Genomic DNA, 72,089 nt, shown 5'->3' with positions numbered 1-72,089 from the left:
ACATTTTGATTATTTAAAAAAATGTTGGCTGATGGGTTTAATTTTATGCATTTACTTCAGTTGTAGAAGCAAATTCTGTTGGTTTTGAAAGCCAGGAATACAATACAGGCATATACACTTTACCTACATCACAAGTCTTAAATATAAATATAAATTTAGCCCTTAGAAATTACCTGATAAAATATGTTTCACATTTAGAGAATATTTCAGTATGTGTTAATGCCATACTTCAGTATTGTTTAAGTTGCAGCTTCATAAATTTCCTCTTATTTTTCATCTTCAGAATCCTTGGACTCTGCTTGCTACAGAATGAACTGTGTCCTATCACATTGAATAGGCATGTAATTAAAGTATTGCTTGGTAGAAAAGTAAGTGATTCTAAGTAGCCTGATTTTGTTAATGTTTTTGAAAAATAGTGATAATAATAGATCACATTTATGTTGTGCTTTATAGTGCACAAAGCACTTTACATAAATTTTACTTTTGATCCTTACAACAATCCCTAAAGGTAGGTAGTTTGAATTTTTTTATTCTCATTTTATAGATAAAGACAGGTTAGAGAGGGTGTGATTTTTTTTTTTCTGGAGTCATGATTAATAAGTGGTAGTCTTGACCCCTTGAATCCACTGATTTCAAATCCAGTCATCTTTCCCCTCTACTAAAATTGCTTGTTTGTTAAAATAATCAGCATATCTTTCTTTGTATACAATTTAATGTTAAGATCAGGTGTAATTTTATACTATTATGCAGAATTAGTTTTCATGTACTTATGTGCTGGCAAAATTAATAGATACTTGTATTAAATTAAAATTACAAGTAGAAAAACAGGATATCATAAGATTCCCCTAAAATGATTAATAAAACTTTGTAAAAATGATTAAGTTGATAATCAACATTTGTTATATTGTTCCAGATTGTATGAAGGTGTGACAATACCAGGTTATAGGATTTATTAACCACAGCCAAATACTTCAATTCAACAAGCATTTGTTAAATATTGACTGTGGACCAGACCCTGTTGTAGGTGCCAAGACAAAAAGAAAATGTCCTCCTTCTAGTCTAAGGGTGGGGATAGGAAAAGACATAGATAGTTAAATACAAAGCAATTTCAAATCTTAGGAATAGTAGGCTTAGTTTTTGACCATTCGGGGAAGGAAAGTAGTCAAGAAAGACCTCATATTAAGTAGAATACTTGAATAAGCTTGAAAGAGAATTTGGAATTCTTAAAAGTATAGGTAATATGAGAAGATTCTCTAAATGGGGAAGAGAGGAGAAGCCAATCTATGTGAAGTTAGAGAGATAGGAGATACAAAATATCATGTTCAGTTTAGATAGAAGAGTTCACGATAAGATTAGTATGAAAAGTAGATTGGAGCCATCTTGAATTGGACTTTAAATGTTAGAGGAATTGTATTTTATCCTGGAGGATAAAAAGCCATGGAAGCTTCTTGAGTTGGGAAGACCATTTGATTTAGGCATATCAGTTTAGTATCTGGGTGTAGAATGGTTCAAGGAGAAGATTGTTTTTAAGAACCCCAAATCAGGATAGTATTGTTAATGACTGTATCCCCTGTGCCTGGAACATAACAAGAGCTTAATAAATCCTTATTGATTGATATTCTAGTGACTATTTTGCTGTATTAACCTTTTAAAAATAAATTTTACTGATATCTTTGGCTTTTATATAACATTTCCTAAAATCCCTCCCCCCCTTTTTAACAAAAAATAAGAGAAAATTGGTTCAGGACAAGCAACCATCCCATCCACCAAATCCAACAATAGATATAGTACTCCCCCAATAATGTAATAAAGACATTTTAGTAATGGACAAAGGGGTCTTAAAGATCATAGATGATACACTAAGACCCAAAAAGACTTAGGTGAGCTTTCCAAAGGTATACTTCTAGCAAGTAGTGTGGCTGACACTTAGATCCTCCAGTTTGTTGCATTTTCCCCCCCTCACATAGCTTTGGTTCTTTCCTGTCTATGTTAATATACCAATATTCAAATGAAAGAAATGCCAGAAGTTTTATTCAGTCTGCTGTATTATAAATGAAGATAGATTCAGTGCTTCAGAATGTTGATGACTGTTCTTACAAATGAAATTTCTATTTGCTTAAGCTCAGAAAAAAAAAATGTAGAAGTTCATTTGAAAAAATGTTTTATAGTCTCATGACGCTGGAGGTACATTGTCAGAACAACGGATCTATTAAACTTACCTCTCCCAAGCAAAATTGTTATCATCTAGGGTGATCTTTCTGTTTTCGGTTTGTTTGTTTGTTTGTTTTTGGGGGGGGGTTATTTGCTGTAAACAACAGTATGAGCAATTTCATTTAGTAGTATGGATTTTTTGTAATAACATTTAAAAATATTTTTATTAGGTTAATTGGCACGATTTTGCATTTTTTGATCCTGTTATGTATGAGAGTTTGCGGCAACTTATCCTCGCCTCACAGAGTACAGATGCCGATGCTGTTTTCGCAGCAATGGATTTGGCATTTGCAATAGACCTGTGCAAAGAAGAGGGTGGAGGACAGGTAAGTAAAATTCCCAGTTTTAGGATTCTGTCTGCAGTATATTAAAAGTATGCTGTTATTTATATAAATATTAATAGATTAATGAAAGGAACTAAAAATAAAAAATATGGTTTCAATGGAGGTTTTTAAATGTACCTTGATTATTGAATTATTTTTAGACTTTAAAATTCTGTTAATCTTAACATTTTTAAGAGCTTTTACCTTAACCTCAAATTTACTGCTTTTTGCTTCCCATTTAAAAAACAAAATGATACATCTTCATTTTGTATAGGTTGAACTAATTCCTAATGGTGTAAATATACCCGTCACCCCTCAGAATGTATATGAGTATGTACGGAAATATGCTGAACACAGAATGTTGGTAGTTGCTGAACAGCCTCTACATGTAAGTATTTTCTTAGAATTTATTGTTGTAGTCTAGTTAATATTCATGTGGCTTAGAACCCTAAGTCTTCTTGTTTTTAGTGTTTACTTGGTGTTTCTGTTTATTACAGCTGCAAGGCTAAATAGAAAGACTGCCTAATTTATATGCATTCTCCAAGAGCAAAAAACAAAGGAGAGAAAAGACCTATAAGCAGCTTCAAATCTGAGAAAGACCTAGTAGAGTTTAGTGGGAGGCACTTCTTGTTTAACTTTTTTTATTTGACTGCTGCTATCAGTAGATAACCTTGGTGTAATTAAATAGGGGAATTAGTGGCATCTTTTGGCTTTCTGACTTAACTATGCTGAACTCTTTGCATGTATATAACTGTTTTTATCTTCACTATTCTAAACTCAAAACATGTTAATATAGATGGTTCTTGCTTTATATAAATTTGCTTTATGCAAATTAAACTTTACATAAAGCATTCTGAAAGAAATCTGCATTACATAAAAATACCTGTGTTAATTTTACTATACAACACTGTGTTTTCTCTTTCCACTCCTGTGTCTCGGCTTGATGTGCCACGGCTTCCCACCTCCTGACCCCACAAATTTTTTTTTCAAAAACAACCCTCCAAGTGAAAGCAGAACAATCATACGGAGAGACCTTGAGAGACTGCCATCACCACTGCTGTGTCCGGGGCTTGACTTAAAACCTCCTTCCTCAGCCACCCATATGTCCAGCCTCTGTGTGTCTGTCTGCTGTTCATCTGCACTAAGTACCATGTGTCTGTTCCTGGCTCCTGTGTGTTCTTCTTCCTGCTCTTGCTTCTCTGTTCCTAGCTCCCATGTGTCCTTAAACTGTGGGCTAGCCTCTTCCTTCCATGGATGCATAGCCCCCTTCTGCCCCTCTCCCTACTCCATTTACTTGGGCAAATATTCACATTAGTCAAGTAATAAGTGTCTATAGTGCGAAGAGGACTTCCTTTTTTGACCAATTAAGCACATTTTTTGTTCATTTAAAAATCTTGGGTCATCACATGGCTATTTCAACATGACCTAATACTTGACCCTACCAGCCTTTCTCATGAGGTCCTCTTTTCATTGACATAAATTTGAATTTTGCTGCTGACACTAGTATCTGGGGCAAGTCATTCAGCTTTTCTGAGCCTATCTTCTCATCTGTAGCCCAAGAATAACACTTCATCCCCTAGGATTGTTATGCTAAAATTCGTATCTTGAGCTTTGTAAACTTGAAATGTTTGTGTTTTTAGTCCAGCTATTTATTCCTATTTCTTCATACTATTTCCTTCTGCCATTTGTCTTCCATTTTAAAAAGTTTGACCTTAAATTCTGTTTCCTCAATTTTGAAATCTTTTCTGATATTCTTTAGAGGCGAGTAGTGAATGACAAAGTAGACAGAGCACTGTACCTGTAATCAGGAAGACTTGAGTTCAAATGTGAGCCCAGGCACTTACAAGTTATGTGATGCTGGGCAAACTCACTTAACTTCTGACTCAGTTTCCTCAACTGAAAATGGGGATAATAATAGCATCTTCCTCCCATGGCTGTTCTGTGGATTATCTGAGATCATATTTATAGAAAATGCCTTATGTAACAAGTGCTACATAAATACTTTATTTCCTTTCCTCTGATTTGCACAAGTTTGTTTGCATTTATATTTAGTTTAAAATATAGTTATCATTATAATATTATTGTAGATACTACATTATTACCACTACATTCTAGATTCCCTGGGTTCACAGAACTATGTCTTGTTCAATCTTAAGTCACCTAGTGTCAAGATCTCTTTATCTTCTCTGATAATCTGATAAGGACAGTTTAGTTGATAAGGAAATAAGGATGGGACAAGGAAGTTGTCTTTTACCTCATGCTTCCAGCTCTGGATCCAGGAGCATGGAGTTTATTATATATATTTCAAGACTCGTTTCACACAAAAGAACCCCCCTGAAACTTTGCAGATGCGCAGAAGTTGCAAATTATGTCACATCAAAACACAAAACATTGGCTTCAGAATAGAACAAGGCCAAGGCTGAATTTTGACTGGTTCTTATCAGAAAGCCAAGTTGGGAGTATTTTTCTCAGGGTTGAATTGCCCCTTGCTAAAGTTTTGGCCTTGGCTGTAGCTGCATTCCTGGGCAAAGGGGAACAGTATTAACCCTTTAAATTCAGGTTTGCTAGGAACTTAAAGCTTTTCAATAAGGTCACAATACTTTTCAACAAGAAATCACAAGGATCACAAAAGGAGTCAAAAGAGGAGTCTCAGATTTTTATCTATTCTCTTATTGGCTTCCCACAACCTAGCATAGTATAATGGTTTGAAGTGTCATTCCTATTTATTTTATGGCTCGTCAACTGCTGTTTATTCATTTGAGCTACCATTTTTCTTCTGCCCTTGTCTAATTGACTTTTCAGTTGCATCACTTTGGACTTTTAAAATTTATTTCATTCACTAGACAAAATGTTCATAGTACTACTTGACTTTAAAATTGTCTTTTTTTTTTTTAAACTTACAGTACATCTCTGCTTCACTAATAATAGATAATAGTATGTAGAATGGAGGAGAATGAAATAATTTTTTTTTCATAGGCAATGAGGAAAGGCCTGTTGGATGTCCTTCCAAAGAATTCATTAGAAGATTTAACAGCAGAAGATTTCAGACTTTTGGTAAATGGTTGTGGTGAAGTAAATGTGCAAATGTTGATCAGCTTCACTTCTTTCAATGATGAATCAGGTATGGAATTTTACCTTTTTTAAGAAATGATATGTTGATGCTAATTTAATCCATCATTTGGCTTTTAGTAACTGCCTACCTTGATGAGAAGTTAATTAAAAGATGTGTTTTCAACCCACAGTACATCTATTTTACAGCTGTGTGATTTTTAACTTTAGTTTTCTCATCTATAAAATTAAGGGGTTTTGTTCTTGGTGACCTGAATCTTGAGCCATAAAATATTTTGACTCAAAATCTTCTGAACTTGCTTATAAGACTTTATTCCTGTTTTTAGGTAGTTCATACATATGATCAAGAAATCATAAATTATTATAAGCTAAAAGAAATGTTTATCTTATCAGATCTTCAAGAGCTATAAAGCCCTGCTGTTTCTTCCCTCTAAAAATGTATTTGGCCCCATTTTAGGCCAGACATGATTTCATTTCTTTAGGGAACTCATAATGAGAAAACTGTATAAAAGCTGATAGGAACCTGCATTACAACTTTAGAGTTTTAGAGAGTTATCTGGGAACTCTTCGGGGTTAAATTACTTTCTCAGAGTCTTAAAACCATTGACGGAAGCAGGGCACTTAACCAGAGGTATTTATGATTGAGTGTAAGTACTCTTTCCACTATATACCGCCCTGCTTTTGTTATGTATAACAGAATTAAATAACCATGTATTTGTTTGAAAGTTAGGGCTTTTTCCCAGTCTCTAGCCATATCTTCTCCACTGTATTTTTATATGTAAGATATGCCTTACCTTTTATTTTAAAAGTACAACTCATGGCAAAGTTTCTAATATTTATTTATATTAGCATGAATGCACATAGAACCTTGTTATAGTAAAAACTAATATAGTACATAGAAAACATTTTCTATAGCAAATGCTATCTGTTCCATCTCTTCTTATGTCAGTGGTGTCAGATTCAAATAGAAATAGATCCCGACACACTGCATATTGACATATAAAACTACAAATGATCATTATTATTGTAATGTATTAACATTATCTATTGTATTTTTTCTCTATTTTTCTGCCAAACATTTCCCCAGCTACGCTTTAATCTGGTTTAGACTCTACTTGGAGAGTTTTGTAGGGCACATTTGCCATGAGTTTGACCCCTCTGTCTCATAAAATAATGAAAGAATTCTATTTTTTTTTCATGTTTGTCCTATTAAGTAATAGTTACTTCAGCTTTCTTCCTCACCTGCAACATGCCAGCCACCTAAATACAACTTCTAATGCACCTCCCAAAAGATGCAGATCAGTAAACAGGAAGAACAAGGTGATAATTGCAGTGCACATCTCCATTTTCCTACTGGTTTAATGGCACTTATTTTTCCCTTTCTAATACACTGCTGGATATTTCTGGGTTCTACACATGAGAATATTTTGTTTAACAATATTGCAATTTTTTATGCAAAAAAAAAAACAAAAACAAAAACAAAACAGTTTGGCCTGTGAAAGTAAAGAATTTTACCTGTGTTTTTAACACTAATATAGATATCATGATAGTGATCTCCTCTTCTCTCCATCCTCCCCATTCTTGACAAAGGAGAATTGGGACAAGGACAATGAAAGCAGATTAACTATCTTAATAGTTGATAATTACTGTCAGTGCAGTAAAACACTCATGATATTTTATAGCATTACTACTAATACTTGGTACATCAGAACTTATAGACTGACCTGAAGCAGAAGCAAATACATAAGTTCCCCTGAGTAAGTTGTAGCAGTTAGGAACTGGGGTGAGATTTATTGTTTCATTTCAGTAGAATCAATGTTTTTCAAAATGCTTGTCAGATTCTGACTTGTCAGAAGCTTTTATTTTAAGGATAACATCTAAAAAATTGCATAGAATCATGTACTTTTCACTGTCAAATGTATTTCTACTAAAAGAGATTATATAGTATTCTAAATATATCCTCTCTAGAAGTTTGAATTTTAAGTTCTTTTTTCTTAGGAGAAAATGCTGAGAAGCTCTTGCAGTTCAAGCGGTGGTTTTGGTCAATAGTGGAGAAGATGAGTATGACAGAACGGCAAGATCTTGTAAGTCCAATATTTGTTTTATAAATATTTACAAGGAAATTTAAGGGGAGATTTAGTTTAGTAATTAAAACCTACTGGAATCTAGAAACTCAGTAACAAAAACTGGATAATTATCGTAAAATGTCAATCATCTTCTTTCCTTGAGAGGAATTTCCTAAAGAGTGGACAAAAAAAATTGTTTGACAAATTTTTCCATAATACTCCCCACAGACTGCTAATGGACTTCTGAAGCATTTATAAGCCTTGAGACAGTGACTTTTTTTTCTTAACTCATATGTTTTCCTTGGTATAAGAAAACAATACTCATCTGTCACCAGTAATATATGTATATATTTATATTTTTTTAGTAGTAGTTCTATTGATATCTCTTTTCTCTTTGTCTCTGTAAATTAGATGTCATTTTTTAACTTATTTGCATTTCACTGTTCTCATTTGTAAATTATGAACTTGGACATGATGTTAGAATAATATCCTCTATCTTCAATTCCAGGAAAATTAAATATAATACATGGCTCCCCTGAGTAAGACAGCTGTAATTTTCAGTTTTAAGTATATCTCATGATTGTGCCTCTTCTCTTCCTTTATTTCCTCCCTACTCGGGCTGCTTTGTTTTCATAAAAACTTACTTTATTCCTACTTATAAATTCACTTTTCTGACCAGGTACTTTCACATCATTTTTGTCAACTCATCTTATAGTTTTTTGCCTGGAAATACCTTCTCCCCCCCCCCAAACAAGGAATAGATGTCTACTCTGATCCTCTTTTATCATGGCTCAAACTAGTTTCCCTGTGGCAGCTTTGCTTCTTGACTTGATACCTAATTGGGTTTGGTAGGAGAAGAATTGAGTCTACATTAACTTCCTAGTTAGTTCAAAGTCTATCCTATAGAAATTCATTGAATCAAAAAAGTTTTTCTTAGAACATAATAGAAACACTGAACCAGCTTTCAAGGACGATTCATCTTCAGAAATTTACTTGTATATAACTGGGGTTTCTCTGGGGAAATATTATTTATTCATCAATATGATTCAGTTGCTTATAATTTTAGCAAAAATTACCTTAAAATTTCAATCTTTATTAAAAGGCTCATAATTTGGATGTTACCTAGATAAGTTATTTTCTCCAATTATATAACTACATGTAGTTAAAAACAATTATGTGATAACCACATATTACAGATATTCTTCTCTCAATACCAGCAAACAGTGTGGTTACACTATTAACTTAATGATACTTAATACACCATATTCAAACTCTTTTAAAAATTTGTATTAATGCCATATCTCTTCCTTGGTACCAAGTTTGGTCATTCATTGTTATTTCACAGCACTTTATTTTTAGCTTCCTTTCCCCTGTCCATCCTAGAAAGCCATCTCTTATAAATAGAATTTTAAAAGGCAAGGGTGGCGGGGAGCAAAACCAATAAATGTATTAGAAAAAGATAATATCTTTAATATTCTCTCCCAACTATTCTGTGCTTGTTTTTCTTTTCCATTCATACTATTGTTTTCTTTCAGTTGGCATCATTTCAGACAAATATACCCATACTTTTATCATTTAATGTGGCATTATAATTCTTTATCTTATTCCTCTGCCACACTTTGTTCTTTACCTAATTCAATAAGTATCTACTTACTTTCTGGTAGGTCTTTTCTACTACAAAAAATGATGCTATAAATATTTTGGTGTATGGGAAACTTTTTTTAATGGTTATCAACCTTCCTAGGCTATATGTCCACAAGTGGGCTGAGTTTCACTGGATAAATTGTGGTACTCTTAGTGGAGAACAAATGAAGAGAAAGTTGTATTATTTCACCAGTGCTAGCTGTCTAATGGGGGGGAAAAAGTATGGTCACTGATTATAAATTCAGCTTAATGAGACACCGATAGCAAAGTAATATTATAAAACTATCTGAGAATGCCCTACCAACTTTCCTTCTTCAGAGAAGAACCCTTTCTTAGTGTGTTTGTCATTTGTTAACTAGTTCAGAGCATTTCTACTATATTAATTTTTTAAGTAAAGGGAAATGCTTTGAGTCAGGCAATATTACCACCACCTTGAATACGCTTAAATATATTTAATAAGCTTAAAATGTACTTTTAATGTGAAAGAATTATAAGAAAACATAGTAAATATTCTAAAAATGAAGAATAATCTTTAAATATGGCAAGATGAGAAAGAATAATATCAGTTGTACTTCTATTTAGGTTTACTTTTGGACATCAAGCCCATCATTGCCTGCCAGTGAAGAGGGATTTCAGCCTATGCCATCAATAACAATAAGACCACCAGACGACCAACACCTTCCTACAGCAAACACTTGCATATCTCGACTTTACGTCCCACTTTATTCCTCTAAACAGATTCTAAAACAGAAATTGTTACTCGCCATTAAGACCAAGAATTTTGGTTTTGTGTAGAGTATAAAAAGTGTGTATTGCTGTGTAATATTACTAGCTAAGTTTTGTAGATTTTTCCATTTGTCTATAAAAGTTTATGAAAGTTAATGCTGTCATGCCCCTGGTGGTACTTTAATGATTAAATGCAAACATTCCTATACCAAGTTTGTAACCTATAGGTCTAAGAAGCACTAGCAATATTTGACTGTAACTGTTTGCTAGTCAATAACTTCTTGGCCTAACCCCAGCCAAAGATGACAGCAGAACAATATAATTCACACTGTGATTTATCTTTTTGCTGAGGGGGAAAAATGTAAAATGTTCTGAAAATTCACTGCTGCCTTTGTGGAAAGTGTTTCAGCAAAGGTTCTTGTATAGAGGGAGTAGGGAATTTCAAAATAAAAAATTAAGTATGTTCTGTGTTTTCCTTTTAACTTTTTTATGGTGTTTAATTTGTGGTTGGCTGCAGTTGTGTATCATGTATATTGAACTTGTAAAAAGTTCTTGACATTCAGATCTTAGAGTTGAAATCACTTACCTATGAAACCACTTTCATTGCGGTTTGTTTTGGTTGCATTGAGCTCTAGGACATTAGGTGATATATCACTAATATTTTGCATGTAATTTGTTCATTTGAGTGAGTTTTTTTATGTACATAAAGTGGGGCCAATGCACAATATTTTATATCACAATCAACATTTTTTTTTTTTGGTATCCCTATTTCAATGGGCAGTCAGTCAGGAGTTTACTCCATTTCAGTTCTAATTAGACATTTGTACTAAGGTGTTTCAGTTATGTAAACTCAGCCTGGGCACTTTCTGATAACTGTAAAATGTTTTATAAGATCATGATTATTGAAGATACATTTTGGAAAATTTTAATGTTCGTGAGCAGCTTAACTACTTTTGTATCTAGCCTTTTTTAAGTATCTTGTTACATTTACTTTTTTAAATAAAGAAATTACAGAAGAAATGTCAAAGTCATATTGAAGAAACAATAGTTTTTATTTATGTAACCTGTATATTTTTAAACTAACAACAATACACCAGACACAGTTATGAGCTTAACAAAAATCTGATTTTAAGAACTTTTAAAAGTTTATATGTATATGGATTATAAAGAAACAGAAGTAATTCAGTCTACATTTTACAGTTAGCAGAGAATCCTGAATGGCACAGGCCAAACAAAGCCCGTTCATTTAAAAAAATGCATTTTCAGAGGGCATTTATTTCTGGCCCTTATGCGAATTTGATGTCTAGTCAATCATTTTGTATATTCATTAACTAAAAACTACTTTAAGTAGAAACACTTTTTAAAAAATGTATGTCAGTTTAAGAAGAATGGGTGTTTTTTTTTGTTTGTTTTCATGTTCAAAAATTTAGAAGCCGAGAGATGAACATTTCTTAAGTTCTTGTAGTTTCAATATTTTCATATAATTTGCTATAGGAGCTGGGTTTTTTTTTTCCTTCACTGCTTCTGAGTAGGAATATAATGCTTATGATGCAAAAGAGTCATTATACTTGTTATAAGGAGAGAGTTTCTTTTTTTTTTTTTTGCCTCCTTTGCAGTGCCCCTATCCTATTGAGAGAAAATTAATGTGACATGCTTTAGGTTGATATTTACCATCCTTTTCTTGCAACTTCATGGCACTTGATTGCTAAGTGTTTAGTTACCAAATAGTTTCCTGGAGATGTTTATGTTATACTGTGTTTATTTTCATAAAAATTGGTACAGGGTCATTTGACAAAATGGGACACTTATTTCCTTGTAATTTGTACTAAGAGTAAGGTGGTAAGCAATTTGATAGAAACTTAGCTTTTATTAGAATTTGCTGATAAATCTTAAATGAATGAAGAACATTTAAAATAATCCATAATAGCTATCAAACCTTTCTTTGCAATAGTTTTGGTCAAAATATTTGTAATAACAAAAGTAGATTAACTTAAAGTGAAGTGTGAAATTCTTAATATTTAGATGTAAAATGAAGTTTCTTTGGGTCTCAGTTTATCAAGTTTTAAAATAAGGCACTACTACCTTCTTTAAAATGGTAGGTTATCGTGAGAGTCAGGCCTAGAGACAGGAGGTCCTAGGTTCAAACCCGGCCTCAGCCACTTCCCAGCTGTGTGACCCTGGGCAAGTCACTTGACCCCCATTGCCCACCCTTACCAATCTTCCACCTATGAGACAATACACCGAAGTACAAGGGTTTAAAAAAAAATGACTAAATAAAATGGTAGGTTATCAAAATAACATCTTATTGGGACAGGTTTGCATAACAGATGGTTTGTTTCAGAAATTGCATTGTAAAAGTGCTAGAGTAATATCAGTTTTTTACTTTCTCTTCTATATTTGTAGCAATTCTTCAGATTTCCTTTCCTTTAAAAGTCTAAGAAAATGGGGAGGTTTGTTTTCTTTCTTTTTTATTTATGAGAGGCTGGAATTTCTGATGTTACATTTTAAAGCTATGATCTTTTCTTCTTAAAGATTGCTCTTTTCCCCAAGCCTGTGGGATATAATTTATCAATTTATAAACTCCCTGCCATTGGTCTCTTCTACTAATATTCTATCCTAGGGAGTACTCATTGTTATTATATAAGCACATGAATTAAAATTATTTGAGCTGGTAATCATATTCAACCAAAAAGTTTATAAATAGAATGTAGATATGGCTTTCTTAGTTTTGCCATTCACTACAGGAAAGTACACTGAATGAAGTCATGACCTTTAGGTGTTGTTTAAACATGGCATTACCCCTACAAAGGTTTGAAACTCAAATGCAAGTAATTATACTGGCTTCAGAAACCTTGCCATATTCAGTGGAATTCTTCAAGATATAGTGGAAATGGAAATTATTGGATTCAACAGATGAAGTCCATACCAAGAGTGAGAATTAAAATCCTGTAAAATATAAATACCACAAAGAATTGCCTTAAGTAGTTTGAAAATTTCGGATTCATAATTCATAAATTTCTATCATAATTCTTAAAAAGGTTTTATAAAAATTCCTAAATTTTTTTGTTAGGGAAAATTTGGGACCAGGAAGATGTGGGTAATAATATGATTATCATTTATCAAAGCATATTCAAACTTAACTTTATTTCTTTTAAATAGAGAGTGTTATATAGAATAAACTACTTTCTCTTGAAATTTTTTATTTCTAATAAGTTTTAAGGAATTATCCAAAAGACATTTTTTTGATTTTGTATTCCTTAACTTTTTAAAAATTAATTTCTATAGGTAATGATTACTAATTACCAGAAAAAAATCTGATTACCAACATTTTTACATTTTAGTAAGCAATGTATTAAATCATTAATTTTTTCCCTGAAGAATTTTGAATAGGACCTGCCACTTAACAGGTAAGACAATTTTGTTTTCAGAACTTTGGACGAGTACTTCTTTATCAAACATTTGAGATGTTTGTCAGTGACCACAGTTAAATAAGGCTATTTCAGAATTCAGTTATGTTGTATGTTAAATTCTTAAGTTCATTGATTTTTGCCTTGTCTTGGATTCTGAAGATTGACAAGTGTTAGTGTTTATAGTTATAGCATAGCATCTTGTAAACATATTCATGCTGGCCTTTTAAAAAATTATAATGTTGGGAGCCACTAGGTGGCTCACTAGTTTGAGAGCCAGGCCTAGACCTAAAAATGAGAAGGCCCTGGGTTCAAATTTGGACTTAGATACTTCCCAGCTGTGTGACTCTGGGCAAGTCCCTTAACCCCCATTGCCTAGCCCCACCTTTTTTCTGCTGTGGGACCAATACACAGGATTGATTCTAGGAGAGAAAGATAAGGGTTGTTTTTTTTTAATTGTTTTACCTAGTGATAAAATTTTTTTTTTTTTTTTACTTACAGAAAGAGAGGTTAGTTATAACTGGAAGACTGAATTCAAAAGCACTTTGAAGCAAGTTGCTGAGCTCATGAATGTGAGGATTCAGTTCCTTTGTTAAGTATAAAGCCCATTTTCACTATTTATCCAGAAGTCATTCAATTTGTTACCTTGAACACAGCTTTCTGTTCTTTTCATAGATTTAAGAGGTGGAAGGCACTTGAGAGAATTAGTCTGACAAATATCAGTTTCCATGATTGTCCATAAGATTGAATTATCCTCTTATCTTCCAAATCTCGTCTTCCTTCACCTTCCTGGTTTCTCTTATTTTACAAAAAGTACTACAGTTTTCCTGGTCACCTCAGAAGTATCTTTAGCTCCACGTACAACCAGTTGTGGGGCATTATTCTTTGTAACAACTCACAGTAGTGTCCTGTTATCATTGGTGCCTAGTTTAGATCTTCATCACCTCACTCTAAGACTATCATGTTAGCCCTTTAGCCTGCTCCTCCCAGTCAATCCCAGGTTCAAGATTTGATGTAGAACTGAAGGGACCTTAGAGATGACACAGTCTAACCCTCTCATGTTCATCTTCACCTGATTAATTTGGTCATGTCATTTGCCTATTCAAAAACTTGCAGTGGCTCCCTATTTTTTACTAACACCGAAATTCCCATTTCCTATTGCTGGTTCCCTCTGGTCTTTCATGTTCCCTGAGAGTCTATCCTTGGTCTTCTCTGTGCTTGCTTATGAGTCTCATGTGTTTTCAGCTACCATCTTTCTGCAGATGGTGGCCATGACCTCTTTTCTGAACTTCAGACCTGCATCTCTAGCACTTTATGGGACAAAAATCTGTACTCTGATGTCTGTCTCTGCTTCAGACTCAGCATGTCTAAAAATAAGTTCATCTTTATCCCTAAATCTCTGATGTTACAACTTCTTTTGGTAATATCACCATATATGCTACTTGAAGTATTTTTTTAGTAGCTCTTAATAAATGTTGGTTGACTGATTTGATTTTTCTCCTATAACTTTCAATTTCTTCTCTTTTCTTCATTTCTCCCCCTTCTCAGTTGCCTCTACTACCACTCCAGTGAATCCTGGCTTGTGTCTGATTTAATATGATAATATTATGTAATAACCTGATAAGTCAGCCTCCATGGGGCTCACTATTATCCATCCTGTATACTATTGCAACTTACTTTGACAAATAGATCTGGTCACTTCAGTCCTTTGTTCAAAAATTATTGTACTTCATTGCCTATTAATAAATAAAAATCAAGTTTCTCTGCATGACATCCAAAGATTCCCATAATCTAATATAATCGTCCCCTTCACAAGGTCTGTGCTCTAGCCAAAATGGAATACTATGTCCCCCTAAAATGCCTCAGTTTTATCTTTCCATACTCTAATTCATTTCTTAAAATGCTTTTCTTCACTTTTCAAATTCTCATCTTTTATCCTTTTCCCTACTCTTATCTATAATAAAATACCATTTCTTTAGACCTCACAAAGTACTGTTTCTCTATACATTTGATCGTATAATCACATATCTGTGGATGGCTTCTGCCACCTCCTGCTCTAATTTTACATCCCTCCCCATTAGACTGCAAGCCACTTTGAAAGTCAGCTTATGTTCCCAATATCTTAATTTATGCCTTGGATAAACTTTGTAATAATGATCTTAACAGTGCTTGACACAGATGTTTAATAGATGTTTGATTTTTTAAAAATGTTTTATAGTCAGCCACCACAAAGCTCTAATCCAGTGCTTTGTTTTGTTGTGGAGGAAAGCATTCTGGAGTCTCAAAAGCTATAATCTTCAACAAGCATGCTGGAAAAGTTTCAAATTGTTCCAGACATCAAACAGACTGCTGTAAGGAGAGGTTTATTACCATTAGGCTGATCTCTTAGGGAATTATTTGGTTATTCATGGTAACTCATGCTTTTCTAATGGTAGCAACGTTGATGGGGATAAAATCACATTCTTATGCCATAAATATTAGATGTTATTTGGAAGATCTCAAGTGATAAATTTACATTGTATCCAATCAAAAACGAGAATCCTAAGCATGAGATCCTTGTCCAATGACTAGTGAGTCAACATGTTATTTGAGGAACTGAATAATATTGCTTTTGACATTCTCACTATAAATTAAACCAGAATACAAAAGAAAGTTACAGTTAAACAAATGGAATAGTTTCACAGATTCTTAGAGGAAAAAAAAAATCATTTCTTAGGCACCTGCTATATACTGTGTACTATGCTAAATGCTAGGAGGTGGTGTGGTTTTTTTCTATCCAAAGGTGACAGAAGTACTTCCTAGTACCTTCATCATCATTGCAGTGCTCCTGATAAATGTTTGCAACAAGGCAGTTTATGTGCAGATGAGGTTGCTAAGTTTGTAATTGGCTAAATGAATATGATATTCCATAAATCAGCTATACCTTAAGACTAATTTCAATGCAGCTATGGATATAGAAAAACTCAATGGGAAAAATATATTGGGAAATGGGGTTCAGAAGCAAGAAATGAGAGAATCCAAAGGCATTTTTCCTAAATACTTAAAGGAGGGAGTTAAGGCGATGAACATGATGAGCACTAAATAACATTACAAAAAAAACAAATTGATCATATCGGGAACTAATTCATCACTAGTGTGTGTCATTTCTGATTTAGCTGTCTACACATAGGAAATATATAAAAGATAGATGCCGTCACGATAATTTCTAAAAAATATAGATGACATAAATCATCAAAGAAGCCTAAAGAGCCCAGAAACCACCTCAACTAGCAAACATTTGCTCTCTCTGCCTGGCAAGCAGAAAATGGTAGTCAAGGACATCAGTTTATAATACTCATTTGTAAAGTCACATGGAAGGGGATGGTGTAAAATAATCACATAAAAACTTTACAGTGATGGAACATAAATTTTACAGGAAGCATGGTAAGAGATCAACCTAAGCAAGAATATTCCAAGGTCATTTAAGGACAAAACTGGAAGGAAACTAGTTGAAAAATGCTAACAATCTATGAAAAAATGCTTAAAACAAAGTTTTCACTCAAACTATTGATGCCCTTTCTTCAATATCACTTGCTTCTAAATGGTTACCTTCATTACCTTGCTATCCCTAACACAGTCTTTCCTCATTAACAAATTATTATAGTAAAGAGCAACAGTTGGTTAAGTCTGGAAAACTTGAGCTTAATTCTGTACCTACTGTCAAAATTTTTTCTGTTAGTGACGGTGGAACCACTTATTTCCATCTTATATATCCTAGTCATTATTATGCTACATAAGAAAGTAAAAATGTCATCAAACTCTCCCCTCCCCTCACAAAAAAACAATTGGAAAGAGCTGAACAAAACCAAAACTGTGTATATTTGTGCTGGAGGGAAAACAATTTTGAAGGATTGATTCTTTTATGAGGGTGATAAGGAAAATAGGAAAAATTCTGTACTTGAAAATTAACAACCTTACAGGCCTCCTTCCTATCTTTACACAGTCTTCATGGTACTAGGGAATAATTTGCATACCTTGATGGAATTCTTTATGAAAGTTTGTGAGACACAGACAGCCTTTTACCAAATGACATTTTAGAGCATATATTCTTGACTTGAATGATATAAGAAATATAATAGATCAAAAGTCATAGGGGGCCCCAGCAATTGCTTCATTTTACAGGAAAAGAAATAGGTCCTGGGGATCAAGTGACTTGTCAAATTCATCAAGATAATATGTTCTGTTTGAGATAGGACTTAGGAAGCATATTGTCTAATGCAAGAGCCTATATTCTTTCCACTTCACAGTGCCTTTATATTTGTTTAACATTGAAAAAGCATGTGATTGAACTGAAGGGTACTTGAATGTTTCTCCAAAAAGGTGATTTCCATAAAATGAGACTCACTGAATGATATAACAAGTTATCTTCATTCTGATTATTAATATTGGCATGGGGGTATGTGCTTGTGAAGCACACACATGATTTTTGCCACCCTCATGGAGGATAACTAGCATAGATTCCAGAAGAAAAAGGGCTTCCTTAGATGGTGAGGTGCCCAGATTCTACTATTTGCTTATGATGTGCTAATCACATCAAACTTACAGAAATCACAGAATCTCCAAAATGAAATCCATCATTCAAGAGGAATGCTAGTTGTTAGCCTTTGTCCAGAATTTGGATGGACATCTTTTAGAAGTCTATCAGTATATTTTAGATGAATGATAAAGTGGGTCCTCTATTGGGAAATGCTAGATTGTATTTGGAATATTTCACAGTGCTTGTAATAACCCCATCCTTCCTGAAAGAAAGGTCCGTCTTTTTTTTTTTTTTAATCCTTTCTGCCTTAGAATCAATATTGTGTATTGGTCCCAAGGCAGAAGAATGGTAAGGGCTAGACAATGGGGGTTAAGTAACTTGCCCGAGGGTCACCCAGCTAAGATGTGTGAAGTCAGATTTGAACCTAGGATCTCCTGTCTCTAGACCTGGTTCTCAATCCCCTGAGCCATCCAGCTGCCCCCAAAAGGACCATCTTCAATAAACATTTATTAAGTGTCTACTATGTGCCAGATACTTTATTAAGTGGAAGGGACCCTACCCTCAAGAATCCCAGTCAAAATGATTTTTTTTAACATCAGCATTTTTCCACTAGGGCTGAATGGTTGTGCATGAGACACCAAGCTATAAAGTCAAAGTTGTGGGTCACTAAAATGTACTGGGGGTGTTTAGGAGGCTACAATATATTACCAATAAATAATTGTGCAAAAATGGTATAGATGAGGTGAGTTGCAAATGAATAGCCCTCAAGCTCCACTGGCTTCCATTCATTGAGAGATTTAGTTGTAGATTTGCATATTGGGTGGATGCTCATTGGAGGCTTTATGGAGAAATATGGGTTGATGTTACCAAGGACAAAGAGTGTTGAATGGGTTGTAATCTGCACACAAATTCCTTGAAATACCAGAAATTATAGTCAGGATCCTCTACCATCTACTTTCAACCTTTCTTTCTAGCCTTCCATTTTTCTCCTGTATTTCCCTGTGTACTTTAAGCAGGGCGTTAACCACTTCAATTTCAGTCCATTTGTAAAATTAAAAAACTGAACTAGATAACCTCCAAGGATCCTTCTAATTCCAAGTCTATAGCATTTGATAAGATATTCACATTGGTTTTATATTGAACACTCTTGCTTTCATCAGCCCTTCCTCAACAGTAAAGATTTCTCCTGTTTCTTAGCTGTCCCCAGGGGGTAGCCAGTTCTTTGTGATCTCACCTCTTGAAATCTTTGTATTGAAATTGTGAACTCTGCAATTCATCTATAATTGCACTACTTTTGCCTTCATCTCCCCATTTAAAAAAAATTCCCCTAAGCCTGATTTTTATCTGGTGCAGTTTTATTTCCCTGTACCTTCCCTGTCTTCTCAGTCCATCAACTTTGGTTTAATTTTCCCCTTCCCTGTTTGACCTTGTCAAGAAGGCAATGTCCTCTATATTTTTGAATCTCTTCCCTTCCCACTTCATACTTGGGTTCACAATCTTTAATCTTGGATCACTCCTACCTTCTCTGTTATTTCTCCCAAAGTTCTTGAATACTTCTGAAGGAAATCAAGAATCTAAGCTAATCACTATAAATTCATTTTAGTTAGCTTCAAATGGTTCCTCAATGATGTTCAGTAATCTTTTTATTAATACTCTTCTCACTGTTAAACTTTGCACAGCAACTGTTCAAGCACCTTTTCAAGCTCTCAACTCAAGCTGCACCAATTGGCTCCAAAATTGTGCCCATCCATTATGTTTCCTTCTCTCTACTTCTGCATCCCCAAACCTCTACATCTTTAGCCTTATTCTTTGCTCTAGCCTCAAGATAAAGTGGCTTTAAAAAAAACACAACAACCTACTTTATCCCTTTTCTCTCTTTAATCTTTACTTTTCATTTTATTGCTTTTTCTCTCATGGTCTTCAATTCTTTTCAGGTCTCCTTTATCCTTTAAATAACTTCACCACCAGCCCAAAAAAAAAAAAAAAAATCCAAAACTTTTCTTGATCTTGTCATCCACTCAAAATGACCTCTCTTTTTTGACTACCAAAATTCCAGAAAGAACACACTTCAGTTCCTCATAATAGTTACTTGCCAGGCCTCCTGGGATGTGGAGTCAGGAAGTCTCATTTTCTGGAGTTCAAATCTCACCTCAAACAGACCTTGGGGCATGTCACTTAACTCTGTTTCATGTTCCTCATCTGTAAAATAGGCTGAAAAAGGAAATGGCAACCACTCCAGTAACTTTGCCAAGAAAACCCCAAATAGGGTCATGAAGAGTGGAGATATGACTGAACAATTGGTCTCTGCCTTTAGTTTCTCCTCTCTCCAATATATCCTTCACATAGCTGCCAGAATAATCTTCCTTAGGTTCAAATTTGTCAGCAGATCAAAATCTATGGATGCCTGTTGCTTCTATGAGTTTTTTAACTTGACATTTAGGGTCTTCCCAGTCTGTTTTCAACTTATTTTACAGCCTTATTTTTATCTTTCTTCACACTATATGATCCATTACAAGAGGACTATCATCAGCCTAGCATCCCTGTATTCCTAGATCATTCTTAAAACAATACTTAATACTCCTCTTTTCTCATTATTCTTATTTGCCTTTCAAAATCCTTTTCTTTCTTTAAGGCTTAGTTTACATATTTACTGTGAAGCCTTCTCTGATCCCTCCTAGCTAAAGAGGACACTTATTCAGTTGTTTTTAAGAGCTCTCTTTAGGGTAATGGAAAACCCAGTTTCTAGACTTATTTTGGGAGAGCCCTACAAATAGGGCAGGGGATAGAGAGAGAAGTTAAAATTGGGTACCCATATATTTCTTCCAAACGAGAGTTCTTCATACCTTAAGAAAAATTTTTAAATACAGATAGTATGATCCCATCATTAGGCTGTTCCTTTGTATCCCTACTACATGGCACAGTGCCTGGCATAGCAAGACCTTTAACTTGTTGACTGTGTGGGAGAAAAATCACTGCATTTGGAATCCAAGAACTATGCTTTGAATCCCTGCTAATTGCTACTTGACTTGGACAAGCCACAACTGATCTGTAAAGAGATAGATAGACTAGATGGCCTCTAAGCTTCTGGCTTTATGTCTGTGAAACTATGATGGGTCCCAAATTACTATGTTAATTTTAACCTCATTCTTACATGGTCATTCTTGGTTTCCTAGTTTCCCTTTTCCTTTTTAGAGCACTACCAAGCATATTTTATAACTTTGTACCGTTTCTGACTACTTTTCACCCTTCACCCTTCAGGTCCAGTCAGTTGCCAAATACTATTGACTGTCTCTATAGTGTCTCTTACATCTCTCCTTCACTCCACTTAAAGGACCTCTGCCCTTGGTTCAGGTCCTCACCTTTCACCTGAAGCATTGCAATAGCCATCCAGGTAGGTTTCCAGTCTTAAATCTCTCTCCTCCAAGAATCCCATCTCCATCAAGTGTCATATTTGACAAACTTTAGCCACCCCACCCCCACCCCCAACACCTGCCAAACCCCAGCAATACCTGGCAGAACACCAGAGCATGAGTTTGAGAACCAGTCCCCTCAGGGACATTCAATGAAGTTAATCCTAGTAGCTCACGTTCCCCAGAGATAACCAGTAGAGGGATTCCAAGTTGCCTTGACCCCTCTATCCCCTTCCTTCCCCAAACCTATAAGTCCCTCTATCTCCCCTATTCAGATGGGACAGCCTCACCAACTTTCTTGGCATTGGGCTCCTCTTGCTGCATCTCCCTACTCTGATCTCATTTGTCTCGTGTCAAATCTTTCATCATTTGGACTGACTATTGATTTTCCTTAAGCATAGGCTGGACCCTATCATTTCCCTGCTCGTGGGGAATAGAATAAAAGTACCAATTCTTGTGTTTTACCTTCTAAAGCCCTTTGCAGTCTGGCTCTAACAACCTTTTCTGGCTTACTACTTGACTCATTATATACTTTAAATTTCAGTTCAATTGATTTACTTGCTGTCCAAACAATTACCTATCTTCATTACCACAGTTTTGTACAGATTGTTCTTAATATTCTCATTTCACCCATACCATATTCCTAACTCCCCCCCCCCCAAAAAAAGGCAAAACAGAAATCCTCAGCTGTATGACCTTGTATAGGAAGACTGTCCTAAATTTCCCTCCATTTGTTAATGTCTTCCTTCTGAAAAAAATTACTTAATTTAGTATATATTTTGCATTTTCTTTGTATATATTGTGTCCTCCCCTCACCCCATAAAAGGTGAGTTTCCTAAGGGAAGTTATTTTTGGTTTTCAATTTGAATTTTCAGAGCATACTATAGTTCCTGAAACATAGTAAGCAACTAATGTTGGTTAAATAGATTGACCTCCAAATCAACTTAAATGTTCTCATGTTGCTGTGGTGGAAAAATTCATCATTGTGTTCATCACCCTGAGACCAATTTGGCTTCTCTGAATTTTGGCTTCCTCTTGGAAGAGAGGTCCTTCCCAATTTGTCCATGTTACCAGACCTTGTATTCTTCTGGCATCACCTTTTGAAACTTAGGACCATCTGTTGGTTGTTGACTCAGAGGATCACCTGTACACTTCAATGAAGAACCAGAATAGCATAGTAAAGGAGGGGTTGAAGGCAAAAATATCTGGCTATGAAAAAAAGTTCTTTCTGTAATGAGCACACAATCCAACAGGAGAGACAACATGCAAACAAATACAAAAAAGCTACCTACAGGATAAATAGGAAATAACCACAGAGGGAAGGTGCTAGAATTAAGGGAGATAAGAAAGGCTTCTATAGAATATAGGATTTTAGCTGAGATCTGAAGCAAGTTAGGGAAGCCTAGGAAGTGGTGTTGAGGAAGGACTTTTCCTTAATGGGGAACAGCCAGTGAAAATGCTAGGAGCCAGGAGTTGGAGTGTTCTATTTGAAGAATAGCAAGGGTACTGTAAGCTTTAGAGAAAGGGGAGAAATGACTTGGAGCAGTGCTGGTGAACCTTTTGGAGATGGAGTGCTGCCCCCCCCCCCATGCCAGGCTGGCCCCACACAGGGGAGGAAGAAAGTGTTCCCATTGGACTTCAGAATGTCCTCAGAGCATGCAGAGGGGAAGGGGAGTGGCCTAAGCTCCCCTCCAGTTCTGCCTGCTTGTGAGTTGCCCACCTTACCCCCATGCCCTCCCATTGGCTGCTGGGCAGAGGGCTGGGTGATGTGAATGGAGAGGAGGGGAGCAGCTCCTGAGTCCTGTTTTTCTAGTAATGAACTGGGGGGATGGGAGAGGCAGCTGTTTGTCCACAAAGAGTGCTCTGTGTGCCATCTTTGCACCCATGCCATTGGTTCATCATCACTGGTTTAGGGAAAGGCAATTATGACAGAACCTTTTCTTTTGAAACTGAGGAAATAATAGGATATTTACCACTTTGGCTAAAAGCCAAAGGAATCATATGAGGTTTTTTGGAAAATAAGCCATGTGATTGCCTTAAGTTTATGCTTGACCATATCCACCTCTAGGTGCCCCTTGGTTAATCTTCTGGCCTCTAGAATAAAAATATCAATTCTTGTGTTTAGCCTGTAAAGCTATTTCTCAAAGGTACAACTTAACAATACTATTGATTGAGAAAGTTGGGTGGCTTGGCTGGACTGAGCAACAGGCCTGGAGACTGGAGGTCCTGGTTTCAAATTTGGATTCAGACACTTCCTGGCTGTGTAATCCTGGGTAAGTCATTTAACAAATTGTCTAGCCCTTACTTCAGCCTTGGAACAGATACTTGGTATCAATTCTAAGACCTTAAGGATTAAAAAAAAACAACAAAAACAACTATTGTTGATTACAGAAATTTAACTCCCTTTTCAATATAAACTTTAAGCCTTCAATAGTAGAATTGTTTGGCCTGGGTAAGAATTTATAAAGTGGATTTTCTGGAGCAACTAGATGGATGGGTGAATAAAGAACCAGGCCTGAAGTAGGGGGGTCCTAGGTTCCAATGTGACCTCAGACACTTCCTAGATGTGACCTTGGGTAAGTCACTTAACCCCAATTGTCTAGCCCTTACCACTCTTCTACTTTGGAAATGATACCAATTCTAAGACAGAAGGTATTTAAAAAATAAAGTATGTGGGGGGGGGGGGGGGTGCAGCTGGGTAGCTCAGTGGATTGAGAGTCAGGCCTAGAGACGGGAGGTCCTAGGTTCAAATCTGGCCTCAGACACTTCCCAGCTGTGTGACCCTGGGCAAGTCACTTGACCCTCATTGCCCTCCCTTACCACTCTTCCACCTAGGAGCCAATACACAAAAGTTGAGGGTTTAATAAAAAAAATAAAAAATAAAGTGGATTTCCTGTCACTCAAATCTAATGTTGAATTGCCTTAAAACAAATAATGGCTACAAACACCAGCCTCACCAGTTCTTAATCAAACCTGGCCAACTCTTCCCTACTCTATTCAGGTCCAAGACCTATTCTGTACTCACATTGCATCACTGTTTCTGTCTATTGCACCAAGCTTTTATTGTACTTGAAATTATTTTCAGATAGGTGCCCCTGAAGGAGCATATCAGTAGTTAGATCAGCTGTCTCCAGTCCTCTAGCTTGATTTTGAGTCATTGGTCTATTGACTTTACACAGTAGTCAAGCAATAAGCATTTTTTGAAATTCAATTTTTTTAGTTCCAAATCCTCTCCCGCCTTCCTTCCAACCTATTCTCCCATAGGGAAGGTAAGAAAAACAAAACTCTTACAAATATGCAGCCAAGCAAAACAAATTACCTTAACCATGAGAAAGAAAGAAAAATAAAAGTGCTTCAGTCTTAACCTACAGTCTCCACTCGGGGATGGATAGCATGTTTCATCATAAATTCTTGGGAACTGTGATTGGTCATTATCAACAAGAATTTATTAAAGGTCTATCACGGGCGTGGATACAAGGAAAAGCAAAATATGCTCCTTAACATTTAGGTGGCCACACACTAAAGGAGATATTCATAAATAACTTGGTGGAAGGAAAAAGGTCTCCTTCCCCCTTAAAACTAAAACTTTAAAGCCACCCCCAAGGTCTGGAGAGACAATGAATTCTCTTTAATGCTCCTTGTTTCGTAACCAAAAGTTTCCGTGGGAAAATGGCCTTCAGGCCATCTTGAGGGCGGACTTCCGGACCTACAGTTAGGGACTTCCGGACCTCCAGACCTAAAACGCTCCACCGGCGCTAGTGCTCGCCACCTGCTCCCGCCGCAGAACCCAGAGCCTCTTCAGGGATAACGAAATGCAGCCAGACAGCTGCCAGCCTTGGACTTGAGCCAAGAGGCCCACCGGCAGTAGCAGAGTCCAAGGTTCTCCCCCGCCCGTTTCCGCTGAAAATTCTTAAAACCGTAGCGCCCCGCCCCACCCCACCCCATCCCAACCCATCCCTACCCTCTTGCCCCCAGCTGCTTTGAATCCCCGCCTCTCTAGGCTGGCCCAGGTTACATTTAGTTAATTTCTTTTAAAGGCATGTGTCCATGTTTTCATTTCTATTCGGTTCCATAGAATTCTCTCTGGGTTCGAATGAACGTAGTCCCGGCGTCCAGGTCTGGGGGTCGGGGCGGCTGAGGAGTGGTTGGGAGGAATAGAGAAATAAAAGAACTCGAACTGGTCGTAAACAGGCTTAGGATTGGGTTTACGGAGCCGAAGAGAAGAACTCGGAAGCTCGGGCACACCCAGGAAAGCCCTGGCGAACTCGGGGACTTTAGAGCACGGGGGGCGGGACCAAACGATGGGGGCGGGAGGCGTAGAGAACAAGTCAGGAGCACTGGGGGGCGGGGCCAAAGACTCGGGCTTTCTTTAGAGGAGCTGAGACTAAAGGTGCTCGGGAGTTTCTTTCGGAGCCAGGCCCGTTCCCCTTCCGGGTGATGGGAGAGTCCGGAAGAGAGACTGCGGCTGGGCCTCAGCTGGATGAGGTAAACACCGTTATCCCGGCCCGCCTCCTTCCCTCTCTGCCTCAGGGGTGGGATGGGAACAAGTCCAGGCTTCTCTCTCTGTCTTAGGCCGGAGCTTTTGTTTCTCCCTGTTCTTCCTGCACCTGCCCTTGCTTCCGAGGGGAGAGGAGGGAAGAGGAGAAGACGTGGGGGGAAAGGTCGTTTTCCTCTTGGCCTCCTTCCCCGGATGTCACCCTGGGAATCGGAATCGTGGAACCCCAAACAGCCAATGGGGAGAATGATCCTTCTTCCATCCCTCTGGAGAAGAGTTTTTTCGATTCCTTTAGCTCGTTAATCGCTGGCTGAGGGTAGAAGCAGGCTGGAGTAGAGGTGACTGGACGGTTTCTTGGATTCAGGGAGACCTCTGGGGTCCCTCTCTGTCCTTGACCCTTTCAGACTGAATGATGCTGGGGAGGGTATCCAGCCCATGCTCCACTGCCTCTTCCAGCATCTGGGGAACTTAGGATAAGTCACTTAACTTCTTCAGCTCCAACGTCTTTATAAAAAATTGGAGTGAATTCAACAGACGTCTGTTCAGTGCCTACTAGGTGTAAGATACTAAGATTGCACCTCTGCTTTGGTAAAGGAAATCTCACTGGCAGTGCCCCCTCTACCTCCTGTGGCTTGATTTGGAGGTGCAAAGAGAGAAGAATAAACAGACATTGCCAACCCAAGAACAATTAAAAAATTTAATGGGCTTGTGATTAAAGACGGGAATAATTGGGATAGGAGGCCTTTTCCCCTCGAATTGTTTTTATTGTTTTTTCCCCTGATTAGCAAGTCCTCTCCACCTCCCCCACCCCACCCCCAATAAAAGAAAATGAAAATCCTAGTAACAAATATGCACAGTCAAACATCAACACTCAAGCTGGCCATGGCCCAAAATGTAGATCTCATTTTGCTTTTCAAGTCGATCACTTTGGCATAAGATGGGTATCACTTCAGTTATCAGTTCTCTGAAATTGTGATTTGTCATTGTAACTATTAGAATTCAAAAATCTTTCAAAGCTTATTTTTTTAAATAATATTGTTGTATAAGTTCTGGTTCTATTCATTTCCCTCTGCACCAGTTCATAAAGGTCTTCCCCTGTGGACAATCTCTTTTGACCCCTTTAAATGATTGCTAGGTGAGAGGCAAATTGGATAAGAGAGTCACCTGGGAGTCAAGAACACCTGCATTCAAGGCCTGCCTTTGACAAGCCTAGGTTAGGTGATCCTGAGCAAGCCTTAAACACACAATTTAAACAGTTTACAGTTGAAGGATTTAGTACAGGAAAGTCCCTCAGAACATGTCAGAAGTGACAAACAGTTCAATGTCTGCAGAAACTTTTGGGTTCTGTCAGAGCAAGATTTAAATGCAATTAGGAGATATTTAACAAAATAAAAACAAATGCAAAATAAATATTAATTTGTAGTTTTCAGAGTCAATAATGGTTGATACCACTCATCTAAGTATCTTGCACCTAATAGACACTTGGTGTTTGTTAAATTCACTTTTCATTTTTATAAAAAAAGTAGGAGCTTATAAGGAGAGAGAGATTAAGTGATTTGTCCAGAGTTCCCTAGAAGCTTAAAGTGACAGGACCGGGATTTGAGATTGTCCTTTAAGTGCCAAATTCATTTTTTACATTACATATATATCATGCTCTGTTTTCCTTACTGCACAGGAGGATTAGGTGAAAGAAGAGATCTTCAATTTGATTTTTGATTAGGCTACTAGCAGTTTGACTCTACTTTTGAAGTAATTGGAAAATACATTATATTGGTATTTGTTGCTGTGATGTCATAGAAGAAATTACCCAGAAAGTTTTTTTATTTAATTGTAGCAGATAGCAGTTGCAGATTGGCAGTCTTACCATGCTGGTAGCTCATTTTATAAACATTTCTAAACCACATATTGTACAAAGGAATTAATTAGCCATTATGTAGCAACTACTTTTTAGGCATTGTGGGAAATACAGAAAAATTGGGGAATTATAGAACTTTAGCATTAGAAGGATCCTTTTGAGTTTTAGTCAAACCAGGCCAGAGGTACTGACATGGACAGTTGATTTTAAGCAGTCTGGACAAGGTCATACAATTAAGTGTCAGAACCAGATCTTTTGATTTTGGTTCCAAGGGAGTTACATGAGTACAATGATCCCTCATCTGTCGCTGGAGTTATGTTCCAGAGACCCCTTCAGTAGGTGAGAAATCCATGAAGTAGCCTTTCATTCCATCAGCCAATAGTGTACCGTGTACAATTTCATGTTGGCAAACTTGCACAAGCGGCAGTGGTGAACTGCATTTCCATTTATTCATCCACAAAATCCTGTGATATAGCAAAAACTCCATGATACAGAATTAGATATTTTTTCTTTTAAAAAACCTGTGATATAGTGAAGCTGTTATAAGTGAACCGTGATATAGTGAGGGATGCCTGTATATCATTTCAGAGGATTCGTTAACTCTAGTTTGGTACTTTCTTCACTGTACCATGATAATTAGCATTGTTTCCATTCCATTATTTCTCTACAGTCATTGCTTCACATCTTTCATCCAAAAGTGGGTTAGATTTGGTCAAAGAGGTTGACTTCAAGTTCCTTTAGCCTTTAATTTAGCTGTATATGCATATAGAAAAATGCTAAGTTGAAGTTTATAGTTTTGATTCTGATTTCAATTTTTTAAGTATACATACATACCTTTTAAAAATCTGTTTTTATTTTCTACTTTGTCCAAATGCATATGAATGAATACTCAGTTCCCAAAGTCCAAACTAACGTTTTCTCATGATTTCCTTCTTTTTATTAATGGCATCACCATTGTTCTGTTCACTCAGTCTATAAATCTGTCATCTTTGATTTTTCCTTCTCCCTTGTTCCCCAGGACCCTTCAGTTCTTTCACCATAGTATTGTTGTGGTTTGGGAGGACACTTAAAGAATTACCAGATTCTGATGACTTTTTAAAAATAGAAGAATCTATTGAGTGAATGGCATGGGAGTCAGGTGCAGGTGAAGTCTGCTTCCCTTTGGGAGAAGGAATCCAGGATTTTTATACCTTAAAGGTGAACCTATGGCATGGGCGCCAAAGATGGCATGAAGAACACTCTTTGTGGACATGCAGCTGGCTCCCCCCCCCCTCAAGAGTTCAGTACTAGAAAGGCTCAGGGACTTGGGTGGAACTGCTCTTCTCCCCCACCTCCACTGTGCCCGAGGATATTTTTTCACATCCCCTGCCTCTCTGCTCAGCAGCCAGTGGGAGCTTATGGAAGATTGAGGGGGATAAGGTGGGTGGCTCACAGGCAGCAGAGCTGGAGGGGAGCAGAATGCTAAGGCCATTCCCTCCCCTTCTCCACCCAGGTGAGGACATTCCTCACTTTACCTGCCTCTCTGCCTAACAGCCCAATTGGAGCGCTTCCTCTCTCCCCTGTGTGGGGTAAGGAGGGATGGGGCATTCCCAGCACTCCCTGGGGGTGGACACAACACTCAGTCTGGGGGCTGGGGCAGGGCTTGGCACTCTGTCTCCAAAAGGTTCATTATCACTGTCTTAAAGGAACAGAGACTATGTGATCTGGAAAGGAAGGTGGGGAGGAGGATAAGCAAGGAGGATTAGATGACATTCTTTTGTGAGATGCCTTAGTGTCTGGGGCAGAAACACAAGTATATGTTGTTTATGGCATATTAAGCCTTGATCATAAAGGTAGGAGAATTGCATATCTTAGAGAATCTAGTGATGTTTGAGCTGCATACAAAAGGTATTCATCTGGCTAAAACCCTTATAAAACTAGGGGAAATGCATCTAAAACTGAAATGGATCTCTCAGAGAATTCTTTGTCTATGTAGTTGTTTCTTTGGTTGCACCAGGGCCAGCTTTCTTCAGTTCCAGCTTTCCTGGGGACCAGGATTGAAGAATTCCTCACTTGCTCTTTTTGACCTGCAACTCTTCTAGAGACTTGGGGTGTCTGAGGCACTCCACACCCCCACTCCAGTATGCTAGTTTTCTCATCCTTTTCATTTCCATTGTAATTCAGACCTTCACCTTTACTCTCAAGACTATTACAGAAATCAGGCATCTGAACTTCTTACCCCTAATTTATTCTTCTTTTCCCCTTAAGCCTCTTTTAAAATATTTTTTATTTATATCTTTTGTCTTCCTGCCCCAAGAACCATTCCATATGAAGAATATTTTGTTATTTTGTTTTAAGACTGTTACCTTCTATCTTAGAATCGATACTAAGTATCATCATTATCATGTATCATCAGATACTAAGTATCAGGCAGAGAGATAAAGTCTGGGCAATTGTGGTTAAGTGTCCGTCTTGTCCAGGGTCACACCATCAGAAGTGTCTGAGGCCATTAAACCCAGAACTTCCTGTCTTCAGACCTGACTCCCTATCCACTGAACTGTCTCCTGAATAATATTTTTTAAAGAAAGAAACAGAAAAAACAAAATAATAAGCAAAACTGATCAGTATATAGAAATATAGCATACATTTGTAGTCTTCCACTTCTGCAAAGTCGTGAAGTAGGTGGTGTCTTAAACATGCTTGCTCTTTATGATTTGTAACATTCACCTTTTTTTAAGCCTTTCTTTCCATTTAAATTGTTGTGGTAATCATATGTTTTGTATTCTTGGCTCTATGTTACTTTCTACACCCCAACTTAAACTTCTTAAAACACAGCTCTGCCTCATAAAGTTTTTGGTATTTCAGGTCTCTAGCCCATTAATATTCTATGTTCAACAGCACATTGAAAAACATTGTCTATTGTGTTCAAGTCACTGATCTAGGCACTATAATATAAAGATTAATGCTATGTCTTTGCCCTTGAAAAGCTTACAGTTTATTAAGAAAGATAATTTATAAAGGGATAAAGCTGCAGTACTAATTAGAGCAGTAAACACATAAGAAATACAGGAACAAAGTAATGAGACAAAATCACTGGCAACTAAAGGTTAGGAAGGCTTCATGAAGGATAGAGCACCTGAGGTAGACCATGAGGGAAGAAGGGATTCCTACAAAGAGAGAGGGTACAAAAGGAAGGGACACATTTTAGGCCAGGATAGAGTAAACAAAACCAAGAAAATAGAAAGAGCCCAGGAATGTTGAGAGATGGAAAGATAGGTTGGATCATGACTTTGAAGAGTTTTGTGTTAACAGGTTTGAGAAGTCTGGACTTTATTCAGCTGGCCATTGGGAGCCATTGAAGGTTTTTGGATATCTCCCTTTCTTTTTCCTCTATTCCACCTTCTTTCTCTTTTCTACCTCCCTTCTCTGTTCCTTTCCCTTTGGGTAGGCATCAGCTACACTGGACATACTATTTTTTCTACTTAGAATGAACTTCCTTACATCCTTGCTTTTTGAAATTCTGCCTTTCAAGATCCAGTTCAAATGACACTGCCAACATATAGCCTTTCTTCTCTTATTTTCCAGCTAAAAGCAATTTTTCCCTCTTTTGCACCCTTGGTTTTACCTCTGTATTGGCACTTCATACTCTGTTTATGTTTTATCCTTTCTACTAGTTTATAAGCTGCTAAAAGGCATTCATTTAGTCAAGTATAGAATATCATCAAGAAAATAGTCAGGTACTAGCCATAGGTTTTTTTCTTCCTGGTTTTTCTTTCTTCATACTATTTACGTATCTTCAACATAGTAGGTAAGTAATTAATATGCTGAATTGAACTGACACGGATGAGCCCCCATATGTTATGCCCAGCTCAGATCCCCGTAGTAAGGATGAGTCCACGCCTACAGTGTAATAAGCAATAGGAACTTTAATGCCAACTCAGAGTTAGGGTCCAGCACGGTAGAACCAACCTGGACCCCATTGGGAGGGAAGCATGGGTTTTTATGCTAATGCAGAGTGTACATAAACCATTTGGGAGTCTAGTTACATTGTGTCCTAATGAATACTCTACTGTTAGTAGTCTTGGGTTTCATGGGAGCCCTGATCGGACCCTAGCTTGTGTTTGTTTGTGGTTGCTTAGTTTCTGTGTCATAACTTTGGGGTTCTACAGTATAGTGGAGGATATTGAATCTGAAATCAGAGAACTTGGGTTCAGATTTTGGCCCAGCTGCTAAGTCACCTTTTCTAGGTCTCAGGTTTCTCATCTATAAAGTGATAGCATTGAACTACATAACTTCTGAAGTGACTTTTGTAGCAGATAAATAAAACACTGGGGAGTAGGAGAGGGAGAAGGAGGGTGAGTTGGTTAACTGCCAGGACACAAATAACACAAGAGAATCATACCCACTCCCACAAATAAAGGACAGAGCTTGGGAATGAGTGGTGACAGGACTGAGAAAGTGGCAGTTTGAGATCAACTATCCTCCTAACTCTGGCCAGCGGTTAAACTACATAATAGTGGGTCCTTGATGGTTGTGGAGAAGGAAACAAACAGGAAGTTATATAAAATGTTTAATGAAGTTAGGAGAACTTCATTGGGAGAGGTTTGAACTAAACTAAAAGAAAGGGCACAGCCAACTGTCAGTTAGAATGGCTGGCTTCTCTCTGACTCTAGCACAGACAGACAGTCTGGCTGGAACACGAGTGGCTACTAAGGGCTTTGGAGACAATTTCTTATGCCACAGGAGATACTGCTCCAAGCTGAATCCTTGATGTTACAGGTACTGGAACAAATCCTTGGTCAGCTAGTAAATCCACAAACTAAGGTTAAAGGCACTCTGTAATTGATCCACCCAATTATAGTGACTTGTCCTTTCCTCAGTCCAGGCACTTGCTCTATGTTATCACTAAAAGTCTCCAAAGTTTCAGGATATAGACAGCTAACAGGATCCCAGTTGCCAAGCTCCTTACTTCAGCTCTTGACAGTTCACCACTCAACCACCTTCTCCAGCTCCTGCTGCATTCTATACAGAATGTCCATGCCACTCAGCCAAGATCTTGCCTCTTGCTGCCTGTGCTTGTTACCTACCTTTTATATCCTACCTTATAAATTTGCCTATAACATTTTCACCATTAAACCTATGTTCCTATGGAATTTAATAGATACTCAGTAAATGTTTGTTGAATATCAATGGTTGGAATGTTCTTTCAAAGACTTCACCTTTGACAGAAATGTGTTTCTTATATTCACATTTCTGAATTTTTGCCTTTATGTATTTTATTGTCAGTGTTAAGGAATTTTGGGAAGGTCAGGATCCTTAGAATACTACATTTTCCATGAATTCAATTCTAATATCTATGCAGTTACTCCCAAAATGACAAATCTCTAATCCATATATTTTAGCATAAATAAGATCTCTTTGTGCCAAAATAATCTTCCTAAGTGTAATAGGGAAAAATTGGATATTATATAGATATATATTTTAAGGTGTGGTCTCCAGGAATCTATAATTCAGATTGATTCCATAATTAAAATAGACCCAAGTCAGGATCGGTTTTATGGTGGTTTATTTACAATTAGGAAGGTAGAAGGTAAGGAAGTAGAGAGAGGGAGAGGCTGGCCCGGGTCGGCAGAGGCCCGGACAGAGAGAGGGTTAAAAGGCTAATTAAATTGGGCTACAAGCCGTAAGGCCTTAGCAATCAGAGAGGCAAAAAACCTACTTGAGGTAGAGAGTCTGGAAACTCCAAGGCAGGCCCAAGGAAGTCAGCCTAACTTACCCCCTTGACTATTCAGAGGGGAAGCCGCCTGAGGTCTCAGCTGAGATCCTTCAGCACCAAGTTCAAAGCGGGAACTGCCTCAACAGGAAGTTACCAACATACTTGAAGAGATAGTGTATTTCGTCACTTCGTGGGGGTCCATCTTTAATTCAAGTGGACAAATGGCAGCCTCTACACTGTTTTGGATTGCCCAAAGGGCAGTCCCTTGTTCTTGATTTGTTACTTATTGTCACGTGTGGGTAACTCATCTCCCCTCCCCACTAAGGGAGGTGGGGATGACATTATCTCTGGTGGCTAGAGTTTTAACTATGAATGGGCTTGAGCTAATTCCATTTTCACAATCCCCCCTGATGATCATGTTGGGTGCCTAGTCACCCCAAGTGATCATTTTACATAATCATCTTATACCCACAAAGGTCTTCTAACTACAACAGTTAGACATAAGAGGGGAATGGAAGAGAGAGAAAGCAAAACCAATGTTTGCTAAGCCCATTGACAAGAAACCAACTGGGGGCAGTCCCCTATTGGCATAAAATGTACATTTAAAGTAGCTGTTCAAACCCCATCAGTTCAATCAATTGTAACCCAAAGTTCGTTCTGGATCTCTTGATTCAATGTAGATTCTTCAAGCATCTCTCTGCAAACAGTTCATTCTGTGGATTAAGGAATCCACAAGCTTCTTTCCCTGAGAATTTTTCTAGAACAAAATCAAAAAATTAAATCTTGGATTTAATAAAAATACAATTAAATCTTGGATTTTATAAAAAATGCAATCCCCTCTGACATGGCTATTTAAAAAAGAAATACCCAGATCAGCTCAGGATACATGGGTTGAGTTATGGGGTTGTCCATTAACACATAAGCCACACTCTCGACCATGTCACTGTCTTTTCCAAAAATCTTTAATAACTACCTTTTTTTTTCCCCTAGTCTAAAGTAGTATCTGTAATGGTGAGGCACCAGGGATATTAATTATTATTAAAATATAATCTAAATGGTTTGTGGGTACACACTGGGTTGAAGGAGAGACAGGACCAACCAGGATAGGGAGACCAGGGTTCACTGTTTTAACTGACACAGGAATGGCAGTTGGCCCAACGGTCACCCAGCTCACCCTAGGCCAAGGTCTATGGAACCAGCAGGCAAGGTAAAAGTTTGTACAGTTGAATTGAGGGTAACTAAATAAAGGATGGGATAGGGAATTCTATACTTGAAACCTAAGGGGCAAACCACAGGGGGCAGGGAAGGACTTAACTACACTATCCTATTGACCTAAGCCAGGCAGGGCCCAAAAGAAGCAGTACTGAAGTCACAGGGAAAGCTTCAAACCTGGTTCCAGCCAGGTTTGGTCAGCTCAGCTAAAGAGCCTGAGGGTGGCTTTCAATTGGGGTCTCAAGGATGGTCACAGGATGCCAAGAGCCAACTCCGCCAGGTGATCCAAGGTACCCAGGAAGGGAGAGTGAGTTTGAAATGCTGTCCACCAGATCCCAAACCACTTCCCCACTTGGTGCAGCTCTGCAGTTCTTGTCCACTTGCTGAAAGCCTTCACCTCTCAGGATCCCAGGGAATCTGGATACAGTTTTTCCGTAACTCTTGAGATCTCCCAGGGTTAGCAACAGTTATGTCCAACTACTAATGGAGTCCCTCTCAGAGGACAAGCCCACTTCCTGCTCCTTCATTCCATCTTGGAATCCTCCAGCCCTTCCTGCTAGGTCCAACACTATTACTAAATTAATTGTTAAATAAACCCTCACAACATATCTCATGTGAATTGGTCTAACCATTCTGGAGGGCAACTTGGAATTATGCTCAAAGGGCTTTAAAATAATGGCTGCACTTTAACCCAGCCTTACCTCTGCTGGGTTTGTACCCCAAAGAGATAATAAGGGAAAAGACTTGTACAAAAAAATATTTATAGTTGCGCTCTTTGTGGCGGCAAAAAAATTGGAAAATGTGGGGGTGTCCATCAATTAAGGAATGGCTGAACAAATTGTGGTATCTGATGGCGATGGAATACTATTGTCCTGAAAAGAATAAAGAAATGGAGGAATTCCATGTGAACTGGAACACCTCCAGGAATTGATACAGAGCAAAAGGAGCGGAACCGGGAGAATGTTGTACAGAAAGACTGATACATTATGACACAATTGAATATAATTCTACTAGTGGCAATACAGTGACCCAGGACAGTCCAAAGGATCTTAGGAGATGGAACACAATCCATATCCAGAGAAAGAACTGGAAACAGAAACACAGAAGAAAAGCAAATGATTGATCATGTAGTTTGATGGGGATATGGTTAGAGTTTTGATGTTAAAAGATCACTCTACTGCAAATATGAATAACATGGAAATAGGCTTTGAACAATGATACATGTATAACCAAGTACAGCTGCTTGTCAGCTCTGGGGGGTGGGGTGGGAATCATGAATCATGTAACCATGGAAAATATTCTAAATTTAAAAAAAAAATAAAGTATTAACTCAGACGTTAAATAAAGCCCATAGTTTGGTTCTATCCTTTCAAGTGTTATTTATATTACTCCTCTTAATATGCACTATATTTAAATTAAATTGAATTTCCAACTATTTTATGAGTTCCTCTAAACATGGAACAACTTTCTTACCTCTACCTTTTAAAATATTTATCTTCATTCAAGGCTGAGCTCAGGTGGTATCTAGTCCTCAAATTTTCTCCCAATTAATAGAATCACTGAATTTGAGAATTAGAAGAGACTTCAATGGGCATTTGAGTTTAAACCATACATGAAAAAAATCTCTATTATAACATACTAATAAGTGGTAATTCTTCCTTTGCTTTAGGACCTTAAAGAAGGGAGGAAATCCACTAGCTTTGAAGCAGCGAGTTCAAGTTTTGAAAAACTCTTAATTGTTAAGAATTTTTTCTTGACTTCAAAACTTAAATTAGGCTCTTTACAATTTCCATCTATTGATTTCTTTCCTATGGGAACAAATAGCAAGTCTAATCTCTCTTGCATATGACAGTTATTCAGATATTTGAAGGTAACTATCATCTTACCCTGAGTCTTCTCCAGACTAAACATACTAAATTGCTTCGACTGATTCTCATATCATGAACTCATTTTGATTTTCCCCTCTGCATACACTCCAACTTTCAGTCTTCAGATTTGTCTTATATGGTGATAGAATTGAACATAAAGATTAAATTGGAAGATACAGTATAGTGCCTTTCTTAAGGTAGCCCAGGGTTATATTAGCTTTCTTGGCTTCCACATCACCCTGATTACACACATTGGACATGCACTCCACTAAAAATCCCAAATCTTTTTAAGATTTACTACTATGTGATGATTCTTCATATAAAGTTCATTTTAAAGTACTGAAGTATAAGATTTTGTATTCCTAATGAATTTTATTTTTAGAGATTCTGTCCAGTACTCTAGCTCAGTGACGGGCAAACTACAGCCTATGGGGAAGATGTGGCCTCCTGAAATGTTGAATCCTGCAGCAGACATTATTCCTAATCTGACGAATACAGTGAATAGGATATACAATACAATGAAACTTCGAAAGAGTTGCCTTAGAAACAGACTGACAGATGAACATTTCCTTTACTTTGGCCCCCTCTTTAAAAAGTTTGCCCATCACTGCTCTAGCTTATTAGAGAGAGCTAAATGACATAACAGATAGAGCATCAGACCTGGAGTTAGGAAGACCTAAGTTCAAATTGGGCTCAGACATTTCCTAGCTAACTCTGGGTATCATGTAACCCTTTTTGTCTCATTTTTTTTAAACCCTTAACTTCTGTGTATTGACTTATAGGTGGAAGAGTGGTAAGGGTAGGCAATGGGGGTCAAGTGACTTGCCCAGGGTCACACAACTGGGAAGTGTCTGAGGCCAGATTTGAACCTAGGACCTCCCATCTCCAGGCCTGACTCTCAATCCACTGAGCTACCCAGCTGCCCCTTGTCTCATTTTTTAAATCTGCAAAATGAGGTAGAGAAGGAAATAACAAACCATTCTAGCGTTTTTACCAAGAAAACTCCAAATGGAATCACAGTGAGTATGAAACATTTGAATAACAATAAAACTAGTTTATTAAAATCTTCTTTGGATCCTGACATTGTTACCTATTGTAGTAACTAACTAACCCTCCCAGCTTTGTCATCTTCAAATATGTTGAACATGTTTGTACCTTTATTCAAGTTATTGATAAAAATGTTTTAAGAACCCTAGATGAAGATCTCTGGGCTGGATACTCCACTAGACACTTTTGTCTGAAACAACATTGAGTCATTAACAACTACTCTTTGAATCTAGCCATCCAATCAGTTCTGAATTCATTATTCAGAACTTTTCATCTAATCCATATCCTTTATTAAAATTTTGCTAAAATCTAGGTAAATGTCACCCACAATTTTCTCTTCATATGCTAATTTAGTAATCCTTTATATATAGAAAGTACAGGTTAATATGGTATGACTTTATGATAAATTTATTTATTGATTTATGATTTAGAATATTTTTCTATGATTAATGTTCTCTTCTTCCCAGGTATGACTTGTTCTTGATAAAGTCATATGATCACTATACTGCCTCCTTTTCTAGATGTTCACTAGCCATCTCTTCAAATGATCTAGTGTTTTACTAGGAACTAAAACCAAGCTCATTGCTCTATAGTTTGCAGATTCTATTTTCTTCCCTCTTTTGAAAATCGGGACATTTGCCCTTCTCTAGTCTTGTCATATCTTTCCTATTTTCCCCACTTTTAATTATTGCTAACAGTGGCTTATTTATCTGCTATTTATGATCACATCTTCTCTACAGGTATGCATGCTTTTGCTCTCCTTGTGTTTACTTAGCTGCTACATTTTGCACCCCTCTAATAGTATATAACTTCCAGGAGAGCAGAAATTGTTTTACTTTTATGTGTGTACCCCTAACTCTTATAGAATACAAATTTTTGTATATCTGTTGAATTACTGCCTGCCCTATTTCATTTACTTTTTACAGTCATGAACTGAAGTATAATGGCAAAGTAGCCTTGTCAAGGCAAAGTTGTCAGTGGCTTACTAAGCTGGTTTAGTAATTTCTGCTCATACCATTAGACAAAAAAAATTGTTAAGCATTTACAATATGTCAAACACCAGGGAATGCAAATAGAAAAGAAAGACAATCCCTGTCCTCAAAGAACTCACTCTCTTTACTACACACATAAGAGAGGTCAGTTTCAAGGTGAGTGAAAAGGCCTGAAGGTTCCAGCAGCTAAGGGAGTCTGAAGGGTGGAGTGACCCACCACCATTGAGAAAGGAAAAAAGGGCCTAAGTGTTAGGAGAAAGAATTCTGGGTTCTAGTTGGAAGGGAGTGTAATACAATGTGACACATAAATAGTCAGGAGTAGAAGACTGGGGTTGGGTTTAAGTGAACTGTATATTGGAACTATACCCTGGTCAGACCACATCAGTCAATCATTAAGCATTTATTAAGTACCTACTATGTGCCCAGATGCTATGCTCAGTACTGGAGTTACAAAGAAAGGCAGCAGTCCCTGCCCTGTAGGAGCTCTCAATATAATGAGGGAGACAACATGCATAGTTGTTTGCTATATGTAGCAAACTATAGGCAGAATAAATAGGAAATAATTGACAGAAGGAAGGCACTAAAATTAAGAGGGATTGGAAAAGACCTCTTGTAGAAGGTGATATTGTAACTGGGACTTTAAGGAAGCCAGGCGATGGAGATGATCAATAAAAATGCCCAGAGCTGAGAACTGAGAGTTTCTTGTTCAAGGACCAGCAAGTAAACCAATGTCATTGCACCAGGGTATAGAGGATTTTATATTTGATCCTGGAGGTGATAGGGAGTCACTGGCGTTTTTTTGATGGTGGTGATGTAGTTAGACGTGTGCCAAAGGAAAAACATCGGCAGCTGACTGGAGGAGAGACTGAAGAGGGGAGATGCTTGAAACAGTGGGACCAACCAGCCTGTTATTGCAATAGTCCTCGTGTGAGGCGATGAGGGCCTACTTCAGGATGGTGGAGGTATCAGAAGAGAGAAAGGGAACATAAGAAATATAGCCTGTGAGATGTTATAAAGGTAAAATTGATAAGATTTGGCATCAGATTGGATGCCAGGGGTAGGGAGCAGTGATGAGACACAGTGAAAACGCCAGGATTATAGCTAGGTTTTTGAGCCTGGGCTACTGAAATATGGAAGGTTGGGGAGAAAGACTATGAGTTCAGTTTTGGACATATTAACTTTAAAATATCTACTGACCATTTAATTTACAATGTTGGAGAAATGAGGCTGGAGGTCAGAAGGGACTACCACCAGTTCTCACATTGTATTTTAGATTAGAATTGGGTAAATTGGAGAAAATTAGAGGATACCAACCAAGATGGTAAGGGATCATGAGTCTATGCTGCATATAAGGATCAATTGAAGGAAATGGAAATATTTTGCTTGGAGAAGAATATGATTGGGGGAAGGGGGCAAATATTTGAAAGATTATAATGTAGTAAAGGGACAGGTTTTATAGGGCAGTGGGTGGAAGTCACAAAGAGAAATTTAGGATTGATATAAGAAAAATTTTCTTAAAAATTAGAGCTCTCAGTGGAATGGACTGCTCAGCAGGAAAGAGTATGTTTTCCCCTCATTGGAAATCTTCAGGCAAAGACTGGATAACCACTTGTTGGTATGTTGTAGAGAAGATTCTTTTTTTGAGTATGAGTTAAATTCCTTGGCAACTGATTCTTTCCAATTCTAAAATTCTATGATTCTGTTAGATTATGAAATAAGTATATGGCCTAGTTACTGCATTTTAGGAGTCTCTTTGCAGAGACCTTATACACAGGCATTTGAAAGTTTAGAGTGTAAATAAACAAAAAGCTGATTTTCTTAGACTTTAGTTGATGAATTTTTTTTTAAACCCTTGTACTTTCGGTGTATTGTCTCATAGGTGGAAGAGTGGTAAGGGTGGGCAATGGGGGTCAAGTGACCTGCCCAGGGTCACACAGCTGGGAAGTGGCTGAGGCTGGGTTTGAACCTAGGACCTCCTGTCTCTAGGCCTGACTCTCACTCCACTGAGCTACCCAGCTGCCCCCTTTAGTTGATGAATTTGATGCCTGAAATGACCAACCACTGGGATAAAATATAGTCAGTAATGAAATGGTAATTAAATTTCAAATTCTGCCAAAGATGACGGATATTTAAGCATAACTGTTTTTCAAGAAAGCTCCACATTTGAGTGCAAAAGAAAAGAGCAACAACCCAGGATCAGCAGGATGCTTGCAGATAGTAGACTGGGGAACTAGAATAATGGGGTAAATAAAGCTCTGTTGTTAAATTAAGATTAAATATTTCAGTTCACTTTATGTGTTGCTATCCTCTCCAGCCCAAAGATAATGTGACCTACAGTATACCTATTGAAAAGGAAATTTCTGGAAAATACCAATAAGTTCAAGTCAACTTTAATAGCTTAATGCTGCACTGAGACTTTTGGGACACCTTGTATATTAAAATTTTAACCTTCAATTAACCAAGCATCTGCTAGAGTATTAAGAATAGTAATAGTTCACATTTGTATAGAACTTTGTGATTGAAAGAATACCTTCCAGATAGCGTTAATGTGATATAGATAGTGTCAGGAGGATTGCCATCATACAGATAAACTGCAGCTTTCAGATTGTCAACACTATAGGCAAGGCTGGGTGCTTGATGTAGGGAATACAGATAAAAAAGACAGTACCTGCCTTCCAAAAGCTTACAGCTTATATATGTGTATATAAACTATGAGACAGATTAAAGTATGGCAAGATGCTGAGAAGGGAACATGATTGATGTGAAAAAGAAGAGTTCACATGTCAACTGAGAGGGTGGGAGGAAGGGAGAAGATCAGGAAAAGTTTCATGAGGTATTGTTAATATTTTTTAATGTTTTGTAAGAAAATTGTTGTTTTCCAAAAGGCTCTCTGAGTTAGTAATCATTAGAGCAAGAGATACCACTATACTAATTAATGAGTAAATATTAAGCATTTCTTATATGACCAACACAATGCTAGATGTCATAGGTGATATTAAAGTCTCATGTAGTCCTGACCCTAAGGAGTTTTTAAAAAGATATATATTTTTTTCTGTCTTTATTTTTTTATTATTATTATTTTTCATTTTTGACATGGTTACATGATTCATGCTCCTACTTTCCCCTTCACCCCCCACAATCCCCCACCCATGGCCAATGCACATTTCCACCAGTTTTGTCATGTGTCCTTGATCAAGACCTATTTCCAAATTGTTGATAGTTGCATTGGTGTGGTAGTTTCCAGACTATATCCCCAATCATGTCCATCCCAACCCATGCGTACAAGCAGTTGTTTTTCTTATATGTTTCCTCTCCTGCAGTCCTTCCTCTGAATGTGGGTAGCGTTCTTTACCATAAATCCCTCAGAATTGTCCTGGGTCATTGCATTGCTGCTGGTACAGACGTCCATTGCATTCGATTTTACCATAGTATATCAGTCTCTGTGTACAATGTTCTTCTGGCTCTGCTCCTTTCGCTCTGCATCAGTTCTTGGAGGTCTTTCCAGTTCACCTGGAACTCCTCCAGTTTATTATTCCTTTTAGCACAATAGTATTCCATTACCAGCATATACCATAATTTGTTCAGCCATTTTTCACTCATTGAAAATTCCCCAAGGAGTTTGCAGTTTAGTTGGGAAATTAGTTAAGTCACATTAAAAAATGAGAGAATTAGTGTTAAACAATGTTACATTGAGTAAAAAAAGGTCCGAGAATACAAAGAAGTATGATTTGAATAAGATTAAAGTCACACTTATATCTTGTCCTCTTCTTTGTCTTTCTTCTTGGATTTATTTGATCCAAGGTTACAGCCCAAACCTTGTCTACCCTTCTCCTATTTGTGATCCTCAGGTTAGAGAGGTCTTGATGATGAGAGTAGATGATGGTAATTATGAAAGAGGGATGGTGTTAGTAGAGAGAGATCAGAAAGGTAGAATCTTGTAAGAAATATTAAGAGTGAAGAATTCTTTTTACCTTGAGGATTTATGGCCCTTTGCCTAAATGCATGCCTAGATCTATCAAGGATTGCTGATTGATAACAAAATCTGATAATACCTGTGGTACTTTGTCAGAAAGTTATTAATTTTCCAAATAGCATTGTTATGGGAATATTAGAGATTTTGAAATAATTGTATGAGATGAGAGTCAACTCTTTAAAATTTAGGATGAAATAAAGAACCGCAAAGCTTTTACTCTCTGCCCTTCCACTTCATTCTAAAATAGCCTGCATCTTTTCTTTCTCCTTCAACTCTTTTATGAATCATCTTTCATGAGTTAAGTTGATGTTTCTCCTCCCCTGACAGAAGAGTGGCAAGGGCTAGGCAATTGAGGTTCAGTGACTTGTCCAGGGTCACATAGCTAGGAAATGTTTGAGGTCAGATTTGAACCCAGGACCTCCCAACCTCAATCTATCCACTGTGCTACCTAGCTGCCTCCTGATGTGAGCTTCTTGAAGGCAAAGGTTGTTTCTCCTTTTCTTTTTGTATTTCCACCACTTAGCATAGTGCTTAATGAATAGCAAGTGCTTAATGAATATTTATAAAAATCAATTTATTCATTGACAAATGACATATTGATCTGAACCATTAATTCATCCAACCTATATTCTTTGCTGAAAGTGGCACCAAGGCATATGTTATAGGAGTGCTTGCTGGTTGTTCCCTGTGAAATCCATTATTCAGTTAAACAAATAATTTTGAATGCCTACTATGTGCTTTAGTACTGTGCTCTGCCCTGAAGTAACTTGTTCATCCTTAGCTTCCTAGCTGTGGGCTAAGATCAAAATAAAAAGCGGTGCTTTTAAAAACAAAATATTTGCATTTCTTCCTTTAAAGAGATCATCATCAGAAAATGGGTTGAAGTCAAGCGAAGAACCACTCCTCAGAAAGAGTTCTCGCCGATTCGTCATTTTCCCAATTCAGTACCCTGACATCTGGAAGATGTATAAACAGGCACAGGCATCCTTCTGGACTGCTGAAGAGGTAAGTGTTCAGGCTTTTCTATATAAGAGGTTAGAACGAACTGAGAGTTCCAACAATACTTCCAACTTTAAAACGTACACTAAGAATAGATGACTGCTGGCTTATTACTTTAAACTGCCAACTCATCAGGTGGCAGCTAGGTGGTGACTCAATGGATTGAGAGCCAAGCCTAGAGACAGGAGGTCCTGGGTTCAAATCTGGCCTCAGACACTTCCTATCTGTGTGACCCTAGGCAAGTCACTTAACCCCCTTACCACTCTTCTGCCTTGGAACCAAAACAGACTAGTGATTCTAAGACAGAAGGTAAGGGTTTAAAATAAAATTAAAATAAAAAAAATAAGCTATTGACTCAGTACAGTAGTATCAAATGCTTTGTGTTCCAGTGCTCAACAATAAAAAAAAAATTCTTGTTGCAAATATTCCCTCTTCTGTCAGAGTTTGCCTACCATGTGTTATAGAACAACTTTAGTTCTTAAGTAGTTTTTAGGCTGCCCAGAGTCAGGTAAAGCTACCACTGTTTACTGTGGTCAAGAAGGTAAATAAAATAGCAACTCAGCTATAGCCAAACGTACATAATGATAGCATTGTTGACCCCACTTTAAATTGTAAAACTTACCTTCCTTAAGAAAAACTATTTACAGTTGTGCTACATGTGTGAATGACCATAAAATCATGGAGGCACTTCCATGTTATAGGCCATGCTGTTGTCTCCCCAGCCAGTCCTGTGGCTTTTGTTTTGAGATTAGATATAAACTATTCCATCCAGAAACCTTGTGCTAGATGTTGATAAAACTTCATAGATGAATAATATGCAGTCCTGATCTCTAGGAGCTTACAGTCTAGTTGGCATGACAAATTATATATGGAGAAACAAATTAAAAGAAATATATGAAAGTGCTTATAAGTGAAAAAAGACAGTGTGCTAAGAGTTCAGAGGAACAGCCTCTTAACCCTTGTTGAGGTAATAGAGGGAATTGTTGCATTGTATGATTTGTATGGGTTTTGTACCCAACCTCTGGAAAACAAATTGAAACTATTTAAACCAAAAGAGAGCAGCTTTTCTATGTCAGATTTTAAACTTTTTTTTTATCGTATTTTTTTCCTCATTGCATACAGAAACAATTTTTAAAATTCATTTTATGACATTTTCATATCCAAATTCTCTCCCTCTTCTTCCTCCTCTCCCTGAGCTGGCAAACAATGTGATCTAAGTTATACCTTTCCTATTCAGACAATACTTGTTTCCATATTTGTCATATTGTGAAAGACACATTCAAGAAAAAAAAAACTAATGAAGGAAATAAAGTGAAAAACAGAATGCTTCAGTCTGCATTTGGACTAATGATTCCTTGTATGGTAGTTGATGACCTTTCTCATCAGGAGTCTCTTGGGGCTGAATTGAATCCTTGCCTTGTTGATAATAGTTAAAGACATTCACAGTTGATCATTTTACAATATTGGTGTTACTGAGTACAAAGTTCTGGTTCTGCTCATTTCCCTTTGCATCAGTTCTTATAAGACTTTCTAGGTTTTTATGAAATCATTCTGTTTGTCATTCCTTATAGTACAGTAATATCCCATTATAATCATATACTTCAACTTATTCAGCAATTGCCCAACTGATGGACATCCCTTCCATTTCCCCTTCTTTGTCACCACAAAAAGAGCTGCTATTACTATTGTTGTACATGTAGGTCCTTTTCTCCTTTTCATTTCTTTGAGATACCTGGATAGTGCTGGGCCAAAAGTTATACATAGTTCTATAGCCCTTTTGGTGTATTTTCAAATTGCTTTCCAGAATGGTTTTACATATGTATATAGTTTTACATATCTATATCTATGTATCAGTTCACAGCTCTATCAGCAATGCACCAGTTTTTCTTTCTTTTTCTTTTCTTTTTAATTTTTAGAAAAATTTTCCATGTACTAGTTTTTCCACATTCCCTCCCAATCTGATAGATGTGAGTTGGTACTTCAGAGTTATTTTAATTTGCATTTCTTTATTTAATAGTAATTTGGAGCACTTTTTCATATGTGTGTCAAGGGTTTTAGAAGTAGTCATGTAGAAGTCTCCAACCAAATCAAGCACAAATAAAACACGATATTGTCTATATGTATTCTCTGAATACAAAGGATAATGCTTTAATACTTAAGTGGATCTACATTCTTATCAGTGTGAATCTTTAAATCTGTAGATTGCAACCCATATGTGCCTTTTAATCCAATATTATTCTAAGTGAATGAAAGGGACAAGAATTTTCATTATTCTGAAATTATGGCAGTCTAAGTTGTGGTAGTATGGGGAGAATATTGATATTTCAAATATTGGTCATTGTAGCAGGGAACAACTTCGTGTGTTGAAAGTAATGTTTAATTTCCCAAATACAATCCAGCCTGCTCTGCTACTACAATTCTGCAACCAGCCCAGTGCCTGTTCAAATTGTATGAATTAAAAGGTTGTCTTAGTAGGCTGTCCACTGAAATGCATGTCATATCTAGACAATATGCAATCTCAATACATTTGGATTCTTTTATTTGAGTTGCTAGGCCGGTATTTTCCAGTGACTATACCTTTCACTGAAGAGGAAGTCCCTGAATATGATACAATTTGTAAATGGGAGTTATTTCACAACTCCACCATTTACTGGGAATCCTACACAAGACATCCTCTTTGACCCTTGGGGCTGAATTGAATCCTTGCCTTGTTGATACACTTTTGCCTTGTCGAACACTTTTCCTATGAGTATAATTCCTTATGTAATGTCTAGTTTGAAGGTGATAATTAAAGAATCATTAAAGTTATCTGTAGGTATATCATGAAGTTTTTTTTATCATCTTGCATGCATGTGAGACACTTTTGTAGCAGAATTTTTAAGCATGCACTTGAATTCTAATCAATTGCTTCTTAGTAGGTAATCATAAAATAATATATAGTAGCACAATATTGTATTCTTCGTATCTTCCAGTAATTTCTGTTATAATGAAGATATAGGTTGCTATAGAGATTTTATTCATGAAAGTTAGCCAGTTCCTTTCTCATATTTTAATCAGGTGTACCCTTCATGAGAAGATTCTCATGAAAATTTTATAGAAACTAGGAAGACTTGTGTATCAAATGAGATAGTACTTAGTGCAGTATAGGCATATGGTAGTTGCTTAATAAATGCTTATTCCCTTTCCTTTCTCCACGTAGCTATACTTTTTTATAGCCAATGAACAGAGCTATCCTGCCCCATTTCCATACCCAATAGATTATAAGGTCTTTGTGGATTGGGACAAATTTGTTTTTGTTTTTGTTTCCTAAGGTATTTTGCATGTCTTTTATGTGTAATAAACATTTGTTGATTTTGGAATAATGATGCAGTCTTTGATCTTTGGTTTTTTGTTATCCTTTCAAGAAATATGTTGAAAATCTATTTCTAAATGCCTCTCACAGATATCTTGGGTATAGGTTTGACCTAGCCATTCTTGCTAACATTTTTTTGAATGACATTGAGTAGTTACATATCAGAGTTTTAAATGTCATTGTTATAGTATCATTAATAATGAAAGGAAATCACTATAGAAACAAATGCAAAACTGTTCATAGCATTTCATAGCAATTTGTTTCTCTCTTTCCAGTTTTATTTGCAAACATGCTTGGTATGACTTAGTTTAGTTGAATCTCACAGGAAAAAAATATTCCATTCTCTGCTTTTTAGGCACAAGTCTGCAAGAAATGATCTTTAATTGATTTTAATTGTTCTGATGTAAACATTCCTGCTTAAAGAGTCCAAAAATAGACAGAGCTTCCCTATGACTCTAAATCTCTCAATTCATTTTTCAGTTATGGCATTTTTTTGACAATAGACAAAAATTCACAATAAAATAAAACAGTTACATGACTCAAGGTAAAGTTCTGTTGACATTTTGCTTTATCTAACACAACAGTAGTCACCTTGGAAGAATAATTTTCACAAAATCATTCAATCCAACTTTGATTTTAAGGATTTCTTCTTTCCAGCTGGTCAAAGCTGAAATGGAGATATTTCCATTAACTGAAAATAATCAGAGACTACTTCTTTATGTTAGACAATCATTGCCTAAATCCCTTGGAAGTAGTTCAGTCTAACACAATGTCCTATGCCTTGCCTAGGGAATTATTTTGGAATTGAGAGTTTTCTTTCTTATTAGGGAAAAAAATTTCTGAGTAAGATAATATAAAAATGTTTTCCTAATATTTCTAAAAGAAAGAGGTAGAGGGCTTTAGTTTCTAAATGTGCATATATTTATAGAGGGAGTGGTAATAGTTAAAATTTGAACTAGAAACCTAGCAGTGATAATTCAAATGCCCAATTATGAATTTCTTAAATTTGCCATAATATGAATTTTCACTTGTTTACTTATGTCCTTGTTTTATCCATTTACTATATTGAAACACTTGTCAAGGGGAAGTAAAATTAAATCCTTACTAACTATGTAATGTAAAATGGGTTAAAAGTTTATCACACTTGACTATCTAACTGTTTGTGGTTTTAAAAAAAAGTTCATTATTTGAACTAAGTGAACTATGGGATTGATTGTCTTTCTAGCCTGAGTTCATATATACCACTTTTTCTTTAACTAGCAACAGATAAAGTGTGAGAATAAGTGGATTTCATAATTACTATCTCTGAAAATATTAAAAAGATAATATCAGTGTTTGGAATTCCTGAAATATACCTTAGTTATGGCACACTTAATATATATGTTGTTATAACAAAGAATTGTTGTAATTTTTAGTTCTCTCCAGCAATGTATTTATGAAATGAAGAACCATTTAAATAAAAAATATTGTGTTTTTTTTATCAGGCTCCTGATACTTCAATATTTCAATAGTTTTATAATTTCATTGATTTGAGTACTCCCTTCTTACTTCAGATTGCAATCCATTTATTGTCTCTTCTTATATGACTATAATGTGTCCACCAGTAAATCTTTTGTGGGATCTCTGCAGAACATACTAAGAGGGGCTTTCCACTAGATCTCTTGACACTGTGTGGATGCTAATTGAATATAGGGGCTGTCTCTTGGTTATCCCTTTCTCTTAAAATATGGCTCACCTCCCTCCTTTTTCTAGTCAGATATCTCTTCTTTGATATTTTTTTATACTATTTCTCTTCATTTCCTTACTGATAATATATTGTAGCCCACCTTAAGCATTTCAGTTGTCCTTTAAACTATCCATAATTTTAAGACTTTGGAAACTGACAGTTCATGATTTGAAGCTGTATAACATACTAAAAGAATATTCTTGTGAAAAAGAGAGATCTTTGTTTCAGAGAAAAGCTAAGTCATCAAAATCACTGTGTACTATTCCAAAGGCATTTCAGCCTGCTTTCCTCATTATGTTCAGTTTTGGACCTAGGCTATGCACTCTCTGTTCAAAGTATATATCCGGATTGTCCATTCTAGTGCATATCATAGGCCAGACAATAGACATTCCTCTTCACATAGCCTTTTCCTATGTGTATTTAGACTAAGCTCCATTGTGGGATTATGGATCTCATTTAGGAAGCTTTGCATTATTTTGTGATTTGATATAATCAGCATGATGTCAATCAAAAATAGAACTATCTAGAAGACTTCACTAACAATAGAGAATGCCTTTTCCATTTAGATTATCTGGACATTCTCTAAAATGATGGCAATTACTTTTTGGTAAGTGCTAGAGATATTTAATATATTTTATGAGGACATTACACAATTTTCTAAAAGATTTTACTTTCCATTCGAATGATGTACATTAAAACTTGGAAACACTTTTCAATTTTATAATGGAAGTTAGAAAAATATGATTCAGTTTACCAAAGTGCATCTTCTGGCTGACTTTTTTTTTTTAGGAATTTCCTGTGCCTAGTGTGATTACCTACAGTTTATAAAACATAAGGCTTGGTATTGTTGTAGCATTAGTAATCAACTATCAAGTATTTATTATGTATCAAAAACTAGCTTAATATGAGTACAAAGTAACAAGACATGCAAGAAGAAGGAAATAGCCTTTTTACTGACATATTTGTGATAGTGGTTAAGTCCTTAGTAGACTAACACATATTTGACTTCCATATTATCAGAGTTAAAAAAAAGATTTGGGGAAATTGAGGTGTTCAATCTGATCACCACTGTGCTAAGAATTGTATGATATATGGTAGCTAGTGGCATGGAAGTTACTGTTCATTTTTTTCTTAAAATATCTTTGAAGACAAACTTTCTATTAACTTATCTCCAGATTATAATGTGGGTTGCTCCATTTTAGTTTTGTAAATGTAATTTTACCAAACATTATCAACCTTTCTTCCAGAAGAATAGAAAACTCTTTCATAAAATTTATGTATAATAAAAATATTTTTCTATATTTACTCTAACTATAGTGGGTCTTCTTCTCTACCCTTAAGGGTAAATTATTGCTTGAAATTTTCCTTTTTTATTGGGAAATATTTTGACATTGTCTAAATTAAAATTTTGGAAACCTTTGAATTTCAGGTTGATTTATCAAAGGATCTTCCTCATTGGAACAAACTGAAATCAGATGAGAAATATTTCATCTCTCATATCTTGGCTTTTTTTGCAGCCAGTGACGGAATAGTCAATGAAAATCTGGTAAGATGGTGATTTTCTTTGCTTTTGTTAGCACTTGATGGCTAATTTGATAGTAGTAAAATATTTCATATTAATACTGAAAATAGTGTCCAGGAAGGTAAAGCCAGTAAAACTGAAGTTATGAGAAGGGAAAAATACTGAAGTGGTAAAGGAAAAGATACATCTTAATTTAGCAAACATGATGTTAGACTGCCTGTAATAATTTTTACAAATTAGAAATGGCATCTTTTAATCATACACAATTAATAAAAAAATCTTCTTGGTCAATTTGTGATAGAACAATTTAATAGAATATTAATAATAATACTATGAAAATGATAATAGACAATTATAATATAATAGAAAATATTCATTTTCTTTGATTTTGACACGCATTTTATTTATAAAAACATTCTAATGATTTTGACATTGTTTCTTATTAATTTGATAAATAAAATCTTATGGGTTTTCATTAAATTGATACTATTTTCCTTTAGGTGGAACGTTTTAGTCAGGAGGTGCAGGTCCCAGAGGCACGCTGTTTCTATGGCTTTCAGATTCTCATTGAGAACATTCATTCAGAGATGTACAGTTTGCTAATAGATACCTATATCAAAGACCCCCAAAAAAGGTACATTGGGATTTTCACCAACCTTTTAAATTCATTTATAGATATTTACTACACTTTCGTGTTTATTGTAGGTCATTAAGTAACATCTATTTCCCATCCACATTAAATGAAGAATTAGTCAGCTTTTTGAATTTAGGTATACCGTGTTTTATGTTCATTGTATTATGCTTATCTTGTATGTTTAAAGAAATTGCTCTATTTAGGAATCTTTGATCACAAATGCCATGCCAGACGATACCTATTTAATTTGAACTTTGAAGTTTGCTGTGTTTTTTCACTTTTAGTAAATGGTCTACAGCTCTGAAAAACTGCATGTGCATTGTTCATAGAATTAAAGTTAGTTGAATAAGTATTCTTGCTTAAGCAGTGAAAATTTTGCCTGATGAAGAAAAGTAGGTAATAAAGTAAGAGATTATACCAGTTATTGTTTTGGTTTTACAGGGAGTTCTTATTCAATGCAATTGAAACAATGCCATGTGTTAAGAAGAAAGCAGATTGGGCCTTGCGATGGATCTCAGACAGAAAATCCACATTTGGTATGTAGCTTTAATATACATATGTCCTAATTGGACTTTGCCCATGTAGAGCTATTTAATGCAGTATGGTCTAGAAGGAGTCACTCTTAACCTCCCTGAGTCTTAGTTTTTCATCTACATTAAATTTATTGATCTCTAATATCACTTTCATTCCTATAAACAAACAAATACAAATGGTTGGGTAGTCAACAATGATGGCTGGTTCAAGAAAAATGAATGATTGTCTTAAATTTAAGAAAAATAAAATATAGCAATACTTAGAAACTAGAGTAAATAATCTCATGTATGTTAGTGTGCTGAGTAGACATGAATGGAGACAGAGTGAATCCAACAGAATCTGATCAGGAGTTTTCTTGTTACCTACAGTTTGTAACTGTCTTTAGTAACATTTTGTGCTTTTATTTACTCAAAGCAGGTCAAGATTTCAGTCTCCGTCAGCATTGTAAGTCATTAAACTATAGAACCATGGAGTTCAGAGGGACCTTAAGATCCCTTAACCTAAAGCATGACTCTCATCTATAACATCCTTGGCCACTGGTTAATCAGTGTTTGCTTGAAGGCTTCCAATTACAGGGTATTTGCTACATTCTAGGGCAGCCATTCTAATTTTTAGCCAGCTTTCATTGTTAGGAAGTTTTCCCCCATTTTGAGCTTCACAGATATTATCTCAGTGTATCCTTATAACAACCCTGGGAAGTAAGCATTGTTATTCTCATTTTGCAGATTTGGAAACTGCAGCAGACAGAGGTTAAGTGATTTACCCAAGGTCACACAGCTAAGTAAGTGTACGAGGCAAGATTCAAACGTAGGTCTTTCTGACTTTAGCTGTAGTGCTCAATCCACTCTGCCACCTAAACTGCCAATTGTGCCTTCCAAATGCTGGTCCTAGTTCTTCCCATTAGGGCCATACTGGAAAAAAAAATCAAAATAACTCATCTTCCAAATGATAGCCTTTTAGAAAGCCAAAGCCGAGGACAAACAAGCTAGATTTAATACAGTTTTGTACTAATAGGGTTGTGCTTTGTTATCTTTTCCTACACATGGTTATACGAGTTAAAATAAAATGGGGGCAGCTCAGTGGATTGAGAGCCAGGCCTAGAGATGGGAAGTCCTGGGTTCAATCTGACTTCAGACACTTCCAAGCTGTGTGACCCTGGGCTAGTCACTTAACCCCCATTGCCTAGGCCTTACAGCTCTTCTGCCTTGGAACCAATACATAGTATTGATTCTAAGATGGAAGATAAGGGTTTTTAAATAAATAAATACATTCAGAGAAAATAGAGATTAAAAAATAATAATAAAAAGGAAGTGATGTAAATGTTCATTTGAATGCCTTTACCTATCTCATTCACTTTGGTCCTAGACCTCTCAAAATCTTTTAATTTCAGGTATGACTTTTCCTTATTATTTAGAATATACATAAGCAAACAAACATAAGGAAAAATAGATTGGTATGCTTGATATTTAGAAATTTTTATGGCATCCATTTTAGAATTGAATGTGGAAAGGAAAGAAAAGCAAAATGGACAAGGAAAATGTTTTTGCATTCATTGAGAAATGATTCATAAATAAAAAAGAAAGATTACAGATCTTGGGCTGGAAGGCTCACAGAGGCCTTCTGATTGATATCCCCCTGTTTCCTTCATGCCACAGATGAAGAAACTAAGGCCTAGGGGGAATGAATGAAAAGCCTCTGGTTACACAGATCTTATCAGAGTTAGGTTTGTCTTAGATAGTAGTAGATAAGGAAAAGGAAAATAAGCCTCTGGGGAGAAAAAACATCTTTTACTAGATGCTATGATGATAAAGCAAGATACTAGGGAAAGAGAGAGAAAAGAGAGGAATACCATTATTTCCTTTGCTACTGTTGGGTTAAACATGGTTAGCATTCAAAAACTGTTTATTGAACTGCTTTCCAGATCACCTATAGCTAGGATAACCCCTCTGAACGTTTCAAGTCAAGGAGGAGGAAGGGCCTTGGTAAGGAAGTAGAAAGAGAGGAGAATGAAAAGCCACATGGCCACACTGATGCCAAAATGCTTCCAATGCTGCTTTTCATAAATTACATGAAATCACACAAAACCCATAATCATTTGAAAGAGATTGGCCTAAGTCCTCACCATGGGAAAAGGAGTGAAAACCACACGTTTCCCACGTGATTGCATGCAATTGGATTAAGCATCCATTTACATGAATGTCTCAGGCTTCACAAGGAGCAGGACATAATTGAAGAGAACAAAAAAAGTGAGCAAAGTGCTCCCCACCCCAAAACTTTGTCTTCTCACAGAGCTTGTGGCTAAACAAGGCCCCTCTTTAACAACACCAGGATCTTCCCAGGGCTAGTCTAGAGCTGAACAGACATGGAGTCCTGTGATCTCAGAAACATCCACGTGTGGGAGGGCAATGGGCAGCCAGGCGGTGCCTGGTGGATCGGTAGCCACTGCGAGCACTCCTGACTACACTAACTACTAGCAGGAATGGAACACATTAGAAAGAAACATCAGGATGTATGCATGATGGTGAAAGGAGACAGTAGTGTGTCAGGAGGGACAGCTAGGAAAAGGCGCATGTCGCAGCACAGACTGTAAAATGTGGAAATGAGCAGGTGATGAGCTCCGGTAGCAGCAAGGCTCAGGAAGATGTGTGCAGCCCCAAAGGATGAGAGTCTGTGGAGGGAGCCTCTATACACATGAGATCATCAAAGTCAGTAAATATAGTCACAGACTTTCCTAAAGACATGCCATAAAAATCAGTTTCTTATTTGTCAGCTAAAATTGTCTAAATTGTTTCAGAAGGAATTATGTGATATGTGTCTATTTTGGAGAGGCAGCATAGCATAATGGTTAGAGTGCAGGAGTTAGGAAAATGTAGCTGCAGTTCCTGCTTCTGACACCTGTTAGCTATGTGATCATGGTCAAATCTGTTTAACTGGTTGAGATTCATTTTCCTCATCTTTAAAGTGGAAGTAATAGCACTCATATTATCTATATCACTGGTCTTCTTGATTGCCAAATGAGATGTGAAAAGATCTTTGTAAACCTTTTTTTAAACCTATCTTAGAATTGTTGGAGTTAAGTGACTTTCCCAAAGACACATAACTAGGAAGTGTCTGAGGAGATTCGAACCCTGGACTTCCAGGCTCTCTGTCACTGAGTCGCCTAGCTGCTCTATAAATGTCCCTTATTGTTATAGAATGTTCTCATGACTATTCACTATCATGACCCCTTTCTTCCAGGGTCTCTTCAATTTATCAGTCTCCTACCCAAAAAGTCCAGGCTTAACTAAGAATTTTTGCTTTTATACATTTTACTGATTTTTACTTTTCCATAATTCATTTTAGCCTAATGAAGCCATTTCTGTTTTTGTTTAATTTTCAAGTATTCAACAAAATGAAGAGATGATATAGCAAAGAAGTTTGAAGCACTTAAAAATAATTTGATTTTGTCTAAAATGTTTGCATTTTAAAAGACAGTGAGTTGCTTTTAGTTTAATGAAGTAACCTTCATATACAGTTAAAAAGTGAAAAAAATAATTTGGTTTCTAATTATCAGCAAGGTGAATCCATGTATGATTTATCACATGATGATGAGGATAAGGGTTTGCACTTGGGATTTTTTTTTTTTTTTTTAGATTAAGGAATCCCAGATGTTGTAGGCTGGCAAATGACAAGTCTTAGAGTTGCCTAAAGCCGAGAACCAGTGTGGGGCCAACCAGATTACAATGTAATTGGGAAATGTTTAACAAACTAAATATACAATATAATACGAATAATGTTAATCTGTGGTTTTCTAAGTTAATTTGCTTGTGGTAGTATTTGACCTTGATGCCTTTGACCTAAAGCACTGAGAGTTTAAGTGACCTCTGGAAAGTGGAAAGAGAGCCAGCCTGAGGCAGATGTGTCCCTATGGCCTCCTGGCTCTCTTTCTACTTTCCAGAAGCCCCATTGCTTCTGGAAAGGCAGATGATAATCATTTAATATTAAGTTTTCAGTGCATTATATTACACAGTGTGCATAAAAATAGTTACAAGTAAAGATAAGGTTTTCTCATAAAAAGAGATGACAGCGCAATAGCAGATCAAGCAAAGAAAGACACATTTTGATTTTCATTAGGTTTGGCACATAGCAAGTAGACTAAAGGTGCCTCTCTTATTTATATTTGTTAGATTGAACTTTAAATGAAAATTGTGTCTAGAAAAGAGAAATACCAAATTGAATGTTTATATTCAGGGGATACAAATGAAACAATGCCTGCCCACAAGTAACACATTCTATTGGTGGAAACAATGAGTACACATAGAATCATATAAAAAATAAATACAGGATAATGGGGAGAGGCACTGGCAGCTGTGAGGGGAATCATAGGGAAAATGGTAATTGATCTGAGTCTAGAAGGAAACAAAAGCTTTTAATACTCGAAGTAAGGAGGAAGGATATTCAAGACCTAATGGCAAAAACTTTGAACTAGCATATATCTTCCCCTTTTATTCCTTAACTGATGTTTATTATCATAAAGTCATTGGACAGAGTCATTTCTATTATTTTTTACAAGGAATTTTGCATTGAAGTCCTTTTAAAAAGTGAATACATGTTTATGACAGGAGAAAGAGTGGTTGCTTTTGCTGCTGTGGAAGGGATTTTCTTCTCGGGTTCCTTTGCTGCTATATTCTGGCTTAAAAAGAGAGGTCTTATGCCTGGACTCACTTTCTCCAATGAACTCATCAGTAGAGATGAGGTAAGGTATGAAGTCATCTTCTAGTTGTGGTATATATGATTATCCACAAAATTCATTTCTTATTTTTCTTTGCCCTAAAAAATGATCATAATAATTTAGAATAAACAAGAAAGATTTAAATATTCTTCAGAATAGCTATTCATTTTTTTTTCTGAAGAGAAGCAGTTCCCTGTCATAACATTTTAGAATTGATACATCTAAGTAACCTTCAAATACAGATCATCTGAGAATGTTCTCAGTGTTACATGACCCTATCAGGTACAGTTATTAATAGAAAAATCAAAGTAGCTTTTGACTCTCTTGATATATTTTTAAGGTCACTTACATTTTCATCTAAGAAAATCAAGAGAGAAATATCAAGTGTTATTTGAAAACCTCTTGTATTATACAACAGACCCTTGGTGTTTATGAGATTATACATTCTAAAGGTCTTTGGTAGTATACTGTATGGTATTGGTGAAAGGGAAAAGGATGTATATATCTTTTCCTTTCTTCTCTCATTTCCTTTTCTTTTTTAGTATTGGAGAAAGTAGATGTGAAATTGCTCATTTGAAATGAATTATCTACAACTCAGAACACTTGGAAGAAGAGAGATAGATAACCTGAGGTTCTCAGCCTTTTAGATAAGACCTAATATTTTAGCCAATGTGTTGATAGCCTTTGTTTGTCCCAGGTAAAATGAAACAGTGCTTCTTTCCATTGTGCAATTTATTGTGGTCTTAGGATGCATTGAAGGTAGTGTCCAGGATGGAATGACAGTTCCACCCTATAATGTATATTGCCTTGGTCAAACTATGTATGCAGTGTTGTATCAGTCCTGGGCATTGAATTTTAGGAAGGAGATTAATAAACTGAAGAGTGTGTTAGGGCAAGTACCTAAGACTTATGGTCATATATGAGTTTGGTTGAGGGAACTCTGGGGCATTTAGCTTAGAAAAGATAAGATTTGGGAGGACACATCAAGATCACCTAGTTGTTTATCAATATTTGAAGGGTCATGTGGAAAAAAGATTATACTTATTTTGTTTGGCTTTGGGGAACAAACCTGAGAGCAATGGGTAGAAGTTGTAAAGAGACCAATTTGGGAAATTCATTCCAATAATTAGTGCCATCCAGAAATGTAGTGTGTGGCCTCCAGTATAATTGGGCTCCTTTGAAATGCTTCTCTGTCTCCTTTGCTGGATCCTCTTCCATGCCCTCTCACCATAGGTGTCTTCAGGATTCTGTGCTGGGCCTTCGTACCTTCTCCCTCTATACTTTTTCACTTGGTGATTTTATTAGCTTCCATGAATTTAATTACTGTCACTCTGCTGATGACTCTCAGATCCTTCCCTCCTCTGGAGCAGCTCCAGTCCCTCCTCTGACCTTTTATCTCACATCTCCAACTTCCTTTCTGTCAACCCTCCTTAGCTGGATGTCCAGGAGACATCTAAAACTCAGCCTGTCCAAAATAGAATTCATTATCGTTTCCCCTAACCTCTTCCCCCTCCTACTTTTCCTTTTACTATGGAGGGCAACACTATCTCCAAGTCCATCAGGCTCACAACCTCACTACTTTGGACTCCCTTCTCACCCCATGTATCCATTCTGTTGCTAAGTCCTACCAATTTCACTGTCATGTGAATTTCCTAAATATGCTCCCTTCTCTCCTCTGGCAACTGTATCTCCCTAATGCAGCTCCTCATTTCTCATTCCTCTCTGTCGGCCACAAGTCCTTCCCTACTCCTCTCTATCCTTCATTCAGCCACCAAAGTGATTTCCCTAAAGCCTCTTAATCATGTCTCAACCCCATTTAGTAAGTTCCATTGACTCCAGTTACTTCCAGGATCAAATACAAAATGATGTTTAGCATTCATAGCCTTTTGTACTCACCACTCTCCTCCCCTTTCCTGTGTTCTTACATCTTACTTCCTGCCATTCTGATCCCGGGACACTGACCTCCTGGCTGTTCCAGGAATAAGACAGGCCATTGCTTAGTTCCTGGCATTTTCTCTGGCTGTCCCCCATGCCCAAAGTGCTCTCCCTTCTCATCTCTGCCTACTGGCTTCCCTGACTTCCTGACTAATAATGTAGAGAGGATTATTAGTCGGGTATGATTTGGGCTGAATAGCTTCTAAAGGTTGTGAGATTCCTCTTTTGCCCTTCAGATATTTAGTGACTTGTTATCTTCAGTCTCTCCTAAGTCTCATGCCTTGTATAAGCTCTTTCTTTCCTTACTTTCAGCTCCTATTCTCTGAGCACTCAGATGAATGCTGATATCTTAGCATAAATCCTCTATTGTAGAAATATGTTTGGGAGATATTTTTGAGGTATGGGGGTGAGATGCTTTCAAATGTTTCTTGCAACATCCTGTATTGCTCATTAACTATTTTCTTGAGAGTGAAATACATAGAATAAGCTATATAACAAAAGGACCTTTAGCTTTCTTTACCTCATGGTAGAATAAGGTGTTTGCTCACAACACAAATCTTATAATTGCATCAACATTTCCAGAATGCTAAGATTGGAGGTGGGGAGAAGAGAAAAACTGAAGAATACTAATGTCTTATCTTTCTTTAATCATTTAATAAGAAATTCAGTTACACAATTCTTACCCTTTCCAGTGATAATCTTATATGAAATTAAAACTGCAAGAAAGAACAACTTTCCTCAGGCCCACCAGAATTTATTACTTTTAACATTCCCCTTTCTAAATTGTTTCCTCAAATGCGCTACTTAACATATGTGCTTATTCATAACATATATGATAAGATACAAGAAAACCATATTGATTTGGACTGCACTTCTGCAGAATTTCGAGGACTTTCTTGAAAGTATCCTAACTATATATTGTTAAAAAATAAATGCCTCTGGGAAGCAAGTACCTGAGCCATGCTGATATCTTATTGTAGAAAGTTATAAATTACAAGATGTCAAGGTCCCTGCCCAGCTCAGCCAAAGACCCAGAATTCATTTGTCAAGTGGTATATAGAGAGTCAGATTACATAGAACCCCCTCCCCCAACCCCAATCTTAAAAGGGGAGTGGTCTTCTGAATATTTCTGCTCAGAGGGGATGCCCAGTGTTTTCATCTTTTTGGAGTTCTCCTTTGGTAGGAAGGTCAAGTCTTTTTTCTTATCTCTATTTTATGAAGTAATCATTCCATATATGGTAGAAATAAAGATGGCCAAGGTCACTCATCTCTTCAAAGCCAACTGAGATATCATAATGTCTGGATACATGCCAGGTCCCTGGAGATACAAAACTCTCTTTGGCAAGGATGTTTTTTGCAAGGCACTTTAAGGGCCTTTCTTTGTTATTTTACTCATAATGTGATTATTGATTCTCATATACAATTATTCATTGAATATGGGATAATTCATTATAATTTATTTCTAAAATAACTAGCAGAGAATATGCAGTTATACAGAGACATAAAATAGTGAAAATAAATTGAAGTTGCTTAATTAAGTTTTTTACAGTATGAAAGCATTATTGCTAAGTAAATAATATAAAAAAACATTCCATGAGGAATAGTTACACTATTTAAAAGGACAGATTTTAAAAATAATCCCAAGTATCTAATCACCTGCAAATAATATAGTAATTCTTTTCACTTAACACAACTGATATAGGAAACATCATTTTTGTTATCTTGATCTAATTATTTGATATACTTTAAAGTAGCAAAGTTACAGTTGTTTCAAACTATTATATAGACATTTTCATAAAATCAAATAGATTTTGTCCTCGTGTGTGAAATTTCACAAATTAGTACTTGTCTAGCTATTTATCATTCTTCTTGCTTTTCTTCTGTGTCTGTGTAAATATTTTTGTGTTAAATAGAATAAAAGCTTCTTGAGATCTTGGAACATGCCTTTTGAAAAAACAAACTTGTTCTATATGATGTATAAGTGAAAATAACTTTTGGATTATGATTGTCTTCCTTTTTTTCAGGGTCTTCATTGTGATTTTGCTTGTTTAATGTTTCATTACTTAGTGAATAAGCCTTCAGAAGAAAGGGTCAAAGAGATCATCATCAATGCTGTTGAAATAGAACAGGTAAACAGAGAAGCCTTTATTTAACTTCACTATAACATGTGAGGAACACTGCCTGCTGATACAGCATTTAAGGTTGGGCACTTTTGTCCTATATACCCAATTCTAATGTAGTAGCAGAAATGCATTTTTGCAGCTTTACTTGAGATCTGAATCCAAGCTTGTAGGGTTTTTTTTTCCCCTCCTTCTCCTTTACTTTGTGCCTCCCCCAATTTGCCAATGTCCTTTAATTTTATTTTTCTTTTATTTTCTGATGAACTTCCTCACCTTCATATTTCTCTATTTCCTATCCCTGACACCTCTAGGAATTAAAATCCATAGATTCTAGGTCCTACTAATAAAAAGGGAATCCTAACAGAACTAGTACAGGAAAAAGCAGCTCCCCCTTTCTTAGCATGAGGCCCAATCAACATTAAGGCATAGTAAAATACTTGTTTAAGTACTATTGTTTTATAAGATAGTCACAAGGTATTTGTTTTAGGAGGACTATATTATACCCATAAGAAACTGATTTAATTTGTTCTTTCACAAAAATGCAGAGTTTGGTTCATGAAAATAATAGATTTCCCTTTAACAAGATTTATTTTCTATAAAATTCAAGTAACTGAAACACTTCCTGATCATCATGTAGCCAGTTGTTTAATATTATTGATTTTTGATGTGTTCCTCTTGGTGTTTTTTCTCCTAGGAATTTTTAACCGATGCATTACCAGTTGGCCTAATTGGCATTAATAGCACTTTGATGAAACAGTACATTGAATTTGTAGCAGACAGATTACTTGTGGAGCTCGGGTTCTCAAAGGTAAAATGTTTTTCACAATGAAAAAAACCCCACATTATTAAATTGATAAGCCCCTCTTGTTAAGTAAGATCTCTTAAGATTTTTATTTCACAACAGTGGAGATAATAATGCATTGCATAACTCCCAAAATATCTGTAACAGTTGCACAAATGTCATTTTTGCAAAATTTCCTATGAAACCAAAGGGAAATTCACAGCACAGAACTATTCAGAAAAGTTAATGCTGGAGCTAACAAGTGCAATCCAATATTTAGCAATATGATTGGCTTTAGCTAACAGGATTACCTTTTAGTAATTTCACCTAGATGAGTCAGATGTGTGTATATTCTGTTCGGTTAACCTCTTTACTGTGACCATATGCCACATATCTTGAGCTAATATGCAACTGCTCTGAATTCACAAATGTGTGTAAATTTGCACACATGTTGCATTTGTTAGAAGGGCTTAGCTTCAGTCAATATTTTCATATGATCCAAGTCCTTAAGATATGGAGTTTTACTTAAGCTAGCAAATGATTTCTTGTATGTAAACTGAACTGCAAATAGATTCCTTATCAATGAAGAAATGAATTCTGATTTTTGGACTTCTCTCCATGTTTGGTCAAACTTCAGCCTAAATAGACTGAGGTGACAGTTTGTGGTTGCAGCTGAAGCTACTCCCTTGTCATTCCTTTGCAGCTTTAGATTGTTTGTCTAGTTTGTAGCTTTGACGTCTCATCCCATAGGCTTAGCCGTCCCTTCTCTGAGTCAGCAACTTCAACACGTTCACAACCTATGTTTGTTTTGGCTGCCTTGAGTATGAGTGCTGTTCTTCAATGTCCCAGCGTCCCACAGTCACGCGATGTAAGCCTTGGAGGAGACTTCAGTAGCTGTTTCGTCCAGCTCCTCCTATCCCCACCGTGGCCTGCCCAGGTGCTTGTCCTGCTCCTGTCTAAAGATTTCCAAAAGGGGCAGAACAAGTATGTGTCATACTTGTTGCTTTGACATAGTATCTCTCTCTCTCTTTTTTTTTTTTTTTTTTAATTTTAAACCCTTAACTTCTGTGTATTGACTTATAGGTGGAAGATTGGTAAGGGTAGGCAATGGGGGTCAAGTGACTTGCCCAGGGTCACACAGCTGGGAAGTGTCTGAGGCCAGATTTGCACCTAGGACCTCCTGTCTCTAGGCCTGGCTCTCAATCCACTGAGCTACCCAGCTGCCCCCCATAGTATCTCTTTTGATTGTCTCTCTCTCTCTCTCCAAAGCCCGTTGCCGATATTAACCATCACTGGACCTTTTAGTTTCTGAGAATGTAAAGACCTGGAATCCTGTTACCATTGCTAATAGTAATTGTAATGGAACTCTTAAACAATCTCAACCATGTCTATAGCAAATTAGCACAACCTGCTATAAATTATAGGGTTTTTTAAATTTTGGTTGGCATTACATTTTGAGACTTATGTGGAACTTGATTTGGCTTAATGCTTCTTGGACTATTACTGCATCACTAGACACTATACAACTGTGAGTACAGAATTCAGAATTTACTTTTCATCTAATTAATTTACCTATGTGTGCCTCCATTTTCCTGTTTTAAAATAGGAGCATTTTATGTTTGTGTTAAGCCAAAAGTGGAAGGAGGAAAAGAAAAGTAGCTAGTTTCTGCAAGTCACCTAAAAAGCCCCACATTTTTAAATTTATGTAAATTAAATGTAGGATAAGCAAGGTGAAAATTGTGTAGGCTGGTGCTTTAACCAGCTGCATCTCTCTCTTCATGGCAAGGTAGATAACAGTAAGAGAAAATTTCTTGGTTTATTAGAGCATATTTCTTGAAAGATGAGATTTTGCTTCTTAATTGTTAATGCTTTTTGTTTTCTTCTTTAGGTTTTTCAGTCCGATAATCCCTTTGATTTCATGGAAAATATTTCTCTGGAAGGGAAAACAAATTTTTTTGAGAAAAGGGTCTCAGAATATCAACGCTTTGCAGTTATGGCTGAAACAACAGACAATGTCTTCACCTTGGATGCAGATTTTTAATTCATTTTTCTAGATGCTTCTCTTGTTGGTAAATGAGCCCTTTTTTCTCCAATACTAGTTGTCAAAAGAAAAGCCCAAATATAGTTCTAGTAAAGTAAAAAAAAAAAAAGCTATAATTTTCCTTTGAAAATCTGAATATAGCTTAAATGCTTTTATTTGGGGTCATGGGTAAATATGACTACATTTTAAAATGTTTTTTAAGTTTTATTAATTTTCTTGTAAATAAGGTAGTATTGGTAGTGATGGCTATATGAATGTGCTACTGGGGTGGGGGAAGAGAGGGTTCTCCTCCCTACAGAGTTTTTTTGAATTGAGTTATATTGCTTTCTTTCTTCCCCCCAAATAATGGACCCAGAGGTCTATGCCAACATGTAATTGTTGGGTAAAGTGTTTGGTATTTTTAATGTTAAAGGGAAAGCAATGATGATTTTCCAAGAGAAGATAGGGATTGTTAGCAAGAGGGTATATTTCTTTTACAAACCTAGGATAGATATTTTTAGGGAGATTTTAATTTGTGTTCTATGGAAATGAGCTAAAAATAAGTTGATACAATGATGGGCAAACAGTTGGACAAAACTAAAAATCTTTTAGAAAACATTGGAAACAGCTGGGTGTCACAGTGCTGTGGAATTGGGGTCAGTAAGATCTTGGTTCAGAGCCCACCTCACATACTTGCTAACTATATGACCCTCAGTTTCCTTGTCTATAAAATGGGCAGAATAAATAACACTTGCCTTTCTGGGTTGTTGTGAGGAAAAATCAAGGCTTTGCAAACCTTAAATCATTATATGTAAATGCTTCTTACTATTATTTTAAAATAGAGAAAATATATAATTATAGATCTAGGAAATATGGAATATGTTAAATGAAAGAATTGTAGAATGGAAGTAGGGAGAAAATAGGATTCTCAGTGGTAAAATTAGAGAATATTCAAGATGCAGGCCAAATCCTCCATGAAGCTTCCTTTATGTTTCCCTCTACTCTCTAACTAAAAATGATGTGCATGGCTTGACTCTTTTCCTAGATTGTAAGCTCTTTTAGGGCAGAGGCTTTAATTTTTTTTTTAATCTTGCACATGTTAAATGTTCTTGATAAGTCTTTCCTAAAGGATATGTTGTGCCATTAGGTGAGGTGAGCGAATTAACTCTATAAGAAGCAAGTTGAACAAGAAGTCAAAAAGGAGTGGTATCTGGGGCCCAAATGGGAAAAGGGCCTCCTTGTTCCTTCAGAAACTCCCCAAAAGGGAGTCAGGTGGCAATATCTTGGTTTAGATTAGAGTGTAATAAATAGAGGAACTGCTTAGGAGCTCAAATAAGATTCTACAATCTACTTTAGACTAAAAGCAGCTGAAAAGGAATATTTAATACTTTTAAAGCTGTCCCAGGATAAGGTGGGCCAGATGTGTAGTATACCTCAACTGTATAATATCCTTTGAATACACAGTAGGACCTTGCTTTATGCAGCCAGTACTGTTCAAAACCTTTTACCTAAGTTGAAAATTGCACATAACAGTGAGCCGCATCATTTAATAAATATTTCCTACACAAACATACTTAGACACTTCATGACTTAGGCTTCTCAGAGCTACCAGCATTACTACTCTTATACTTTGGGGCCATTATTAATAACTAAATAGCATTAATGAAGCAAAGAGAAGCATTCCTCTGACACGGACACAACTTGGGAGAACTCTGTGCAAAGACTGACCAGGAACTAACGTTTGGTACAAAATAATATAATTCATATGAACACATCTCAAAGCAAGAATGAGTGTGATTGGCAAGACTTTATGCCACTTGGTAAAGTGGCATGGATTTAGCATGTAATTAAACTTTTTAATTTTATGTCTTTTTCTGCCTTTCTTTTTTTCAATTGCCAATTGTGTATACTTGAATTCACATTAGAAACTGTTAAACTATAAAGGGAGAAAGACTACCACATGGCAAGTAGTAGAGAAGGACTGGTACCTCTGAACAGAGCTCTAACAGATAATCTCTTCTCTCCTTCTTTTTATTTTCAGGTGGTAGCAGCAAAGGGAAGGTCCTCTGAGATTCAACCAGTGATAGGAGAGGGGATCCATGATCTTTTGTTTCTTCTCCTGTGTGCTTTTTAGAAAGTGTCTGGAAAAACAGGTTATATTTTGTCAGTTTCATAGTAACGACCTTCAGAATTTGTTTTCAGATAAATTCTTAGCTCTTGGTTTCTCAGTGGTCATCTATAAAGCTTATTTGTACCAGATTGGGGGAAATTATTTAGCTATTATAAAAGGTACAGTTCATTCATGGCTTTATTAAAATGTTGAAAATGATAATTTAAAAATGTTCTACATGAGATTTTTTTTGTTCAATTTATAGAGGTCTTCTTTTGTATCTATGAGACAGTTGTATCATTGTATATCAAGTCTGCTGAGATCTGACTTTATTTTGTCTTATTCCTTCATTAAGTTAAAGCTGCATATACTTTTAGAATGATATTTGTATTTTCATCAACAAAAATTTCAAGGGCACATATCTCCAGAAAGAGATTTAATTTGAACCAAATCTAGCTTGCCTGACTTCAAAATGAAGGAAAGTTCTAAGTCCTTTCTGTTGAATTCAGATCCTTCTCTTGTATTGGCAAATGCCTTAATGTCAAGCATATTTATTTATAGTAGCAATAAATTACCAGTAAGAGAGGGTAGGGAAATCTTATACTGATTTTTAATATATTGGCTTACTGTAAGAAACATTCTACCATCTCTCTTCAATATCCCACTTAGCAGACATGTTTTATTATGTTCATGACATTTTACTCTCTGTTCTTAAGGAACTTAAATTCTACAACTTTCCAGGCTTAAAAAAATTAGTTTATAGTTTACAATTTATTTATTGTAGCCTCAGTATTAAACTTTGGTTACAATTAAATCACATTTTATTATTTGGCACTATAAAATCTCGAGTAATGGGGCTTGGAGTTCGGCTTCTAGGAAAGTATTTTGTTATGTTTATAAGATGTAAAGAATTTAAAATAATTATTCCTACAATGTAGGAACCAATCCAGTCATGACTTAATGTTATGGGATTGTGATACTCTCATTTTTAAATGTTGAATTCTTGATTGTTTTGACACCCCTTCCATCATTATTAGGAGAAAAATGATTGCTAAGAAAAAAGCATTTGTACACTGGAAAAGAAATTACTCAGAATTTAGGTTTTTGTAGCATGATAACATTATTGCCATGTATCAGTCACTAATATTTTTAATGCTGATGACTCAGAAAACTAATAATGGTTTTTCAACTTGCTTACTACGTGGTCATCAGTTTTCATGCTGGCCAAATTATCAATACTGCTATGTCCTAGGTGTTTTAATGAAGGAGAATAAATTAGTGCCTGCCTCTGGAATTCACATCAAAGCTGATTGCTTTTCTTATAGGTTATTCCTTAGCCAACTGAGTGGTTCCCAAATAGGAACTTGTATATCTTGTTCTTTTAACCCTCTTACATGATTACCTCCCAATTAAATGTATGTGGATTGCCTTTAGATTTGAAGGAAGAATGTGAGATTATTGAAATCCTTAATGTCCTTACTCTAAGAAAAGATGATTTTTGCCTTCATGCTATTGGTTTAATTCACTTAAAAGAAAACTATAGATTCAAATACCGTGAAATACTGACAGGTTTGATAACTACCTTTCTTAAACAAAACTATAGTGATTCTAGAACTTTTATTTAAATGGATGAGGCTAATTTATGCTTTTGATTTTACTGTTTAATATAAAACTGTTTTAACAATATCTGAGTTGTCCAATCATTTCACAATATTTAGAAGGTACTCATTGGGTACCCCATATTTTATTTTGTCTATATAAAGTATTTTGTATTCAACCAATTCAGCTATTTATATCTATAATTAAAATTTTCCAAGGAATACATTATGCTTTTTGGTCTGATTATTTTATAGTTTAACATGATTGAAATAAAATGCATCATAACAACTTGTTTGTTTATGTATTGTTTTTAAGTAAAGCTGTCCCTTAAGTTAAGACCTCTTTTTTCAAATGCAAGGGTTTCTTCATAGTTCTCCGTCAGTGGCATATTGTAATGGAGGGTTATCAGGGATGTTAACTATTACTATTTGTGGGTTCACACTGGGGTGAGAGAGATAGGAATGACAGATGAACAGGACCCAACAAGGTAGGGAGACCCAAGTTTAACTACTAGGAGGTTACAGTTACTGGAAATGGCAGTTAGGCTCCAACAGTCACTCAGCCCACCTAGGCAAGGGCCTATGGAACCAGCAGGCAAAAGGCAAAGGTTTATAACAGTTTTTAATCAGGGACTACAAGATAAAGGCTGGGAATTGGGATTCTACACTTACAAGCTAAGGGCAAACCACAGGGACAGGGGAAGGACTTGACTACACTAAATTAAGACCTAAGCATAACAGGGCCCAGGGAAAAAAAGCAGGACAGGAGTTTTCTATGTACCATCATGCACTACATATGTGAACCTATTATTGATCTGCTGTTAGGCAGATACAACACATTACTTCACTTATGAGATGACAGATATTAATCCTAACAAACTATGTTCCTGTGAAACCCAGTATTCTGTGTATATCTGTGTTGTAGAATAGAGTTCTTGTTGGTAGTTTGCTGGGCAAGAGGTCTTGTTCTATATATTCCTTGGTAACATACTTCTGTGGGTATTTCAGTTATGAAGAACTTGGAATTAGAATGGTCATTAATTCTTGGCCCAGAGTAGAAGGTATTGAATTCAAGTCTAATTTTGAATTCTACCTCATATACTCACTAGCAGTGTGCCCTGGACAAGTCACTTTTCTTTGCTTCAGTTTCCTCATTGCCAAAATGAGCAAGAATGGACTTGGTGAATTCTAAGGTTTTTCAGAGATTCAGCTTTTCAAACTTTAATGTTGTGTGTGGGATTTTCAGGTCGTTCCTTTTGATGACCATGATAAAGCATGGCTATGTGTTTCAGAATAGATCTCTGATACCTCTCTGTGGGCAAATTTACCTGCCCATCCTTACCAGAGCAGGAGAACTTTGGAGTGGAGGGGAACACGGGGCCTTGGTCCAAGCCCTGGGTTCAAATTTAAGCATTTGCTAATTTGTGTATTTTGAGCAAATCGGCTTCTCAGGCCTTGTTTTTCTCATATGTAAAATGGAGATAAACACGGAAAGATCAGATTGGGATTAAATGGGATAAGATAAAGCTTCCTGTAGCAGGTAGAATTTTAGGTGGGATTTGAAGGAAGGAAGCCAGGGAGGCCAAGAGATGGAGAGTAGGAGAGCATTCCAAGTGTGGGGGACAGCTTGTGGAAATGCCTTCATGTGAGGAATGTCCAGTGTCACAGAACTGTGGAATAGTGGAGGGGAGCAAGGCTCCAGAAGACAGAAAAGAGGATAAGTTAGCTTTAAAGACCACGTAGGATTTTATGTTTAATGTTGGAGATAACAGATCTACTGAAGTTTGTCAAATAGGGTAGTGTCAGGACTGTGTCAAGTCAGAGAATGGAATGAGGAACTATAAGAAGGCCACGATCATCGAGAGTCCATATCATTGGAATGTGGGGTTTGAGGGCTAGTGAGTAGTAAGGTATAAAAAGACTGAAAGCAAGGAGCCAGGTTATAAAGAGCTTTAAAAGCCATACAGATGATTGCATATGATCATGCCGCTTGCTCTAGGAATGTGTTCCAGCTTCTCAAAGTCCTTCCTGTAAGAAAATCTTTGGCAGCCACATTGAGTCAAAGATGATAGACAGTTACCTGCTTAGAATGCAGAATGGTCTGATCTTGGCATGAGCCAAGGCAGTTAGGTTTGGGTATAAAAGGAACAGATCTGAAATCATCTTGGTCTCAGTTGGAGATATTTGGGTGAGGGTGGATAGGGTTTAGGCAATAGTCTATATACTCGTACTCAGCAACCAGCTTCAGCTATCATACGGATACAACTGCGTTCCATCAATCTCTGTTTCCTGATGTATAAACACCAAGAAGATCTGCAAAGACAACTATCATTTAGCAGGGCCAAACTTGACTCGGGTTTGAAGCCTGTCGGCTAACCAAGATCCTTAATCGACATCAAGTGAAGTTTCAACATCACTCTATCCATCTAGATTATTTAGGATTCCCAATTCTCACTTTCCATCAATTACCCAGTTTTCCTTTCCCTAATCTCATCAACTATTAAATTATCTTATAAGAAAAAACTTACTTGTGAGTCTCAAGGATCTAGTGGGCTTCAGTTGCCTGTGTCCTGTGTCAACTTAGGAAAGGGGTTATTTCAATATACCTTTAATTAACTTCTAAGAACAAATCCAAACTAATTAATCCTTATAGATCAAATAAGGAGATCTATAGTGAATTAAGCAAAGGGATATAGCCATCGACATCAATCTTACAAGGCTTCAGTTGGACAAGGGTTAGCTGAATTCTACTATCAGTTGATTCCTTACATTGTTAGCTCTGGGATTCTGTTATCCATCTGGGGATTGAGCAAACCGATTCTGCACTTTCTCCTCTTAACATCAGCTGCATTGGGGTTTGATCTTTTGGGTTCACCATTATAGCTTAGTGTTCCATTAGGACTCAACACTCCCAATTAACTCAGTCCCTAGAATCACCATAACATTCCTTAAATACATAGAATCAGATACATTATTCTAAATGTGGTGGGATTTGGGTCAAGTAAAGAGAGACTACCAGCTCCTTTTTTCTGGATATTATGTTTTCATTAATGCATTAAGAATACATTGGGGGTGGGGGGCAGTGGCAGCTCAGTGGATTGTGAGCCAGGCTTGGAAATGGGAGATCCTGGGTTTAAATCTGGCTTTGGATCCTACCTAGCTGTGTGACCTTGTCCAAGTCATTTAACCCCCATTGCCCAGCCCTCACCCTCTTCTGCCTTGGAAACCAATACACAGTATTGGTTTTAAGATTCAAGGTAAGGGTTTTTTTGTTTGTTTGTTTGTTTTAAGCATTAGGGATTGTTGTGGGGGGATGTCACATTACCTTGTCTTATGTTTGGCCTGGTGTCTATTCAAAGCTTTCAGGTCTTTTTTCCATATGTAATTTTTCTGGAATAGTGTGGTATGGTAACTAAGAGGCAGCCTTACACTCAGGAATAACTGCATACATGTCCTGCCTCTGACATTTACTAGCCATGTGGCTATGAGTAGATCACTTACCCCCTTAGTGTCCTAGGCAAGCTCTAACTCAGAAAATCATTCTCCATTTTGTGCAGAGCTTACACATAGGGAGTTCCTCACCCAAATTAAATTCCAAGTCAAAACTAGAGAAAGAGGTGGGGAAGCTGTTTTCTTGCCATGTGCCCATCAATCAATACTTTGTATGGTTTTTTAAATCCAAGTGCAAGATGTTCGATTTAGGGAGTAGCTAAGTGGCTTGGTAGACAGAAAGCCAGACCTGGAGATGGGAGGTCCTGGACTTAAATTTGGCCTCAGATACTTCCTAGCTGTGGACTCTGGGCAAGTCACTAAACCCCAATTACCTAGCCCTTACTGATCTTCTGCCTTAGAACCAATATTTAGTATCAGTTCTTAGACAGAAGGTAAGGGCTTTTAAAAGAAAAAAGAAATTATCAAGGAAAACTGTCCTGATATTCTAGAAGCAGAGGGCAAAATAGAAATGGAAAGATCAGAGCTGAATAGAAAAGTTGAGAAAAACGAGATTCGAAGGAAGCATAAATAAATAAATAAATAGGAAAGAGAAATCATAAGAGATCCAATATGGTTAAACTGTTTACATCCCTACATGGGAAGAGAATACTTGAAGCTCCTAAAAACTTTGTTATTTTTAGGGCAATTAGAAGGACATAGTCTATATGCATAAGTAGAGGGCAAGGGTGTCCATTGAATATGGTGAGACGATATTTTAAAAAAAGTAAAATTAAAGGGGGCAGCTGGGTAGCTCAGGGGATTGAGAGCCAGGACTGGAGGTCCTAGGTTCAAATCTGACCTCAGACACTTCCCAGCTGTGTGATCCTAGGCAAGTAGCTTGATCCCCATTGCCTACCCTTACCACTCTTCTGCCTTGGAGCCAATACACAGTATTGGCTCCAAGACAGAAGGTAAGGGTTTTAAAAAATTAAAATCAAAGAATGAAAAAGAAGAATGACATGGGAGAAGGGGGAAGGAAGACAAAAGGGAGTAAATTAACTGACTTAAAAGAGGTATGAAAGAGCTTTAATAGCAGAGGAGATGGGGGAAATGGTGAGGGTTGTGCTTGAACTTTACTCTCATCAGAATTGTCTCAAAGAAGGAAGAACATACACGTTCAATTATGTACAGAAATCTATTTTAACTACTAGGGTATAGAAAACCATTTTACAAGACAGTAAAGTAGCAGGGGATGTGAATAAGAAAAGGGGACAGTGATAGAAGGGAAGGCAAATTAGGGGAGGCAGTGGTCAGAAACAAAACACCTTTGAGGATGGATAGGGTGAAAGGGGAGAGGATAAATGGGAGGAAATAAGATGGAGGGTAATATGCAGTGATCATAACAGTAAAAATGCAATAATTTTCTCTAAAAAAGGCCTCATTTCTCAAATACATAGAGAAATGAGTCAAATGTATAAGAATAATAGTCATTCTCCAATTGGTAAATGATCAAAAGATAGTTATGAATGGGCATTTTTCAGATGAAGTAATCAAAGCTGTCTATAATTATGGGGAAAGTACTCTAAATTATGATTAACTATAGAAATGCAAACTAAAACAACTCTGAGGTACCACTTCATGCCTTTCCAATTGATTATTATGACCGAAAAGGAAAATAACATAAATTGGAGGAGATTTGGGAAAACTGAGACACTAATGCACTATTGGGGGAGTTGTAAACTGATTCAATCATTCTGGAGAACAATTTGAAATTATGCCCAAAGGGGTACAAAATTGTACCCTTTGATTGTACCAGCAGTATTATTTCCTAAAGAGAAAAAAAAAGGAAAAAAAACTATGTGTACAAAAATATTGATAACAGCTCTTTTTGCGGTGGCAAAGAATTGGAAAGTGAGGGTATGCCCATTAATTGAGGAATGACTGAATACGTTGTAGAATTTCATTATGATATTGTGCTATAAGACATGACAAGCAGGTTAAATTCAGAAAAACTTGGAAACATTTATGTGAACGGATGGAGAGTGAAGTGAACAGAATCATGAGAACATTGTATATACTAACAACAATATTGAATGATGAAATGTG

At 36.6% G+C, this 72,089-nt stretch overlaps 2 protein-coding genes across 2 annotated transcripts in view; both read left to right on the top strand.

The window, feature by feature from the left end:
* UBR5 (ubiquitin protein ligase E3 component n-recognin 5) overlaps window positions 1-10,505 on the top strand; it is a 179,179-nt gene extending 168,674 nt beyond the window's left edge. Inside the window, exons 35-40 of the mRNA XM_044684009.1 lie at window positions 284-368; window positions 2,382-2,537; window positions 2,809-2,922; window positions 5,511-5,655; window positions 7,602-7,687; window positions 9,896-10,505. Of these exons, the coding sequence (XP_044539944.1) occupies window positions 284-368; window positions 2,382-2,537; window positions 2,809-2,922; window positions 5,511-5,655; window positions 7,602-7,687; window positions 9,896-10,108 (799 nt within the window). The 3' untranslated portion in view covers window positions 10,109-10,505. The remainder of the gene's footprint in view (window positions 1-283; window positions 369-2,381; window positions 2,538-2,808; window positions 2,923-5,510; window positions 5,656-7,601; window positions 7,688-9,895) is intronic.
* Window positions 10,506-25,790: 15,285 nt separating this feature from the next.
* On the top strand, window positions 25,791-66,639 carry RRM2B (ribonucleotide reductase regulatory TP53 inducible subunit M2B). Its single transcript, XM_044658225.1, has 10 exons — window positions 25,791-25,857; window positions 43,368-43,514; window positions 50,016-50,132; window positions 50,609-50,742; window positions 51,184-51,278; window positions 55,878-56,011; window positions 59,947-60,051; window positions 60,737-60,850; window positions 62,712-62,892; window positions 64,885-66,639. Exons 1-9 carry the CDS (start codon window positions 25,810-25,812, stop codon window positions 62,862-62,864), a joined length of 1,047 nt encoding a protein of 348 aa, XP_044514160.1. The 5' UTR covers window positions 25,791-25,809; the 3' UTR covers window positions 62,865-62,892; window positions 64,885-66,639.
* Window positions 66,640-72,089: the final 5,450 nt, after the last annotated feature.

This window comes from Gracilinanus agilis, chromosome 1 (genome assembly GCF_016433145.1).
Source record: "Gracilinanus agilis isolate LMUSP501 chromosome 1, AgileGrace, whole genome shotgun sequence".
NCBI lineage: Eukaryota > Metazoa > Chordata > Mammalia > Didelphimorphia > Didelphidae > Gracilinanus > Gracilinanus agilis.
The sequence above is the reverse complement of the archived record's forward strand: the minus strand, read 5'-3'. Positions and strand labels throughout refer to the sequence as shown.

Bases quoted from the DNA above. Each gene is read 5' to 3' on its own strand.
- RRM2B (XM_044658225.1), top strand. From the start codon at position 25,810: ATGGGAGAGTCCGGAAGAGAGACTGCGGCTGGGCCTCAGCTGGATGAG. The intron at 25,858-43,367 runs GTAAACACCGTT...CTTCCTTTAAAG, and splicing joins CTGGGCCTCAGCTGGATGAG to AGATCATCATCAGAAAATGG. The intron at 51,279-55,877 runs GTATGTAGCTTT...TGTTTATGACAG, and splicing joins AGACAGAAAATCCACATTTG to GAGAAAGAGTGGTTGCTTTT.